Raw genomic sequence first — 72,089 nt, 5'->3', positions numbered from 1 at the left:
ATGCATCTTGTTAATGTCGGTTACCAGGTGTTCAATCCATATGAATGATTTTTGTCTCTATGCTTGGGACATATATTTATGAGAAATGGAAATGAAAATCTTGTGGTCTATTAAAATGATGAAAATGATCGATTATGATAAACTAATGAACTCACCAACCTTTTGGTTGACACTTGAAAGCATGTTTATTCTCAGGTATGAAAGAAATCTTCCGCTGTGCATTTGCTCATATTAGAGATATTACTTGGAGTCATTCATGACATATTTCAAAAGACGTTGCATTCGAGTCATTGAGTTCATCAAGATTATTATTAAGTCAATTATAGTTGGGATATATTATGAAATGGTATGCATGCTGTCAACTTTTGATGTAATGAAAGTTTGTCTTTTAAAAACGAATGCAGTTTTTGTGAAATGTATCATATAGAGGTCAAGTACCTCGCGATGTAACTAAATGTAATGTATTCGTCCAGATGGATTAGGACGGGTCATGAAAATAATACCAAGCTTTGCACAATGGTCTTTAAACTTAAGACTACCATATTCTCCTCCATTTTCCGACCTTAAGCACTTGACCTTTACATTTGTCTCATTCTCGGCCATAGCTTTGCACTTCACAAAAGTACCAAACACTTCGGATTTAGCTTTGAGAAAGTAAACCCATACCTTTAGAGTGGAGTCGTCAATGAAGGTGACATAATAACGAGAACCTCCATGTGATTCTACATTCGTTGGCCCAAAAACATTTATATGAAGTAGCTCCAATTTCTTTAACTTTGGTGAATTCCCTAATTTAACAAAAGTCACATTCTTTTGCTTCCCATAATTGCATGGTTCCCAAAACCCTAGCTCTATCTTTTTCAAATCCGGAATCCTCCCACTCAAACTAAGAACCTTCATATCCTTCTCACCCATATGCCCGAGTTTTCGGTGCCATAGAGTAGAACTAGCCCCAACGTTAACCGTAGCAATCACCGTGTCTTCTTCAAACACCTCAACCATATAAAGAGTTCCTCTTTTATGTCCACAAGCCACGACACTACTACCCTTAATCACCTCCCATTGGCGATTCTTGAAAGTAACCTCATTACCTTCTTCATCTAATTGACCAACTGAGATTAGCTTCCTTTTTAACTTAGGAATAAACCTCACGTTCTTCAAAGTCCAATTAGAATCAAGAGTAGTCTTCAATACAACATCTCCTATTCCTTTAATCTCGAGACTTTTGTTGTTTGCCAATCTAACTTTACCTTGATATGACCGAAAATTCTTCATCACGCTCTTAGTGGGTGTGGCGTGAAATGAAGCTCCCGAATCCAAGAACCAAGACTCCACCGAACTTTCAATACTACATAATAATGCATCATCCGTATCTTTCTCGGTCAAGTTAACATCTTTAACCGGAGCATTCTTACAATTTCTTTAATAATGCCCCTTTTGATTGCAACCCCAACAAATAGCTTCACTCCGGTCTTTCGATGGATACCTCTTCTTGAACTTCCCTATACTCTTCTTCACACCGCGATCAATTTTCCTTCCACGGTTGTCGGTACTTAACAGAGAACTGGATAACAACTCCCCCGAGCTTCTCCTATGAGTGTCTTCACCGAAAAATTAAATCCCTAATTCCTTCATACACAAGCTTAGTAGTACCGGTAGAGCTACTAACCGCGGTAACCATACCCGACCAACTTTCCGGTAATGATGAAAGCAAGATTAGTGCTTTTAGTTCATCATCAAATTTGATTTCAACCAACTCTAATCTTGAAACAAGATTGTTGAATTAGTTGATATGATCTGTTGCGCTCATACCATCCTTCATATTTGTGTTGAACAATTGTCGCATGATAAAAACCTTATTCGCCGCCGTAGGTTTCTCATACATGTTGGAGAGTGCCTTCAAACAATTAAACGTTGTTTTTTCGTTCATAATATTACCAACAACGTTCTAGGCGAGTGCAAGACGAACCGCACCCAAAGCTTGACGATCTAAGAGCATCCAATCGGCATCGTTCATGCCTTCGGGTTTGGTCTCCAACAAAGGTTGGTGAATTTTCTTTTGATACAAGTAGTCTTCTATCTTCATCTTCCAAAAGGCGAAGTCTTTGGCATCAAACCTCTCAATCTTCAATTTACCATCTTCCGCCATCGATCCCAACACGAACCTTGTGCTCTAGAGACCAATTGTAGAGATTATAGGACCCAAACAATAGAGTAATTCCAGAGAATTTCCTTTCCACAATCGACAAACGTAAGAACAATAATGAAAGAATTAAAAACGCGAGATTTAACGTGGTTATATGTAATCGAATGTTGATTACTTTAATCCACGGACAACCTAATGAGATTTTATTGATATAATTCGTACACATACACATGGGTTACAATAGGATGATTATATAGGCCAAAAACAACAAGGAAACACCTTGGAGAACAAGAAAAACGTAAATAAGGAAACTGCCCGTCAGACAACCCGTGCCACGCCTATATAGGGTCGCGCCGCACCTTCTAGTGTAAATGCCGGATAGACGTTTTCTTCAATCTGATGCTCTTTTCAAGTGTTAGGCCGCGGCACGCCAATCAAGGCCGTAGCGCGCTTCTTCCTCTGAAACGTTTCCATCATTTTGTTTTGATATCCTTCACATCCAACAAGAATATCGTAAATCACCAGCTTTAGAAGCTTTTCAAGCTACATGATAATCAAGCATTTTTTTTCTATGTTTCAACCAGTGACAAATCAAGATTTACTAGTTGATTTGAACTGTCATGTTTGTCTCATTTTAGTCACTGTGATCCTTTTTAATGGATTTTGGTGGTAATGACGTACATCACACCATGCTGCGTCACGTGCTACGTCACGTGCAACACATGATGTCTAGCACACTAAAAGCCTTAATCAGGAGCTTGTTTAATACTGCATCACGTGACACCCGTGATGTCCAGCCAGCTGAACCTTCACTATATTCAAGTCAACCCTACGCGTCGGGTAGCGTGACGTCCCCATAGAGTTGACCTGGTGTTTCCAGGCTGACTAAAACCCTACATATAAGGAACATGGAGGACGAGGAGTAGGTTGTAGGCACGATTGGAAAATTCTAATGGCAGTTATGGAGAGTGGGCACTAATAGAGCGGTTATCATACATAATCGCCCATTATCCATCTATAAATAGTGCTCCTAAGCCTCATTTTAAGGCTAATCAACTCACATACACTCTAATCTTCTTTTCACCCCTACCTTGAAGGCTCGGCAAAAAGACAAACATCACCACAACTCTCATATCCCATTTAACTGGAGGAACCCCTTCAAAAGGTTAGATTTACCTTCTTATTCACCTGCACTCGAACCAGACAATTTTGGTTCGATCATTTTGATGACATTCGTGAGACACTTTGATCGCTCTTTTAAACAAGATGATAGGAAGTTCCAATCCACCACCAACTGAGAATGTTGACAAAGAACCATATGACCCTTTGCCTAATGATGGTAGCGCCTATGAAACTCTAAATGACTCCATCAAACGCACCAGATTGCAGTTTGACGGTGACGAAGATGAATCCGATCGACCCAATGCGGAGGAGACGGAAACTCCATAATGATTCATAAGTCAGCTCAAATCCATCAATGGTGAAGAGGCCATACACTTTCTGGCAAAGGGAGGATTTGTCTTGCCCTCGCTCATGACTAAAACTGGTAAGAAACCAACCGGCATGTCAAAAGCCCTGCCCTGCACTCTACACGCTTGGCGTCTGAGACCGGTAAGAGTTCTGGCAAAACCAGGGAGGAGGCCCGTAAGGATTTGATTGAGAACTTAATTCTAGCCGCACCGGAGTCTATGAGTGCTCAAGTTGAACAGCCCGGCCTGGCGGACAACATGCTGAACAACGGGTACGCCATGATGGGAGGAGACAAATTGAAACGACCTTTCGAAGTTTCCACGACGTCGGAGAAGTTTACCCGAGAAATAGCCACTCATCCACTGCCCACAGTCCTCACCACCCCCTCACGCTAGGGATGTATGACGGCAGCACGGATCTGGAGGTTTTTTTGCAGCAATTTGAACATGCTGTCAAGACACAACATTAGGAAAATCCTACGGTGTGCCACATGTTCCCGGGATAGCTCCAGTCCGTCACGAGGGAGTGGTTCACCAAGTTACCTGCTTTAAGCATCACCAGCTTTGCAAACCTTAGAACGAAGTTCGTGCAACATTTTCAGAACTTTAAAAGTACTGAACTGACTCATTTGGATGCGCACAATATCAAGATGAGGCAGCGTGAGTCTCTGATGAATTTCACTACCCGCTTCACGGCGGAACGTCAGAAAATTCCTGATTTGTCGGAGTTGCAGCAGCTTTCTGAGTACATTTTGGGGATTTTTTAGATCCGACACTTATCTTTAGTAAAAACGATGATGCAGAAGTTACCAAAAATGTATGTTGAGGTAGTAAAGATGGTGAGAGATTATGTACGGTCAGAGGAGTTCGCTGACGCCGCCATTGGGGATCACGGATCAACGGACCGAGGCGATAAAGATGACAAAGGTAATAGTAAGGGCCACGCGGTTAACAAGTACAATGGAAGCGGCAGCGGAAGTCACGGACACTCCAGCCACAAGTCTGAAAACCGCCACAACTACCGCTCATATGAACGGTACGGTTTTAAAAGGTTGTCGCCTAAAGAGGAAAGTCTGATAAAGTCATTGTCCAAAACGCCAAAAGAAATTTTGGCAACGGAGGAGGTAAGCAAGTGATGTGTGCGAGGTGGTGTACGAAATACTATTATTTTTACTATGAAATATGAAGAAATATTACACAAGTTTTATATAATTTATTTACAGATGGATATACCTAAACCTTGCTACAACACTATAGGCAGTGTACCTAATCGTAGAGTAGTATAGTTTTTAGTAATTCCGGTTCGTTCCACAGGGAGCTAGTGATTACGTACTATATTTTAACAACTATATTTGTATATATATATATATATATATATATATATATATATATACATATATGTATATATATGTATACATATATGTATATATATATATACATATATGTATATGTATATGTGTATATGTATATATGTATATGTGTATATATATATGTGTATATATATATATATGTATCTATATATGTATATATATATATATGTATATGTATATGTATATATGTATATGTATATGTATATATGTATATGTGTATATATATATGTATATATATGTATATATATATATCTATATATATGTATGTATATATATATATATATATATATATATATATATATATATATATATATATATATATATATATATAAGTAGTAATATTATTATAAAATGGGGGTTTACCGTTTAATGACCGGTTTGTCAATTTTATATTTTAAGCGTAAAGATAAATGACGATAATATAAATGACAGAATTTAAATTGCGATAAAGTAAATTGCAGTAATTAAAATGACAGTAAATAAAGGTACGATGAAATATGAAATAAAAGTATTATGCTTATTTAAACTTCCGTAATCATGATGTTTGACGTGTTGATTTTAATTTATTTATCTGGGTTAATTGTCTTTTATCCTGGATTTATTTGATACATATCTGGTATTTTTCCATAATAGTCCATCGGTCATAATTATAAAATGCTCGTCAAATTAACCTTATTCCCGAAGTCAAATATTCCAACTAATTAGGGATTCGAACTGTAACAAGGTTTTAATACTTTGTTTAATGATTACACCAGGTTATCGACTGCGTATAATCCAAGGTTTTAATACTTTGTTAACAATTACACAAATTACCCTTGTATGTAATCCACCCCTGTTTTAATAAGATATGAACATTAATTTACCCACTTGATCAGTTTGAATAATCAATTACCCAACCCGAATAATTAATTAAATGATCGTAAAAGATGTCGTATAAACGTCACTAATTAGGACATGCATAATCATTTAATAATTATTAGATTAACTAATTTGAAGATAGGTTTGACAGATTCCAATGAGTTGTCATTCGATTAGACAATACCCCCCATCTATTAATATTTCATAGTCCAATATCCACAAGTGTCGGTCTTTTGTCCAAACCCGAATTATGGTACAAAATCCAATAATCCCATCTTAATATTTAGTCTAACATCACGATTACTTCAGCTTAAATAAGCATAATAATAACTTAGTTACGAAACATTAATTTAAAAAGGAAGAACATAGCTTACAATGGTGATTAATCGCGTAGCGTTACACGGACAGAGTTCCGACTTACAAAACCTTAAAACATTTCTTACATTAACCCAAAATTATTAAACTTAATTTAAACTTTAAATTATAAATATAAATATATAAAATTCTTTACAGAGGAAGAAAGAAATTTGAGGTGTGTGAAACTCGTCCGAAAATTGCTCAAATTATAGACTTAACCAGGATTTCCTCTCCATGCGATCGCATAGATTTTTAGCTTCCAGGCCATGCGATCGTATGGCCAGTTCGGTGCAGATAGTTTTGATTCAAAACGTGGGTGGCTCGATTATTTAATATATATAATATAATATATATAATTTATATAATTATATATATATATATTATATTATATTCTTGTGCAATGTTGACTTGTAATTTTAGGTCCGTTGACTCGTGCGTTGATGCTCGGTTCATGTCTCGGTTCCGGATTTTTGAACGTCCTTTCGTACGCATAGATATCTTGTACTTTGCGTTTTGCAATTTGTAATTTACACAAAAAATTATTTTCCTTAACTCCCAAAATCCGCGCAAGTCTTTAACTCACTTTTAGTGACACTTTTGAGTGCACTATGGCTTTAGTGGCACTTTTCAGGTTTTAGTGGCACTTTTTCTTTAATTCTTTAATCTTCGTGCCTCGTCTTCACATTTATTTATTTAAACGATTACAACTTAAAAATATAATAATTACAACTAAAAACTTTACATATTGGAATGATATTGCGACTAAATATATGTTCATTTGGAGCACTATCAACAAGCATTTCCCGCCTCCAAAACCAATGCAGCCGCGGTTTACTGTCGACGAAAACAAATGGCGCATTTTTCATGAAGATAAAGGTCATGACGTTAACGACTGTAGGGAACTTAAGAAAGTGATAATCGAACGATTAAAACTTGGAGAATTTGACCACCTAAAACTATCACGTGTCAATGCTCCCGGAACAAAAAAATTCGCTTAGCAACAGGGAAAAGAAAAGGCCCCTAAGAAACATATTCACATGATACAGATGTGGCACTCTTGCCACATTCGAAAAGCAAAAGTGTTGGAAGAATGGGCATGTGCCCCTATTACGTTCCCCGCTATCTGACGGGTCTGTCCTACTGACCTTCCCGTTACGATAACTGCAACGGTGGGACACTGCAAGGTTTCCAGAATTTATGTTGACACGAGCAGCGCAGTTGATGTGTTGTACGAGAACTGTTTCTTGCAACTACCTCAAGACGTACAGGTTAGGTTGAAGCCGCAACTTCATACCATCGCTGGATTTACAGGTGAAACTACCTGACCCCTTGGTCGGGTAGATATTGACGTTACGTTAGAAGAAAATGAAAAGCTTCGAACGGTGGCTCTGAATTTCGTGATTGTCAGAAGTCATTCGAAATATAAAATCATCATAGGACGGGAAGTGCTTCGCGAGTTTGGTGCAATTGTATCCACCGTGCATGGAATGATGAAATTCCCAACCCCGCTGGGCGTTGCAACCGTTTTCTCGGACCGGACACCGATTATAGGTCAAGTTGAACAACCGCAGTAGCAGGTGGTGCCGATTAAATAGGGGGAAACGTTATTATCAACCACTCTTTTCCTGAAAAAGTTATACAGATTGGGAACACATTGTCCAACGAAACAAAAGGTGTGTTATGTGAACTTTTAGAAAACAACGCAGACGTGTTTGTATGGAAGGAATCATACATGACCGGGGTGCCGCGTAGTGTCGCGGAACACCGTTTAAACGCCAATCCCATCTTGACTCTGGTACGACAGAAGAAATGAGATATTGCGCCGGAACGCAGCGTTTTCCTCAAAAATGAAGTGGAGAAATTTGTGCAAGCTGATATATTGAGGGAAGTCAAGTATCAGACGTGGGTTGCTAATTCGGTACTGGTCAAAAAGGCAAACGGATCATGGAGGATGTGTGTAGACTTCAAAGATATCAATAAATCTTGTCCCAAGGACTATTATCCGTTGCCAGAAATTGACTGGAAGGTGGAGTCATTGGCCGAATTTCATTTCAAGTGTTTCCTCGATGCTTATAAAGGTTATCACCAGATCCAAATGGTAGAACGCGACGAAGACAAAACTGCGTTCCATACTGATCAGGGTATCTTTTGTTACAAAAAGATGTCTTTTGGGTTGAAAAATGCAGGCGCGACGTATCAAAGGGTAATAGACGCCGCATTCAAAGAACAGATTGGTCAAAATGTTGAAGCATACGTGGATGAAATCGTGATCAAAAGCCATACCTAAGTGGATCATTAGAAGGACATTCAGGAAACGTTCGGCTCGTTACGAAGAATTAACATGAAGCTAAATCCAGAGAAGCGTAGTTTCGAATTCGAAGAATGGAAATTCTTGGGACACGTTGTTACGACACGCGGCATCAGGGCAAACCCCAAGAAAATCCAAGCCGTTGACGAAATGGCAGCGCCAAGAACGAAAAAAGAGGTACAAAGCTTAAACGGCAAGCTGGCGGCGCTGTCTAGATTCTTGTCAAAGGCAGCAGAAAGATCATTACCCTCCTTCAAAGTGCTGAAAGAAAGCGTCGGCTGGAACTTTAATTGGACACCTGAAGCATAACAGGCCTTTCAGGAGATGAAGGCTCTAATCAGGACGTTGTTGACACTAATCACCCCGGTACCGGGTAAAGTAGTAGTTTCAAGTTATTTTTTACAAGTTCTTTTGTGAAAATGAATCTCTTGACGCTAACGTATCAAGCTTTCAGGAGAAACTTTGAAAATTTATCTGACGGAGGGGGCCGAAGCGATCATATCGGTACTCATCGCGAAGCGAGGTGGCACACATATGCCAGTTTATTTTGTTAGCAAAGTGCTGCAACACGGTGAAGTCAATTACAAACCGATTGAGAAACTTATATTTGCATTAGTCCACACCGCGAGGCGGTTGAGACGGTACTTCCAAGCGCACCCGATGCTGGTGCTAACTAATTCGCCTATCAAACAGGTACGGTACGACGATTGAGGCCAGAGCATTGTGGAGGAATTTCTTCTAACAAATTTTTTATGAAGGTGATAAGCAAACCGGAGGTTTCTGGCAGGTTAGCCAAGTGGGCAATTGAACTCGGCGAACATGAAATCAATTACGCCCCCCGTATCACTGTTAAAGGCCAGATCATGGCAAATTTTATGGTCAAATTTATATGCTCCGCGCCATCAAAGTCGACCGTTGAAGACGTGCCCAATACCGTTACGTGGGAACTATTTACTAACAGAGCGTCAAGTTCTGACGGCGCAGGCGCAGGACTAATTTTGATAAGTCTCGAGGGGGAGGAACACACTTAAGCATTGTGTTTCGAGTTCCCCGCCTCCAATAATGAAGCTGAATACGAGGCGCTTTTGTATGGTTTAAGGATGGCTGAAAAGATGGGTATAAAGGCCTTGAAAGTCTCAGTTGATTCTCAGCTCGTATAGAATTAAATGAACGGGACGTTTGAGGCTAGGGATCCCGCTATGCAAAAGTATCTAAAATTGGCAGAAGAAATGGCCAACAAATTTGAACTTTTCTCAATCACGCAAGTACCTCGGTCTATGAACAAAAAGGCCGACGCACTCAGTAAACTTGCAACAAGCGTGTTCAGTCACTTCACCAAAGAAGTTAGGGTGGAGGTCCTAAGTCAAAAATCCACTGACGTGGTACAGGTATTAACGTGCTTCGATAACAAATACGCTATACGCATAATTAATTTAAAACACAACGAACACTGGCATATACTAACTTTCTTGTAACGTAACGTATTACAGGAAGTTGCCACCGTGGAGGAGGTCGTTACATGGATGAGTCCAATCATTATGTATCTTAAGCACGATACGCTACCAATTGATGGGGTGGCGGCGAGAAAAATTCGTATGAAAGCACCTTCGTACACACTAGGGGATGATATCCTGTTCAAGAAATCCTTTACCGTACCGCTATTAAGATGTGTTGGTCTGAATGAGGCGGAAATAATCGTAAGGGAGGTACACGAGGGGACCTGTGGTATGCATGCAGGGTTTAGGACCGTTGTAGGAAAGATAATGCGGTTGGGGTATTTTTGGACCGCGACACAAAAGAAATCATTAAAGCTTGTGCTTCGTGCCAACGTCACACTCCGCAAATTCACATGCCGTCGCATAAGTTAATACCCTCACGTCTGCTTGGCCCTTCTATAAATGGGCAATTGATTTGGTAGGACCTTTCCCAGACGGAAAACGCTTGGTCGTTGCAATTGATTTATTTAGCAAGTGGGTTGAAGCCAAACCATTGAAAAGCATAACGGGAAAACAAATTGTGAACTTTGTCTGGGAAGAGATAGTATGTCGTTTTGCTCCTGGTGCGACGGGTTGAATATCAAACAAACTTTTAGTTCTGTTGCCCATCCACAAGCAAACAGGCAAGTCGAAGTTACCAACAGAGACATCGTTGCGGGGATTAGGGCAAGGTTGGACATGGATAAGAAAGGATGGGCTGATGAGCTCCTGCAAGTCTTGTGGGCATTTCGGACCACACCTAAAGGCAGTAACAGAGAAAAGCCTTTCAGCCTTGTTTATGGCTCTGAAGCGGTAATACCAGCGAAAATCGCCATTCCTACCCAACGCGTTTTAGAATTCAATGATGAGTCCAATGTTATTAACTTGAAAGAAAATTTGGATCTCTTGGAAGAGAGGCATGAAATTGCCGCCATCAGGGAAGCGTCTAACAAACAGAAAATTGCCAAGTACTATAACAAACGTGTAAAGGAACGTACTTTCCGTCCCGACGATTATGTGTGGCATAATAACATTACTAGTCGGGTTAAAGATACTGGAAAATTGGGACCTAACTGGGAAGGTCTGTATGTGGTTGTCGAAGTTCTGGGCAACGGAGCGTACAACTTGAAGACGCATGATTGCAAGTTCGTGCCACGCACATGGCACGCAACCAATCTTAAGAAATTCTATGCTTAGAATACTTGGAACTTTGCAACTTGATGTTTTTCATTTTCAATGTTTTTTACTTTTTAGTTTGTGACTGATCACCACAAATTTGTAAGTGCGATGTGCCATGGATTGGTTTAATTTCGTTTGAAATTAATGCATTTTCCTGTTTATTTAATGTGTTACATAACTGTTTATGGCAACACTTCGGTGTATTAATTGTAAGTCCATTCCTATGTTACACATGCCTTCCACTACAATAAAAGTGCACTTATAGGACCTTTTTTCCTGGGACCTAGTAAAATAAGGTCGTAAAAGCTACTTAGATAGGACAAGACGATATTTAGGGTCACATTATGATATACTCTTTTAGAGTGGGGTCCTAAAGAGCTCTTTTCTAGGACACATTATTTTTTTGTGTCCTATTATCAAATATTTTCATAGGACACTTAGAAAGTGGATCCTAATAGAGGAGCTTATAAGGCCTTTATTCATTAATGTCTCATTATGTGTTTATGTAATAGGACATTTGTTATGAAAGTCATATAAAATATACGTTTAGAGGCCATTTATTTCCGAGAGTCTTATTATATTGTAGCATAATAGGACATTTTTTACATATGTCCTATAAATGTATGTTATTAGAACGAATTAGTTATTGGGGTCTGAATTATCATAATAGTTAATATGATATAATAGGATATTTAAATTGTGTACCATATAAAAGGACTTTATAAGACATTTAAATGTGTGTGTCATATTATTTGGTAGAGTAATAGGACACATGATATGACGGGCATATGAAAGATACTCTTTATAAGACATTTATTTGTGTGAGTCGTACTATAGTAGATATAATAGGACACTTAAATTCTTTAATAGGACATTTTTAGTTTTTGAGGTCATAATTATCATATGATTTGATAGGAGACTTTAATTGTGAATCATCAAATGTTTCGCTATAAGATATTTAATGGTTTAGTGTCGCATTATGTGTTAATTCAATAGGACACTTTATATAGAAGTCATAAAAAATAAACTATCATAGGACATTTATTTGTCCTAGTCGTATTATATATTTAGCTAATATGACATGTAATACTTATGTCGTATCATTGTCAATTTTTAGGACACTTTTAGTTTTGGGTCATAATTATCATATGATTTCATATGACACTTTAATCCTGAATCATAAAATTGTACTTTATAAGAAATTTAACGGTTTAGTGTCGTATTATGTGTTAATTTAATAAGACACCTTATATTAAAGTCATATGAAATAAACTATAATAGGACATTTATTTGTCCTAGTCATATTATATATTTAGCAAATACGACATGTAATACTTATGTCGTATCATTGACAATTTTTAGGACACTTTTAGTTTTTAGGGTCGTAATTATCATATGATTTCATAGGACACTTTAATTATGAATCATAAAATGGTACTTTATAAGACATTTAACAGTGTAGTGTCGCATTATGTGTTATTTTAACAGGATACCTTATATAAAAGTCATATTAAATATAGTATCATAGGACATTTATTTGTTTTAGTCGTATCATTTCTTAAGCTAATAGGACATGTCATACTTATGTTCTATCATTGTAAATATTAATACACTATTAGTTTTTTGGGTCTTAATTATCATATGATTTCACAGGACACTTTAATAGTGACTCATTAATGAGACTTTATAAGACATTTAACGGTTTGATGTCACATTACATGTTAATTTAATAGGACACCTTATTTAAAAGTCACATTAAATATACTATCATAGGACATTTGTTTGTGAATGTCGTATTAGATCGAAACATAGTAAGACATTTGATATGTAAGTCATATCATTGTAAGCAATTAGGAACGTTGATTGTTTAATAACAAAGATGAATTTTTTGTGTCTTAATATTATAAAAAGGAGTTATAAGAGTCGAATTCGATGATCTATCCGTTTACACATTTTTAAAATCATAAAATTATGGATATAAATACCTTACATTGACAATTCATGTTAAAATTTGGACAATTCCCGTTAAGATTTTAATCAACTTTGTTATAGAGGTTTCCAAAAAATCCGTATATCTAGCATTGATATTATCCATTAGCAACTTGTTAAGAGATATTTATCTCCCGAGTCTATCAAACCCGATCATTCACCCCGTACATTCCATCATGGCTTTAATCTTGAACCCTTCGGTGATTCTTTCCCTTCCTTCTCCATGTTCATCGTCATTTCGTCCGTTCCACCAGATATTTATATATAAATATATGAGTATATACAGCAAAGTGGATGACAGGTAGCATTACAGCCTTCAAACCACAGTTCTCATGGTACAGATTATGTACAAATGATCACGAAATGTTTATTACAATTAAAATTACATCATAATACATCATATACAACTACAACTGAAATTATTTCAAGATCATACAACATATAATACTGATAGTAAACAAAATATCTAAAACACAGTAGTTCCAAAGTATTCTACTAATTATAAAACAGTACTGAATTTAACATTACAAACAAAGTACATAACCCAAATTTAACATTAGTTTGATCTGTAACAAAAGAACAGAAACCAAAATGAACACCAGTTGATTACAAGACACTGGAATTACCTGAAGACGACCCAATAGCAGGTCTATTGTAACCCATCTGGATCACAGCTGATGTTTTTCATATCTGCAATAACTATAAAAGTAAAGTAATAAAAATTCAAACAGATCTTATTGAAGAAGCCGTATTAGTAGTAAGCAATAGCAATAGGTAGTAGTAGAACAGCAACGCAACACCAATAGTATCTAAGAAAAATAGACAAAACCAAGAGTAGCATTATAGAGCAACGAATTACATTAACTGAATTCTTATACAAACAAACCACTATTATGAAGCAAATGCAAACTACAAATCTTATTCATTATGCACATGAACATAAACAATTGCAACAAAAAGTGAAATGCATATATATGTTATTCATTTGATGCAACAAACGGTTAAGTGTGTTTATAACCTTAAATGCTAATGTATTCATTTGATGTACTATAAATGTTATTATTCGATAAACTGAACAAATATAATCATAAAAATATCAACAAACGGTTAGCAACATAAACAAATAAAATAACAGCCCACATTATATTGATCAATATGCACTTAACCTCATTCGACTAAATGACAATATAGATAACGTTTATTACCTAATGACTCACACTGTTATAAGCAATGTTATCTTCTTCCATATTATTAGAGTAGTATGTTGGAAACGATTGCCCAATCAAAGTAGAAGCCTGCATATGTGAAAGTAGGCTGTCACAATTTACAAAAAAAAAAAGTTAAATGAGCAAATTGTCACAATAATGTGTTTAAATGTATCTCCTAGTTTTTCTTGGAGCTCTTGAGGATGCCATGTGTAGAAAAGCTATATAATGACTATGGGTAACCCATTTGCTACTCATCACCAATATTAGTATTTTGATCCTTTCTAGTATATCCTAGTTAACTTCCTTTGTCTTTTCAAATAACCAATTTGTGCATTAACTTATATATTTTCTAGAACTGTTGAACTAAGTTCTTTTTTATGTTCAAATGTTGCTTTCCATGGATCGTTGTTGTTACCACCTTGATCGGATTTAAATCTATTCAATAAACATAACCATCGAAAATAGCTTTTTAAGAGAAAAAATGAAAAGAAATAGTTGTTATACCTGAAGCGAAAAGAAGTGGAATACATGTATATGGTACTAAAAAGCTCAAGCAACCTGGTTCCAGTTTTCTACCCCATACATTTTATTCTGAGAAAACATATATCCCCCAATTTGACACCACATGATCCCGGGTCCTCCAACCATCTTTTTTCTTAACGAAATCACTCTAATTCCCTCTTTAATCAAATCGACGCATCAAATAAAAGAAAAGAAAAAAGGAACTATTAAATATGAAGGGAATGCGTTATCATGACAATGCTAATTTACATAAATGACATCTGCACATGTTAAAATTAATAAGACTAAAAAGTTAATATGCAAAACATTGTTGTATATATAAAAAATGTTACACTAACCTTAATTTATATTCAATATATATTTCGGACCGGATTACGCATGCACACACTGTTGCACATGTTAAATTCCAATCATAGTTCCAATACAGTGGGTTGATCAAAGTATTTGATCGTTTTCCAGTCCTTCCATATGCACATGTTATCTACTTAATTATGCATATCACATATGTGTCCATGGTGTCAAGTATATCAAACCAACCAATCGATAATTGAAGCACCTATAGAGAGCGAGTGATAAAGGATTTTTAACAAACATGTGGTGAACATATATACGCTATACATAGCAAAACAAACAGATACTAAAAGACCAACCTTTATCGAATTCCAATTAGTTAGTGTAAGCATTTCATCTAGATAAACATTTAGGGTGTCTTTAAAAGATAAAATAAAAATTATGATGAAGTAAAAAACCGCTTATAAAAAAAATACTTTATTAAGATTGTAGAAACCTGATACATAACCAAAATTGAATAATCCCCTTCCCGAATAAATACTAAGCAAAATTAAGCAAGAGTACTTACAAATCGATAAATATCAACCTAATAAAAAGAAGTTCAATTGAGAATCCAAACACAGATAAGAAACAGATGAATGAGATAGAAGATGTAGGTGTGTAATTTCAGGGTAAACGAATTTGAGAAAGGGAAAAAAAAAACACAGAAAAGGAAAGATGAAATAAGCAATTTGTGAAAAAAATAGATGAAAAAAAAAGAGGTTAAGATACAGCCATATTGTGGAACTTGTGTTTTTGACTCGAGTGGCATATTTTACTTTACTAAAGATACCGCCATTTATTTTTTTCTTTTTCATTTTTTTTCCAGCTCTAATGGCATCTTAGATTTTAACGAGTTCAATTTATTTTATTTATTTATGCTTTTTTACAATCGATTTTAATTATGATTTTTCTTTTACCTTAGGTTTTTACCGAGTTCAAATTATTTCCATTGTTTAAATTTATTAATTTCTTTTTAATAATCGAATTTAGTATACGTGTTTCGCCGTAACACGAGCGACACCCCACTGGTTGTTCATATATACTAAAACACCAGTGGCGAATTAATATGAGATGGGGGTTTCAAACCGAATAAACCGAATATCGAATCGAATCCAAACCATAAAAAACCAAACCGAAATTTTAAAACGATTTTCGGATCGATCGAACCGAAACCGAATTTATAATTCGATTTTTGGTTTTGAAAATTTTTAATTTGGTTAACCGAAAACCGAATTAAAAATCAAATTCAAATTAATAACATATTAAAACATATTTATAATTATAATATTTATATATTTATATTATATTTGATGTACTATTACATTTTTTTAAACAATAAACATGTTATATACCCTGTATACTTAAATTAATTCCACAATCGTTATTCCTAATTTTATATGTAAGCTTATGCTGGTTATGATTTTTATTTTTAGTGATTTTCGGTTTTAACCGAAACCAAACCGAAATCATATTTGTTTTTCAGTTCAGTTTTGGTCATGGTTTTGATATTTACATTTGAGTTTGGTTCGGTTTGGTTTTCGATTTTGATTTTATAAGTCTCAAAACTGAAAAAACCGAACCGAATAAACGAAAAAACAAAAAACCGAACCGATGAACACTCCTAGATGGAGAGAATATAATATTATCAATTTGTGAAAAATATACCAAACATATACACTAAATAATATTATTAATGACTCTAATACATATATTTATTTATTTACACATTATTATTTATTATTTATTATACTTATAAAAATGAAAATGATTTGCATAATTTTTTAATATTTGTTGTGGTGTTATTATTGATTAATTAAAGCATCTAGTGTCCAACACCTTTGTCACACTTGCCTCAAACTGATTCGGGGTACACTGCCTCGCATCGGTTTTGCGACCTCGTCCGTATACCACCGTCGGGGTATCGACAGTGTGTTTATGATTTTTTTAATTTTTTTTGTTATTGGTCCACGTCATATTTTCTCTCACTAATACTTTATACAAAAGACACCAAACAACGCCTCACTTTAATCAATTTAAAGGTTCAATTTCGACTTTGAAATGGACACCGAAAAAAGAACACGAACACCTCGTGCTCTTAGATTATATACTTTTAAAAATATCCCAAGTCTTTGTGTTAGCCCATTGCGTTTATTATTATTATTATTATTATCCATATCCATATAATAATAATAATAATAATAATAATAATAATAATAATAATAATAATAATAATAATAATAATAATAATAATAATATTTATCTATCTATCTATAGTTTCTATTAAAATTCTAAAATGATGATGTCATTATTAAGCTATTTCATTTGTTAAGAAAAAATCAAAAATAAAAAGGAAAAAATCTAAGCCATCTTGATGATGTCATTAACATTAATTAAATATTTTATTATTTATTTAGGGTTTTTATCATATATACCCTTCTAGCTTTAATAATAACATATTTACCCACTTAAATATGATTATATCAGATGAGCCCATTTTAAACATATAAACTCATCACATTTACTCATTTATTCAATCTTAATGTGATACGTCTTTATGCCCTAATTTTTTTAGCGGCAATTATTCATGCTTGCTTTTTTCTTCTTCTCCGAGCTATGTACTATGATATTAACTACCATAATTGATACATGCTAATCATCTAATTCTCCTCAATGGTATAAAGCTATTATAAGGTGAGAATACGTAATGTGATCACTATTAGTTATCTTTATATCTCTTTAGCTGACTGAATTTTTTTTATTGTTGTTAATTTCTCTTAATTGATTGGCTACGGATACTATAAATCACGTTTCGTCAAAAAATTGATTGTATATCTAACTAATTACAATTGTTTACTTCTTTTGCTCACATCACTAGTAGCACTTCAGTTATTGTTTTGACCACCAATATGATGAGATAACAATACTGATTTACATACATATACAACGATATTACTACAATAATGAAAATGATAATGATAATGATAATGATCCACCTTTCTATTTTAGGCTGTCCCATTTCAAGTATCTTCTTGATATTTCAATCAATCAGAAAAAGTTATTCTGGAGAAAGAAGATTTCTGATTGGTGGAGAATGAAGTTAGTGGAATTTCTTAAAACTTTGTGCAAAAAGTAAATGGATACTTGTAGTCGGACGGATGGAGTATTGATGTTGCGAATCGTAACCTTTATTTATGAACAGATTTGAGTTGTTTTGTTGCACGAATTGATTTATTGTATATGTGGTATTTTATTGAATTCAGGTTGATTTCACACATATATAGGCAACTAGTCCTATCCGTGTAGTTTAGTTTGTCGGTAAATCCGATTCGTTCCACAGGGAGATGGAGTGTTTAATGGTTTTTAATAGTCTTTGATGTCAAACTTAATTAAAGGGGGGTTTTGGATTAGGAATTTATAATATAACAGTAAAAGAAAATAAATTAAACTAATTTACTAAATAAAATTACAAGATTACAATAATTAACTTAAAAATGAACTAAATGAAAATATACTAATTATGGTGCGACAATTATATTACTAAATGGCAATTAGTAAAATAATAACTTTTAATAAAACTATATATTTAGAATTTTGTTTTGAGCAATTATAATATAAACTTATTTAAATTAACTAAATGACATGTTTAATAAGATTAATACAGATTAAAAGGAATTAAAATGATTAACTAATTGTAAACTCATTTCTAATTATAAAGTATTATAATTAACACTAATTATTAGGATTTAACATGTATTAAAGTATTTTATAAGAACTAATATAAATTATATAGTAATAACCTAAATATAATAGTAAAATAACTAAAACCCTAATTTTAAACTAATTAAATAATTAAAACCCTAATTTTAACCCTACTGGTACTGTAGCCGTGTCTTGTACATACGCGTTTCGTGTATTTATACGCGTATCGCGTATAATTTAAAACCTACGCGAATTGTGTGAATCTGGTCGTACAGTTTGAATTACAGGCATACGCGTTTCGCGTATACCATACACGATTCGCGTATGAAATATAAACTGTGACAAACAGTCTGTTACGAAATTTAAATGTTTTTATGTATATTTTTTTTATTTTAAAATAATAATTCGTAAATAATGATAATAATACGTTTACAAGAAATAATAATGGGATAAATGGGAGTGTTTACTTAAATGTGTCACCTCTAGGTCCATGGATTGTTTTGAGTTTAAGCCCTATTAAAATGTTTTAGTAATAAACTTTACATTTTTCTTTCGAATAAATATAAGGTTACGACTAACTAAATTAAATCTAATTTTCATCGGATTTTATTTAGAAAGCTACTATTCCCCAAGTATTTAAATTGAGACCTAGCCTAGTTTTGACTTTCGCCAATACCCAAATTATAACGGTTTCCCTTTTTATAATTTCACTGTCATGTACTTATTGATATTACCCAAACCACCGAAGTTTATTTCTAAATTGGTGTTAATAATTTATCCATAAATTCGTCTAGATCATTTTAATGTTGAAGCTTAATTTATGTAAATAAAAACAACTTTCGTTATTTAAATTTAATAAATTAAGTGGCAAGAGTTAAATACCTAATTACACAATAATGGTTCTTTTAACTAGGCTCAATATTAAAAATACTAAAGTTACATTTTAACTTTTACAATTGATAACAATCCATTTCACTAGGGGCTCTACATCTAAGCAAACACTATGAAAATTTAGCTATTCATTACGCTAGGGTAAACATAAAAATATGGATATGCAAACATAATAACAACGATAATTTTAACAGAGTAAACTTACTAAAATATCTTCACTTTCATTAACTTCAAACGATTACGCGTTTCGTGTAGAGGTCACATTACGCGTTTTTATCTCCAAAAAGCAGCCGCCCTTATCTGATGAATGATTAAATTCGGCCTAACATTACGCGTTTCGTGTAGAGGTCACACGATTCGCGTAAGGCTAAATTACTACGCGTTTCGTGTAGATTTACACGATTCGCGTAAGAGATAATGGCAGTTTTCTTTATTTTTCTTTTTCGTTTGTTCTATGTTGATCCCGTGTTGACGTTAAATTGACTTGGCACTTTCCATTTGAACTCTTTTCTTCAATTATCTTGTACTTTCATTCGGATAAACGTTTCTTGATATAAATTTGGTTAAAACTATCGTTTTATCATCGTTTCTTCAAACTTCAAGCTCTTGTCCACTTTTGTCATTTTTCTCGTGAAATGCTCATTGAATGTCTTTGTAGATGGTGAAAACCTATGAAATATAAGTGTTATTGCGTCAAATAATATGTATGTTTAGAGCAATATCAAAATACCCCACACTTGAACGTTGCTTGTCCTCAAGCAATTACATCTTTGAACAGAATCGGAACATTATATATATCTTTATTATTGAACATTAGATCACACAACACACACTACACGAAATGAAACACACGCTATATGAAATATATTACACAACACAGTATTTATTGGATCACACGCACACGAAACGAAATTCTGACAACAGAAACAAACATGAAACTCGTGATTAGGGTTTAAAAATTTGGATCCTTAGGGAAAATTGGACCTTGTGAAAACGTTTTATGATTTTATAAAATGTCATGCTAGTTTTTACACTAGACACGTTTTCCGGTTTTAACCTCAAATTCCGGTTGAGGGTAACTGAAAACCGAAGTCTCAGTCGGCGATTAGCAAGCTATTCGCCCCCATGATTGTAGTATCATGGAACTTGAAGCCGAATGTCCAAAAAATGGTTTTACACAAATATAATTCATAAAATAGCATAAGTTTTAGAACAAAATTATATCGTGTCCAAATATCATCGGTGAACCATGAGTTTGCTCACCTCAATTTGTTATGGCATATGTATGTTGACCGCGGTCAAACATAGATGCGGTTAATCTTTACGGAGATCATCCATCTGGGGATTAGATTCATTAGTCTTAAAAGCTAATTTGCATTGTGCCCCCCCATTGTACGAGACAGATCCATCTCATGGTTAGGATAAGTCTGACCACCAAAAACCCTGTTTGATGCTGAGGTTAGGTGGATTTCCAGCCGATTTTAGGGATGACTTTTCAAGATTTTTCGTCAACCTACAGCTGTTCTGGACTACATCTTCTAACATAAGTTAGCAAGTGTGTCAATTTGGAAGACTTTACTTCCTTACGGGATGGACTTGATTCATCCTCTATTACTCGTAATAGTGGAATATTCAGGTTTATACGTTCCAAAGCAATGATATCTGCAATAACTTCATAGAAACATGTGATATATGGTTCTCAACATAAGGTTTTATAAATTCTTGTTATACTTGGTTTTCTTTTATAGGTTTTAAACAAATAAACTTATGCGTTTTTAATGTATTGAGACGATAATTTCGGTTTTTGACACCTATGCTTTAATCGCTCGTAGTTACCTTAAAAATTCATTTGATATATTTGTTTAAAATTTTTATAAATCTTGATAAAAATCACCAAATTATAAGTTCTCGAGAATTTATATATTCCCACCCCACACTTAAGATTATGTAATGCCCTCATTACATAAAATCAGATAATAATGTATAAATTTGAGATGACAAATAGTGTGAAGTATTTGGAACTTCCTTTGTTAACCGATTTGGATTTTCAAATTGTTTTACCTATGATTTTATCCAACGTTTGTATCACAATGTAATCCGATGTTTCGTTTCGTCTAATTTCATTTTCTTCTGTACCTGTCAAAATCATGTTAAAAACATACAAAACATGGGGTTGTACTTCAATCGTACAAAACAATATTGCCCCACACTAATTTCTTACTAATATATAATAAAACATAAGAAGTATAAAAAGTATCAATACACACCATACAATTATGTTATTACAAACCATAAAAATAAAAATGTTTTAAAGAATAGAACTAGTTAAATGGATTCCAAAACGGGCCTCCCTGTTCGCCTTCTTCCTGTTGCTGTTGCTGCCGTTGCTCGTTTAGGCGTTGTTCCTCGTAGAAACGCCTATATGCATCCTGACTCGCGGCTATGGCGGCGTTATGGTCATAGGGTGGAGGTAGAGGGTCATTGGGTGTCTGCCATGGGGGATATGAAGGATAGGCTGAGGGTGCGTAATTCTGCGGGTTAGACGCGTATAAATATGCCTGATGATGCGCCCACTCTAATTGTGCTCCCTGACCCCTCTGATCGTATCGGATGTTAGACAGAAAATTATACTTATCTAGTTGGGTATGCCTAATATCCCCCAATTGCCGAGACAAAGCAGTATACTGGTCTTCTGATCTCACTCCCCAGTTTTGATATGAGTTACGTACATCTAAACTCAATGCGTTAAAAGAATTTTGGAGCATATCGAAATCAGAAGTACCTGTATGAGACGAGCTAGCCCGATCTGTCTCTCTGCGTCTCCTCCTAGCTTCCCTCGCGGGTTCATCATCCTCTTCCATAGGTGCGTGAGCAGCAACTTCCTGTTGCCTTAAACTACGTACCCCACCCCTTACACGTATAGCCTTAGCTGTCCTATACACCTCCAATCCTAAATTACGAACCGGTTGATCTATTGGTTGGATTGGAGAGTCAAATTCGTTCGGGTCGAGACCGAACCAGGCTGCCAAACACGTGACATAGTAACCCCCCGACATGTCACTGGATCCTCGAGCACCCTTACCAAAGTGGGCTAAAAAGTAGGCCACTCCGTAGGGTATACTAATAAATGTATCCCTATCTCTGATTGCATCTAAATACCAAAGGTCAACATAATTAATCTTATCTGTATTAAGGAATGCCCTTTGGTTAATTGTGTTCGCTATAAATTTATGAATTATTCGATAGCGAACATCAGTGATCTTAAGGTATGATTCTTGGCTTGCTACATAAGTATTCTTTTGGGAAAAAGAGCGCCAGACACTCAAAGAATCATAATCTCCTGTATACCTAGCTCCTGTAAAAATATATTCCCAAAAACCTGGAGCATTCATCTCATTACCGTCATAAATCCCTAAGGCCATAGTCATGTCGCCTAGGGACATTACTCTATCTACACCACCCAATCTAAATTGTAGGAAACTAGTATCTTCGATATTTTCCGGGTGTATATTCATCCTAACGGTAGAATAAAATTCTAAACACCATTCTCTGTATACAGGAGAATTTAACCTAAACAATCTCTCAAAGTCATTATAATACCTAATTTCCCCAAATTCATTCGTGAAACTTTGGGTTAAAATTTCCCTTATCGGTGTATCTAAGTTGACTGGGTCTCCTAGGGGATCCTAATCAACAACGTAAACTGGAGAGATGGTTCGATTTACCAGAATGAGTAAATCCTTAACTTTTTCCACCCTTTGATGTAATTCATTAGGAAATTGCAGGATCGGGTGTAGGTTCAAGAGTTGTTGTTCCATTTCGGGGGTAACTTGATCTTGTGCTTGTTGTTGGTTAAATGCCCTCATTCTAAATGGTCCCTGCATAACATTTTAAAAACAAGGAAATCATCCCAATAGGATGTGTCAATGTTAGCAAAGAGTTTAAATTCAATAAACAAGCTTGTTTCATCACCACATGAATCAATCTATTTCAACAACATTAGAAGATTTAGTTCTATAATTCAAAATAAAGCAGAAACAAACCAAAAATCATAAATCAAAAATCAAGTTTCATATACAAAGTCTAATTCATAAGTGAACACATGTAATTTTTCTAAGTATATCGAATTCAATTCAATCACATTGCGTGTATTTCAGCTTCTAAATAATCCTTAACAACATTACAATTCATACTTGATTCATGATATTTACAAAAATTATCAAATTTAGGCTAAAATTAAAAATCACAATATCAAACAATCAAAATCATGTTCAAGAGTTCTAACTACCAACAAAACACTTAAAAATATCTAATTACGACCAAAATAACACACCTCAGTATCAATTTCACAATTATCCCCAATTTGTATAAACCCTAATTTTTTAATAACCAATTAAACATCAATTTTTTCATGCTAATCGGGTTTAATATCATACTAACAACAATAATATAGCAATAATCAAGTAGAATTCGTCAATAACATGCATATAATTCGGATTAAAGCCATAAAAATAAATAATGAAAAACTTGAAGAACATGAGGTAAAATGGGTTTAGGACCCTTACCAATCTAGGCATGTTGAAAGATTGAAGGATTGGGGAAGATTGGAATTGTTAATTTAAGTTTTTGGGTGTGATTTTCGGGTTTTTGTGCTTTCTTCTCGTCCACAGCAGAAAAAAAATTGAAAGAGAGTGTGTGAAGAACAGCCTGCTGCCCGTCTGTTATGTTCAGCTATTTTTGACCTTACGCGTTTCGCGTAGGTCTACGCGATTCGCATAAGCTTTGTATTCCACGCGTTTCGTGTAGGTCTACACGATTCGCGTATGCTTTGTCTGTATTTTTTTTTTTTTTTTTAACTTATAATCAATTAAATTTTAAAATATCTTTTATAAATTTATATTTGTAACGGAAATTCGGTTGTTACACCTGATCTTAATCCGTTTATAAAATTTTAATTTCAATTTATAAAATTCAATCCATCAAAAGTTAAAGTTTTTAATGTTTTTCGAAAACAAATTTAAAATAAAATAAAAACACTCTATTTTTGTGTTAAAATTATTAACATTTTTAATTTTAAGTACATGAAAGATAAAAATTACACAAATTAAAATACACTCTATTTTTTTTTGTATACCCCTAGATCAACTAATTTTCAAACTTAAAACTTTGTTTCCTATCGATTAGGTAGAGATAAATTCGGTCGTCAAACCTATCATTATCCACGACAAAGATTTACAAGTTATATATTTTTACGGTTATTGATAAAAAGGTATATTTTGCAATCTACTGTAGACTTTTAGAATTTAACAAAAAAAAAATTTGTGCAATTTGAAGAATGAAAATTCAGTTGTGACACCTAAACATTTTCATTTTCAAAGAAACAAGTTAAACTCAAGGCGTTTCACCTTCAATTTAGTAGAAAGGATTTTTTATTTTTTTTTTATTTTGTTTTCGTGGTTTACTATTTAACAGATATCTTATGAATCCAACAAGAAATTTCGTGCAATTTGAAAAACGATAATTCAGTTGTAACACTTAACATTTATCGTTTTCAATGAAAACATATTGAACTCAAGGTTCATCACTTTTAAATGGTAGACCGTTTTAATAGAACATACAACAAACAAAAACAAACTAAACACACCAAAACATTACACACGAAAATGCACAAACACACAATTGGCGAGAAAAAGATTTAAAGAGTGAAGCCTCGTTGGCTCGCCTCGTAGTGGAGTCGCATTATTTCGCTCCCCATTGCTTCGTAGGCGTAACCTCGCTGGTTTAAGAGGTTTTCTTCTGCACATTTTAAAGGCCCTTCTCGGCATAAGGTTACGTACTCGTAATTAGAGTCCGTTTGGTTCTTTGGGCAATCTCCGGAGTGAGTCGGTTTTCCACATTTCACACATTTACCCAAATGACGTGCTCGACGCCTTTTAGCTGATTTAGATTTTCCTCTTGCATAGTTTGTCTCATTTAGTTTCTGTCTTTCTTCTTTCCTCGCCTTATCGCATCTTTTCTTAATATCTAACACCACATCCCTCGGTAAAATCTTATCGCACTTTAAAATGAAATGGTTGTAGATATACTGACTGCGCATCTTGAAATTACACAATAAAAACAAAAAGAAATTAAAAAGGTAGAATGGAGGGAGAAGACTAGTTCTTTAGGGTCTGCTAGGGAAAGACCAATCTAACCCCACTCTTAAAGATAAGAATAAAAATCGAGAATGGAGTTTAAAACCTTAGAGTTACCCTGAATTTATTTGTCCTTAGGGTAGAAGGTGGTTTCGTCTCTTTCCGTAGTATTGATTTCTTCAAAGTATAACTTGAGTATGTGTCCGTTCACTTTGAAAGTTCCACCGTCTTTACCATACAACTCTTCGAGATAAGCATACTCCAAGTGTTTGGGTAGCTCTTTAAGCTCTAGTACGGGTGGTTCTTCTAAGGAATTTTTTATACGAAATCTATCTTCATTTTTGATTTCCTCAAACGATTCCTCTTCCATGGGAATTTCTTCTATTATGGTCTCGTCTTCCGTGACCACCTTCATCAACTCATCAAAATCTTTATCAATATTGAAGTATTCATTCTCACTTACCGGGGCTAACCCCGGGATATCAATTTCAAGTAGCTTCTTCAATTCATTCTCGACACAAAGATCTATAACATCAATTTGAAAACAAGAGTCATCGGTAGAAGTGGATCTTTTCATGGCTTTGTCAATGTGACAAATTATTCTCTCATTTCCCACACCTAGACTCAATTGTTCTTTTTGGACATTAATGATAGCATCTGCAGTGTTTAGGAAAGGACGTCCTAAAATGATAGGAACTTTTGTGTCCTCTTGCATTTCTAGAATAACAAAGTCGACGGGAAAGATAAGTGAGCCAACTTTTACAAGTATATCCTCGGCTATACCTATTGGAGTATCAAATGATTGGTTTGCTAATCGAATACCCATTCGGGTTGGTTTTAAGTCTCCTAAGTCAAGTTTTAAATATAACGAGTAAGGCATTAATTTAACACTTGCACCTAGGTCGGCTAGTGCATCGTACACTACCGAATCACCCATCATACATGGTATGATAAAACTACCAGGGTCTCCTAATTTTGGAGGTACATTTTGTTTCTTTAAAATGGCCGAACATTCCTCATGGAGGAATGTGGCAGAAACATCGTGGTATTTACCCTTCGAGGATATGAGATCCTTTAAAAACTTCCCGTAATTGGGCATATCCCTAAGAACCTCCGCGAGTGGCATGTTAATGCTAATTTACTTAATCATGTCCGCAAATTTCTCATACCGCCTTGCGAGTCTGTCTTTCTTTAATGCTTTTGTGTAAGGAATAGGTTCCTTATGCACCTTTACTGGTGGTTCTTCACTTTTCTTTGGTATGACCTCGGGTGGATCATCTTTCTCTTGTTCTTTATCAACTTGCTCATTTTCATCAACCGGTATTTGTGAAACAGAAGGACATAAAGGAACTTCTGGGGACTTAAGAGTCTCCGGTTTAGTAGTTAAACCACTTCTAGTAGTTATAGCATTTACATGCTCGTTCCTTGTTTGGGGGTTGTTGGGATTCACTTGAGTATTTGAGGGGAGAGTACCTGGTGGTCTCTCTGATAGTAACTGTGATATCCTTCCAACATCCCTTTCTAAGTTTTGTATTGTGGCTTGTTGATTTCGGATTTGCTGAGTTTGGAGCTCTACATTTTGCTCGTGCTTAACCATAAAATCTCTTAAGAGATCTTCTAAACCAGATTTCCTCTCAGGTTGAGGTTGCATAATTGCTAATGGTTGTGGTTGCATAAGTGCTAGTGGTTGTGGTTGATTGTGTTGGAAATTATTTTGATAATTTCGTTGAGGTTGATTTCGGTTATTATAACCTGGTGGCGGATTTCTTTGATTTTGATTTGGGAAATTCCGGTTATTTTGGTAACCTGGATATCCTCCTTGATAGTTATTATTATTTTGATAGTTATTATTATTTGATCATGAAGGTCCTCCTACTTGATAGCTGTTTATAGGAGGATATTTTCGGTTGTTTGCTTCTATAGCTGGAAAATCACTGAAGTTCATTTCACCTTTTCGTAAGTAACCTAAGAAATTTGCTTGCTCTTCCATTGTACTTTGATCACAATCTCTAGTAAGATGGGGACCTTGGCATAGTTCACATCCTACTCTGATAGATGCATTTCCTTGGTTACTTTCTCGATTTGCCTTGCTTGATTTGCTATTTGAACTTTTAAAGAAGCAATTTCATCATTGCTTTCAATACTAGCAACATTTGATGATCTAGAGAATTCTATTTCTTAATGCCAATTATGGGAATGGGAAGCTAAATCAACAATGATTGTGTGAGCGTCTTCAGGTGTTTTCTTCATGATCGAACCTCCGGCTGCAACATCTATATCTTTTCTAGTTGCCACATTGACTCCTTTATAGAATATTTGGACCTTTTGGAATGTATTCAACCCGTGTTGAGGACATATTCGAAGCATTTTATTGAATCGGGTCCAAGCTTCATAAAGAGTTTCATTAGGCTTTTGCATAAAGTGATTTATATCACTTTGCAATTTTGCTGCTTTTGAAGCAGGAAAGAATTCTGACAAAAACTTATCCATCATATCATTCCAGTTTTCAATATAACCTTCTGGTAATGAGTCTAGCCAATCTCTTGCATCATCTTTTAAGGACCATGGAAAGATTTTTAAACATGCAACTTCATCGGTGACATCTTTGATTTTGAAAAGCTTGCAAATGCTTACAAACTTACGAAGATGCCCGTTAGCATCCTCATTTGGGGCTCCACCGAATTGACATGTATTAGTCACCATGTGTAAAAATTGACCTTTTATTTCAAAGCCATCACTCATCGTGGGTTGGATGATTGCGTGGCCTTGACCTTTTCTTGTGGCCTTCATTAACGCTTCCATCGTTTGATTTGTATCAGCCATTTCTTCTTCTTCTTTAATAATCGGCTCTATGATTGGTTGAATTATTGGTTCAGAGTCGGATTCTAAGAAAAGTGACTCTAAATTTTTAGCAAGAGATTCTACTTCTTGAGCTCTTAAGCGTTCGTGGAATTTTCTTTCGGGTTCAGGATGTGAAAGAGTTAATTCAGCGTTGGAGGAACGTAAGTTCATACATTAATTTCTATTATGAGATCACTTCACTAAAGGTTTATCTAGGGTTACCTATTTGTTTCTCTTTTTTAGTGTTTTTCGGTGTTTTAAAATTACTAGTACTTCCTATTTCTTTTTGTTGTTTTTGTCCTTTATTAATTCTTTGAGGTTCCGGATTAAGTTTAACGAGTTTAGGATTGAACGGATCATACAATTTGGGAAATTGTACAAAGAATTAAAGGATTTATTCAAAAACTTTGAACTTTCTTGGAAATGAATTTCCTCGAGAGTATCGAATAACATAAAAACAATGATAAAAACCCTTAAACAAACAGATTTTCCTTCTGATTTTGCCCACGTTTCGAATAGCCAAAAGATGCAGCAGAGGGGCAGGATCCTTCTATTGACCAATAAAATTGGTGATCCAACAACCCGGTCCACGTACAAATCCAACTACTACTACGAATCAGAAAAATTATCTATTTATTTAACTGCCAACTCCCCGGCAGCGGCGCCAAAAAGTTGATGTTGCGAATCGTAACCTTTATTTATGAACGGATTTGAGTTGTTTTGTTACACGAATTGATTTATTGTATATGTGGTATTTTATTGAATTCAGGTTGATTTCACACATATATAGGCAACTAGTCCTATCCGTGTAGTTTAGTTTGTTGGCAAATCCGATTCGTTCCACAGGGAGATGGAGTGTTTAATGATTTTTAATAGTCTTTGATGTCAAACTTAATTAAAGAGGGGTTTTGGATTAGGAATTTATAATATAACAGTAAAAGAAAATAAATTAAACTAATTTACTAAATAAAATTACAAGATTACAATAATTAACTTAAAAAGGAACTAAATGAAAATATACTAATTATGGTGCGACAATTATATTACTAAATGGCAATTAGTAAAATAATAACTTTTAATAAAACTATATATTTAGAATTTTGTTTTGAGCAATTATAATATAAACTTATTTAAATTAACTAAATGACATGTTTAATAAGATTAATACAGATTAAAAGGAATTAAAATGATTAACTAATTGTAAACTCATTTCTAATTATAAAGTATTATAATTAACACTAATTATTAGGATTTAACATGTATTAAAGTATTTTATAAGAACTAATATAAATTATATAGTAATAACCTAAATATAATAGTAAAATAACTAAAACCCTAATTTTAAACTAATTAAATAATTAAAACCCTAATTTTAACCCTACTGGTACTGTAGCCGTGTCTTGTACATACGCGTTTCGCGTATTTATACGCGTATCGCGTATAATTTAAAACCTACGCGAATTGTGTGAATCTGGTCGTACAGTTTGAATTACAGGCATACGCGTTTCGCGTATACCATACACGATTCGCGTATGAAATATAAACTGTGACAAACAGTCTGTTACGAAATTTAAATGTTTTTATGTATATTTTTTTTATTTTAAAATAATAATTCGTAAATAATGATAATAATACGTTTACAAGAAATAATAATGGGATAAATGGGAGTGTTTACTTAAATGTGTCACCTCTAGGTCCATGGATTGTTTTGAGTTTAAGCCCTATTAAAATGTTTTAGTAATAAACTTTACATTTTTCTTTCGAATAAATATAAGGTTACGACTAACTAAATCAAATCTAATTTTCATCGGATTTTATTTAGAAAGCTACTATTCCCCAAGTATTTAAATTGAGACCTAGCCTAGTTTTGACTTTCGCCAATACCCAAATTATAACGGTTTCCCTTTTTATAATTTCACTGTCATGTACTTATTGATATTACCCAAACCACCGAAGTTTATTTCTAAATTGGTGTTAATAATTTATCCATAAATTCGTCTAGATCATTTTAATGTTGAAGCTTAATTTATGTAAATAAAAACAACTTTCGTTATTTAAATTTAATAAATTAAGTGGCAAGAGTTAAATACCTAATTACACAATAATGGTTCTTTTAACTAGGCTCAATATTAAAAATACTAAAGTTACATTTTAACTTTTACAATTGATAACAATCCATTTCACTAGGGGCTCTACATCTAAGCAAACACTATGAAAATTTAGCTATTCATTACGCTAGGGTAAACATAAAAATATGGATATGCAAACATAATAACAACGATAATTTTAACAGAGTAAACTTACTAAAATATCTTCACTTTCATTAACTTCAAACGGTAGAAAATTACAATAATAACACCCCTTTCACGCGTACAATAACACCCTTAATCACGAACAATACCCCCTAAATAATTGAAACTAATTTTACAGAGTAATAAAATGACAATATATTTAACTATAGTAATTGTTGTATGTGTTGTTGTCTAATATTTTCTGTACACCTTCAACTCTGAACGTACTCCGTATTTAACATGGAAATAGTAGGTGATCTGTGGTTGATTCCTTGCTGTACACCATTTATCAAAAGAATTAGTTTTTATCTCCAAAAAGCAGCCGCCCTTATCTGATGAATGATTAAATTCGGCCTAACATTACGCGTTTCGTGTAGAGGTCACACGATTCGCGTAAGGCTAAATTACTACGCGTTTCGTGTAGATCTACACGATTCGCGTAAGAGATAATGGCAGTTTTCTTTATTTTTCTTTTTCGTTTGTTCTATGTTGATCCCGTGTTGACGTTAAATTGACTTGGCACTTTCCATTTGAACTCTTTTCTTCAATTATCTTGTACTTTCATTCGGATAAACGTTTCTTGATATAAATTTGGTTAAAACTATCGTTTTATCATCGTTTCTTCAAACTTCAAGCTCTTGTCCACTTTTGTCGTTTTTCTCGTGAAATGCTCATTGAATGTCTTTGTAGATGGTGAAAACCTATGAAATATAAGTGATATTGCGTCGAATAATATGTATGTTTAGAGCAATATCAAGTATTATTATATTATTATTATTCAAATATAGGTTTTCTTTACGGGATTAATTACGTTACATATGTATGCGAAATACATGTCTCAATAAAATGTTGTAATGTAAATTTTATGATAAAAAAACAATAATTGTGATCAAAATTGAAAGTAAGTGGTGGAAGAATAAATGTAGTTCGTTTATTATAACTAAGTTAAGTATATCAATATGTTTGTAAAAACAATGACAAGGTTCTTAGTCGGAATATATGGTTTCACAGGTCATTAAACTATATGACTTTAACATTTACGTTCACTTAATACATAAAACACATCGTTAAATTGTTTTATTTAAACAAACCCGTGATTTCACGGGTCATTTCACTAGTTTATTTAATATATTTATATCCATTTGACTTTGTGGGATATTGCCATGGAAGTTTATTTTATTTATTATTTATTGATTTATTGATTATTATCCATATGTTACTCCGTATGATATATTCTCGCATAAATATCTCAAAAACGTTTAGATCTCCCCCGCCCAAATAGTGTTTGGTCTCCGCTAACCCACTTTGAAAATTTTTAAATTCTCCTTGTTAAAAATTCCTTCAAAATTCACCTTTTCAGATCTAGCTTTTCATGAAGTTTCATATATTCTCCTTTTCGATTGCAATTAAAAGCAAACAACCTTTTCGAAAATTCGCCTTCTCTATTGCATTTAAAAATGAGTAATGGTTTAAGGCTTAATCAGTTAAAATAATTTCCAGTTAGGCGATTTCATATATTTGATTAAGAATTTGGGATAAAAATTAGGGTTTGAGTCGATTTTCTTTAAAACGTCGCAATCGCACCGTCGCCAAATTGGGGTCTGAGTGGATTCACCTCAATCCGTCGCACCAATGTTGTAACCGGTAACCCCGTCGTTACTTCTATATCCATCGTCCCATTCCGTTGACAGTATTTTTCTGTAATATATTTCATCCATTGCATGCTTGATTATTTGATTTTTATTGTTTTTTTTTTCAATTTATTTGGGTATTTAATTGCTAGTGTTTTTATCTTATTTGGTGGAATTTAACTGCAATTGTTGTTGGTGACGGAGGTGGTAGTCTACGTTGAACAATTAGCTTCATTTAACTATATGCTAATTGTTGTTGGTTAGTTTTCGGTTTGGTTGGAATTGGTAATTCAGTAATCCCGTCATATTTGCTTGATGATGTTGTACCATTGTTTAGTTTAGTATACATATGCTTACAACATACAATCCATTTGTTTTCATAAGTTGATTTTAAAATTTGTTCATAGAGTTTTATAAAATAGATTGCATTAGTTTTATAAAAGTTTGATATCAAAAGTCAAAGTGTAACTCTGTTTTTAGAAAGGATGGATGAATTGTATAACTCTTGTTTTGTTGTTCTTTCTTAAGCACATTAGTTCCATAGTCAGCATGAATTTTCCTTCTCTATTGCAATATATAGTCTACTAAAATCAAAGTTTTTCATCTGTGAATATAATTTCTATTGTGCAAGTTTTACAACAGAAGTTTAGATCTTTATGAATAAGTCTATCATGAAAGTTAACTTGTAACTTTTGTATCTACTATTTAACATGTCATATGTTCATTTCATTATCCTATCAAGTTCATATGATCTATAATTGTTTTTTTTCCATAACTTTTATAAAATTTATCATTTCAGCGGTGCTGAATATTCTTATGGAAATGCATTTAGAGCTTTCAATGACTTTTGACCAAGCTAAGAGCACTGTATTACATACTGCATCAGAGCAAGAACATATTTAGGTGGTTAATTATCTTTTAGATAAGAATAGTTGCATGGCTAATATTGCACAACGCAACCTTAGAACGGATATGCATTCTTTTGCAAGAAAAGGCCATTTGGAGTTGGTAAAAGCACTTTCACAGAAGGTACCAGGAGTTATTGGTGGATTTGATTAAAGCCGGAACATCAACCGTTAAATTTTATGTTCGATTGCATCCGGAACATCGAAGTTGAAGAACTAAGATTTTGAAATACATAAAAAACAAGGGATTCGGTTCATCGCATATAATTTCAAATATATACTCTTCATTAACTCATCTTTTTGAAGTCGATACTGGTTATTTATCATATACTCTTTATTATTTTGTTTTATCATATTATACTCTTTATTAGCCATGTACTAGTAACTTCCATTAATTCTTTTATCCTTCAGTGGTTATTTTTCAGGGTAAAGTAGGATAAAATGGGCTGGTTCGCTTAATTGTAGGTTGTTGTATTTCACAGGTGAGGGTGTCAAAACAGCAGGATGAATAAAATGGTTTGGTTCAGTTAGTATTGAGATAGGTATTCATTGATCTTCATACCATTCAATTATAATTTGATTATAGTATAATGGCCGTCTTTAACCTTTGTTGAAGTTTTTAGTTATTATTACTTGCAATCTAGACTCAATATTGTCTTTGCCCAACCTTTTGACGATCAAAGAGCTAATCTGTTGAAGTTGTGGCAAATTCATGTGGCTGAACAACTTTTTATCGATGATATGGAGATTAACCCCGACAAATATGATTGTAAAAAGTTGTTAGAATTAGCCGATGAAGAGGAGTTTGACGAAGAAAACAGTGTTACAAGGAAAAGTAAAGTCTTCTGTCCAACAGAATTGTGGTGAGTACCTTAACTTGATCACCATTTTGCTTTGTAAAGTATCATTAGCTTACATATCTATTGATATGCGTTATAACATGAGTGTAAAAGATCTTGACTTGGCTGCTGCATTTGCAGAGCGTGAGGTGCGTAAAAAATGTTCTATATGAATTGTTTCACTGTCACGATCGTTTTAAATTATTGTTTTAATTTTTTTTTTTTTCGAATTGATTAGGAGTTGAAATTACAATAACTAGTTTCAAATGGTCAATAAAAAAGTTAATTGTGTTTCTGATGTTTTTAGTGTTGTGGTATTAAGTGTTCAATTATAGTTGATTATATGTATCACATTATCTTTTCAGTACATCTCAAACCCTTCATATTATCAATCTGAATTTAACGTATATTTTTTGCACAACATCAAGCATTGAAACGGCAAGTAATGGGAAGAGTTGAAATGAAATGTCCCATTCTTATTGATTAAAAACGTTCCATATTAATTGATTTCGTTGCGAGGTTTTGACCTCTATATGAGACGTTTTTCAAAGACTGCATTCATTTTAAAACAAACCATAACCTTTATTTTATCAATAAAGGTTTAAAAAGCTTTACGTAGATTATCAAATAATGATAATCTAAAATATCCTGTTTACACATGACCATTACATAATGGTTTACAATACAAATATGTTACAACAAAATAAGTTTCTTGAATGCAGTTTTTACACAATATCATACAAGCATGGACTCCAAATCTCGTCCTTATTTAAGTATGCGACAGCGGAAGCTCTTAATAATCACCTGAGAATAAACATGCTTAAAACGTCAACAAAAATGTTGGTGAGTTATAGGTTTAACCTATATATATATCAAATCATAATAATAGACCACAAGATTTCATATTTCAATACACATCCCATACATAGAGATAAAAGTCATTCATATGGTGAACACCTGGTAACCGACATTAACAAGATGCATATATAAGAATATCCCCATCATTCCGGGACATCCTTCGGATATGATATAAATTTCGAAGTACTAAAGCATCCGGTACTTTGGATGGGGTTTGTTAGGCCCAATATTTCTATCTTTAGGATTCACGTCAATTAGGGTGTCTGTTCCCTAATTCTTAGATTACCAGACTTAATAAAAAGGGGCATATTCGATTTCGATAATTCAACCATAGAATGTAGTTTCACGTACTTGTGTCTATTTTGTAAATCATTTATAAAACCTGCATGTATTCTCATCCCAAAAATATTAGATTTTAAAAGTGGGACTATAACTCACTTTCACAGATTTTTACTTCGTCGGGAAGTAAGACTTGACCACTGGTTGATTCACGAACCTATAACAATATATACATATATATCAAAGTATGTTCAAAATATATTTACAACACTTTTAATATATTTTGATGTTTTAAGTTTATTAAGTCAGCTGTCCTCGTTAGTAACCTACAACTAGTTGTCCACAGTTAGATGTACAGAAATAAATCGATAAATATTATCTTGAATCAATCCACGACCCAGTGTATACGTATCTCAGTATTGATCACAACTCAAACTATATATATTTTGGAATCAACCTCAACCCTGTATAGCTAACTCCAACATTTACATATAGAGTGTCTATGGTTGTTCCGAAATATATATAGATATGTCGACATGATAGGTCGAAACATTGTATACGTGTCTATGGTATCTCAAGATTACATAATATACAATACAAGTTGATTAAGTTATGGTTGGAATAGATTTGTTACCAATTTTCACGTAGCTAAAATGAGAAAAATTATCCAATCTTGTTTTACCCATAACTTCTTCATTTTAAATCCGTTTTGAGTGAATCAAATTGCTACTGTTTCATATTGAACTCTATTTTATGAATCTAAACAGAAAAAGTATAGGTTTATAGTCGGAAAAATAAGTTACAAGTCGTTTTTGTAAAGGTAGTCATTTCAGTCGAAAGAACGACGTCTAGATGACCATTTTAGAAAACATACTTCCACTTTGAGTTTAACCATAATTTTTGGATATAGTTTCATGTTCATAATAAAAATCATTTTCTCAGAATAACAACTTTTAAATCAAAGTTTATCATAGTTTTTAATTAACTAACCCAAAACAGCCCGCGGTGTTACTACGACGGCGTAAATCCGGTTTTACGGTGTTTTTCGTGTTTCCAGGTTTTAAATCATTAAGTTAGCATATCATATAGATATAGAACATGTGTTTAGTTGATTTTAAAAGTCAAGTTAGAAGGATTAACTTTTGTTTGCGAACAAGTTTAGAATTAACTAAACTATGTTCTAGTGATTACAAGTTTAAAGCTTCGAATAAGATAGCTTTATATGTATGAATCGAATGATGTTATGAACATCATTACTACCTTAAGTTCCTTGGATAAACCTACTGGAAAAGAGAAAAATGGATCTAGCTTCAACGGATCCTTGGATGGCTCGAAGTTCTTGAAGCAGAATCATGACACGAAAACAAGTTCAAGTAAGATCATCACTTGAAATAAGATTGTTATAGTTATAGAAATTGAACCAAAGTTTGAATATGATTATTACCTTGTATTAGAATGATAACCTACTGTAAGAAACAAAGATTTCTTGAGGTTGGATGATCACCTTACAAGATTGGAAGTGAGCTAGCAAACTTGAAAGTATTCTTGATTTTATGTAACTAGAACTTGTAGAATTTATGAAGAACACTTAGAACTTGAAGATAGAACTTGAGAGAGATCAATTAGATGAAGAAAATTGAAGAATGAAAGTGTTTGTAGGTATTTTTGGTCGTTGGTGTATGGATTAGATATAAAGGATATGTAATTTTGTTTTCATGTAAATAAGTCATGAATGATTACTCATATTTTTGTAATTTTATGAGATATTTCATGCTAGTTGCCAAATGATGGTTCCCACATGTGTTAGGTGACTCACATGGGCTTCTAAAAGCTGATCATTGGAGTGTATATACCAATAGTACATACATCTAAAAGCTGTGTATTGTACGAGTACGAATACGGGTGCATACGAGTAGAATTGTTGATGAAACTGAACGAGGATGTAATTGTAAGCATTTTTGTTAAGTAGAAGTATTTTGATAAGTGTATTGAAGTCTTTCAAAAGTGTATAAATACATATTAAAACACTACATGTATATACATTTTAACTGAGTAGTTAAGTCATCGTTAGTCGTTACATGTAAGTGTTGTTTTGAAACCTTTAGGTTAACGATCTTGTTAAATGTTGTTAACCCAATGTTTATAATATCAAATGAGATTTTAAATTATTATATTATCATGATATTATCATGTATGAATATCTTTTAATATGATATATATACATTAAATGTTTTTACAACGATAATCGTTACATATATGTCTCGTTTAAAAATCATTAAGTTAGTAGTCTTGTTTTTACATATGTAGTTCATTGTTAATATACTTAATGATATGTTTACTTAACATAGTATCATGTTAACTATATATATATATATTCATATATATGTCATCATATAGTTTTTACAAGTTTTAACGTTCGTGAATCACCGGTCAACTTGGGTGGTCAATTGTCTATATGAAACATATTTCAATTAATCAAGTCTTAACAAGTTTGATTGTTTAACATGTTGGAAACATTTAATCATCTAAATATCAATCTCAATTAATATATATAAACATGGAAAAGTTCGGGTCACTACAGTACCTACCCGTTAAATAAATTTCGTCCCGAAATTTTAAGCTGTTGAAGGTGTTGACGAATCTTCTGGAAATAGATGCGGGTATTTCTTCTTCATCTGATCTTCACGCTCCCAGGTGAACTCGGGTCCTCTACGAGCATTCCATCGAACCTTAACAATTGGTATCTTGTTTTGCTTAAGTCTTTTAACCTCACGATCCATTATTTCGACGGGTTCTTCGATGAATTGAAGTTTTTCGTTGATTTGGATTTCATCTAACGGAATAGTGAGATCTTCTTTAGCAAAACATTTCTTCAAATTCGAGACGTGGAATGTGTTATGTACAGCCGCGAGTTGTTGAGGTAACTCAAGTCGGTAAGCTACTGGTCCGACACGATTAATAATCTTGAATGGTCCAATATACCTTGGATTTAATTTCCCTCGTTTACCAAATCGAACAACACCTTTCCAAGGTGCAACTTTAAGCATGACCATCTCTCCAATTTCAAATTCTATATCTTTTCTTTTAATGTCAGCGTAGCTCTTTTGTCGACTTTGGGCGGTTTTCAACCGTTGTTGAATTTGGATGATCTTCTCGGTAGTTTCTTGTATAATCTCCGGACCCGTAATCTGTCTATCCCCCACTTCACTCCAACAAATCAGAGACCTGCACTTTCTACCATAAAGTGCTTCAAACGGCGCTATCTCAATGCTTGAATGGTAGCTGTTGTTGTAGGAAAATTCTGCTAACGGTAGATGTCGATCCCAACTGTTTCCGAAATCAATAACACATGCTCGTAGCATGTCTTCAAGCGTTTGTATCGTCCTTTCGCTCTGCCCATCAGTTTGTGGATGATAGGCAGTACTCATGTCTAGACGAGTTCCTAATGCTTGCTGTAATGTCTGCCAGAATCTTGAAATAAATCTGCCATCCCTATCAGAGATAATAGAGATTGGTATTCCATGTCTGGAGACGACTTCCTTCAAATACAGTCGTGCTAACTTCTCCATCTTGTCATCTTCTCTTATTGGCAGGAAGTGTGCTGATTTGGTGAGACGATCAACTATTACCCAAATAGTATCAAAACCACTTGCAGTCCTTGGCAATTTAGTGATGAAATCCACGGTAATGTTTTCCCATTTCCATTCCGGGATTTCGGGTTGTTGAAGTAGACCTGATGGTTTCTGATGCTCAGCTTTGACCTTAGAACACGTCAAACATTCTCCTACGTATTTAGCAACATCGGCTTTCATACCCGGCCACCAAAAATGTTTCTTGAGATCCTTGTACATCTTCCCTGTTCCAGGATGTATTGAGTATCTGGTTTTATGAGCTTCTCTAAGTACCATTTCTCTCATATCTCCAAATTTTGGTACCCAAATCCTTTCAGCCCTATACCGGGTTCCGTCTTCCCGAATATTAAGATGCTTCTCCGATCCTTTGGGTATTTCATCCTTTAAATTTCCCTCTTTTAAAACTCCTTGTTGCGCCTCCTTTATTTGAGTAGTAAGGTTATTATGAATCATTATATTCATAGATTTTACTCGAATGGGTTCTCTGTCCTTCCTGCTCAAGGCATCGGCTACCACATTTGCCTTCCCTGGGTGGTAACGAATCTCAAAGTCATAATCATTCAATAATTCAATCCACCTACGCTACCTCATATTCAGTTGTTTCTGATTAAATATGTGTTGAAGACTTTTGTGGTCGGTATATATAATACTTTTGACCCCATATAAGTAGTGCCTCCAAGTCTTTAATGCAAAAACAACCGCTCCTAATTCCAAATCATGCGTCGTATAATTTTGTTCGTGAATCTTCAATTGTCTAGACGCATAAGCAATCACCTTCGTTCGTTGCATTAATACACAACCGAGACCTTGCTTTGATGCGTCACAATAAATCACAAAATCATCATTCCCTTCAGGCAATGACAATATAGGTGCCGTAGTTAGCTTTTTCTTCAATAACTGAAACGCTTTCTCTTGTTCATCATTCCATTCAAATTTCTTCCCTTTATGCGTTAATGCAGTCAAGGGTTTTGCTATTCTGGAAAAGTCTTGGATGAACCTTCTGTAGTAACCAGCTAGTCCTAAAAACTGGCGTATGTGTTTCGGAGTTTTCGGGGTTTCCCACTTTTCAACAGTTTCTATCTTTGCCGGATCCACCTTAATACCTTCTTTGTTCACTATGTGACCGAGGAATTGAACTTCTTCCAACCAAAATGCACACTTTGAAAACTTAGCGTACAATTCTTCCTTCCTCAATACTTCTAACACCTTTCTCAAATGTTCACCGTGTTCTTGGTCATTCTTTGAGTAAATAAGTATGTCATCAATTGTAAGACCCGAATATTCGTAGTGTACATATGTGTATATGAGTTACTCAAGTTTGGGGTTTTTGTTGCACAAAATTAAAAAGACAAAAGATGCTGAACTGAGAGGGTCGCGCGCCGCGCGGATAGGTGGCGCGCCGCGCCATCTGTCTGTGACAGATTCTCTCTTTCTTTTAAATTAGATATTTTGAGGGTATTTTGGTAAAATCACTTGGAGGCCGAATTTATTACCCTAGATCAGTTTTGGGGAGCTCATTTACTACTCCCACAACAACCCCATCTTCTCCAATTAAACTCTAGAGAGAGAGTGCAATCCTTGAGAGAGAAAGCTCCATCAAAGGGTGAAAGGGGTTGAATCGGGTCTTAGTGCGAGTTCTAAAGTCGTTCATCTAGTCGCTAGCTACGTAGTGATTGTGTTGGTAAGTCCTAAAACCTAGATTCTTACTTTAATTGCATTAAGGGTTAGGGTTTGGGTTAGTGATGCACACAAAACCCACTTGCTAGTAATTTGGGGGTTTTGGGTGAATTTGGGTCATGTAGACTCAAAGGTAACTAATTAGGGTTTTCAAAGTGTTAATTTATGTTTATGAACCTAATTAGTTAGTTAAAGTACTAGAACACTTCAATGATATGTAAATAGGTGTTAATTGGGCATGGATGACCCAAATGGGTGTGTTGACCTTGAAATGGGTCAAATGGGTCTTTAATGACCTAAGTGGCCTAGTAATTATGAAAACGAGTTAGCCTTGTGACCTAAATGTGTTTTAAACCCATCTTGACGAATGATTAGGGTTTTGGTGTGTGTTGACCCAATGTAGGGTTAAGGGTGCAAATGGGTTGAAATTGCACTTTGGGTCAAAATGACTTAGGAAGGGTGAAAGAATTGGTTGACCGACTTGAGTTGCGTTTGATAATATGTATAATGTGATAGGTACGTTACTTTGAGGTTTCGCAAGCTCGGGTATCTTTTCACAAGACTTTGAGGTGAGTGGAATGATTATATGCGTATGTATATAATGTATCTATTTGTTGTAGCGTGAAAGGTGTAGTGTCGAGGTGTTAAGACACCACGTTTCACGTGAAGAGTGTAACATCGAGGTGTTAAGATGCCACTCGGGTGTAGCATCGAGGTGTTAAGATGCCACCTAGGAGTGTAGTGTCGAGGTGTTAAGACACCACTCCGTAAAATAATGAGTGAAGCATCGAGGTGTTAAGATGCCACTCGGGGTGAAGTGCCGAGGTGTTAAGGTGCCACCCTAGGGGTTAGTGGTGCGAGGTGTTAAGTGCCCTAACGGATGTTATGAACACCGATGGCGTTTTCGCGAGCGCCGTTCCCTTGTACTATTGGTTAACCATGGTTATTTGTGTTGTAAGCATATTATATTATTCGAGTTATATTTATATGCGGTTGTTATGCTAGCTTGTGGTATTGGAGATTTATAGCTTGATATTGCGACGATAAGCTAATGTTGTTTGCTAGCATGTTTGCGGTTGTGTAGTGTATGCAAGTAGGTATAATTATATATGTATTCGTATAATTATTGCATTCACTAAGCTTTGCTTACCCTCTCGTTGTTTACCATTTTATAGGTTCGGTTTTGGACAAGGGTAAGGGCATCGTTTTGGACTAGAGATCCCGCTTGATGCTAGGGGACGCTTTTGGCTTTAGTAGCTCTTGGAGTTTGACCGATAGTTGGGTAGTTTAATCCCAAACGCCATGCTCATTGTGTAGTTTGGAACTTAAACTTTTTGGTGGTCGAAACTCGTAAATTGTACTAAACTCGTAAAACGGCCGATGTGGGCCCCGCTTGTAAAACTTTAATTTTATGTTTGAAACATGTTAGTTTTACATATTTGGTAGTATGGTAAAAAGCGTTTTGTCTAAAATGGCCGGGAACTAGTCAATCTTTTCGCGGTTAAAAGTCCCGGGAACAGCCAGATATGGCGCGGCGCGCGGGCCATATGGCGCGGCGCGCCGATGGTCTGCAACAGAAATTTTTATTTTATTTTGTATTTTCACAAGGTTTTGTCGGGTGTTGGTTTGGGTTGTTACAAGTGGTATCAGAGCATGGTCTAAGGGATTTAGGTGACTTGAGATAGGCGCCTAGACTTAGACTTTTTGTGTGCGCATTTATGCGGGACTTGTAGGACTTTGGGTCGGATCGGGATTGGTTTGTGCATAGGTTTATGTAAACTAATCATGTGCTATTTGTTATGTATGTTTAGCGAGCATCGAGCGAGATGGACGTTGTACTAGCAAGTTAATGCGACGTGCTCGCGTAACAATGATTAGCTACCATTGTTACGGGCGCAAATCGTGTCGAACGAGCAATGTACGATGATTGTTGAGCAAGATGGGTAGTGTGGTGTATATGTATATACTTATGTGTTAAATCCTTTTCGTCTCGTTGTTTAATCTATTCCGTCTTATAGAATGAAGATGAGAAACGGGCATGATATCAACGGCGGAGGTACTAGTGAAGAAGTCGAGTTTACGGCCAAGGTTGAGGCCATTTTGAAAAGGCATCATGAAGCTTTTCTCGAGGACGTTAAGAAGATGTTCCTAGATACGATTGATGAGCAATTAGTCAATGTGGTAAGGGAGCAAGTTAAGGCCGTTCTTCGCGAAGATAATGTGGGAAGACGGGACTTTTTCTATAAGAATTTCAAGGACTCTCAACCTCCCTCTTTTGAAGGTGAAAGAGATCCTCTTAAGAGCGCCCTTTGGATCTCCGATATGGAGGGGGCCTTCCGTACTTGTGAATGTCCTCTCGATAAGAGGACAAGGTACGGGTGTAGTATGTTGAGGGGCGATGCCAAGTTGTGGTGGGACGCAAAGCTCCAAGTTTATGGTGAAGAACAATGCATGAAATTCACTTGGGATGAATTCAAGTCCGAATTTTTCAAGGAATACCGAACTTCGGCCGATCTTACTAGGCTTAAGGACGAGTTACGTTCCTTGAGGCAAGGGTCGATGGATTTGAACACTCTCAAATCTGTGTTTTTGTCCAAGACCCAATTTTGCCCGGAGTACGTCGGGAATGATAAAATGTTGAAGGAAGATTTCTATCGAACCTTGAACGACAACTATCAAGATAAGATTAGTGTGAACGTAGTGAAAAGTTTTGATGAGTTGTTTGACATGGCCAAAGGTTTCGAGTCGCTCATCTTAAGAAAGAGTGGTTTTACTTTTGGCAAGAGAAAAAGTGAAGGTTCGAGCTATTCAAACTTTTCGAACAAAAAGAACAAGAAAAGTTCCGAAAGTGTCAATAGCGTGAGGAAGGGCGCTTCCGGTGGTTTTACTTTTACGTGCTATAATTGTGGGCAAGCGGGTCATATGGCTCGTGATTGTCCAAAACCATCTTCCGGAAACAAGCTCACTTGTTTTAATTGCGGTAAAGAAGGGCATAAGAAGCCGGAGTGTCCCGATTTGCGCAACGATAATGTTAAGCGTTTAGAGAAGGCGGCGGGTACGGCTAGGGGTCGCAACTATTTGATGACCAATGATGAAGCCAAACAATCGCACGAAGTTGTCTCAGGTACTTACATGGTTAATTCTAATCCGGCAAGGATTCTTTTCGATAGCGGTGCAAATTTGTCGTTTGTGTCTCCTAAATTTGTACCTAAACTTAATAGACCGTTAGCTAAGTTAAGTCGTCCGATAGAAGTCGAAATAGCGGATGGCAAGACGGTGCTAGTGGTTGATGTGTGTGAAAATTGTGATGTTGTTTTTGGTTTCGAAACCTTTAAAATTGATCTTATTCCAATGACCTTGGGCGACTTTGATATTGTCGTTGGTATGGATTGGCTCGATCGTTATAGAGCCGATATTGCATGCCATGATAAGTTTATTCGTGTGAAGGCCCCAAGTGGGGGAGAGTTAATTATTCATGGTGATAAGCGAAGGAGACCGGTGCCGATATGCACTTTTGCACGGGCACGTCGTTTTGTTGTTACCGGTGGCATGGCTTTCCTTGCTCATGTTGTTGATACTCGCAATGAGCCACCACCTATTCGTGAAATTTCGGTTGTTAGTGAATTCGAAGACGTTTTTTCGGACGAATTACCGGGTGTTCCGGCGGAAAGACAAGTTGAGTTTCGTATTGAGTTGGTTCCGGGAGCTACTCCCATTGCTAAAACTCCTTATCGTTTAGCACCAACGGAAATGCAAGAGTTGTTAAATCAAACCCAAGAGTTGCTCGAGAAGGGTTTTATTCGACCGAGTGCTTCGCCATAGGGCGCTCCGGTGTTATTTGTGAAGAAGAAAGATGGTAGTATGCGTATGTGCATTGATTACCGTGAGTTGAATAAAGTGACGATCAAGAATCGTTATCCATTACCTAGGATTGACGATTTATTTGATCAACTTCAAGGTGCAACGTATTTCTCTAAGATCGACCTACGATCCGGCTATCACCAAATGCGGGTCCGTGAGGAAGACATAGAGAAGACGGCTTTTCGAACGCGTTACGGGCATTATGAGTTTGTAGTTATGCCCTTTGGTCTTACGAATGCACCGGCGGCATTCATGGATCTTATGAACCGAGTGTGCCAACTTATGTTGGACAAGTCGGTAATAGTGTTCATTGACGACATACTAGTCTACTCGAAAAGTATGAACGAACATGAACATCATTTGCGTGAAGTATTGAAGACGCTACGAAAGGAGAAGTTGTATGCAAAGTTCTCCAAATGTGAATTTTGGCTAAGGGAAGTTCAATTCCTTGGTCATATCGTGAACGAAAACGGTATTCAAGTAGATCCGGGGAAGATCGAGACGGTGAAGAGTTGGGGACGACCGACTACGCCTACGGAAATCCGAAGTTTTCTCGGATTGGCCGGTTATTATCGTCGGTTTATCCAAGACTTTTCTAAGATTGCTTCTCCATTGACGAAATTGACAAGGAAGAATGCGAGGTTTGGTTGGGAGAACGAGCAAGAAATTGCTTTTCAATTGTTAAAAGAGAAGTTGTGTCAAGCTCCGGTGTTAGTGTTACCGGAAGGTGTTGAAGACATGGTGGTTTATTGTGATGCTTCCTTAAATGGTCTCGGGTGTGTTCTAATGCAAAGAGGTAAGGTCATCGCTTATGCCTCTCGACAATTAAAGGAACATGAAACGAGGTATCCGACTCATGATCTTGAGTTGGCAGCGGTAGTGCATGCGTTGAAAATTTGGCGCCATTACTTGTATGGTGTCAAGTGTACGATTTATTCGGATCATAAGAGTTTGAAACATATCTTTAATCAACGAGATTTGAATTATCGCCAACGTAGGTGGATGGATGTGGTGAAAGACTACGATTGTGAAATACTTTATCATCCGGGTAAGGCGAATGTGGTCGCGGATGCGTTGAGTCGAAAGAGTCAACATCCGGCGATAAAAGTGGGGTCGTTACGTTTGATTATTACTAACGATTTTCTTGAAAAGCTTGGTGAGATTCAAATAGAGGCTTATGTTCACAACAAGCATACGGAGCGAATCGTGGGCCAATCGGAGTTTATTACTATGGGTCCACGTGGGTTTTTGTCCTTTCACGGAAGGGTGTGGGTGCCTAAGGTGGGTGATTACCGACGGGTTCTACTTGATGAAGCACATAAGTCAAAATATTCCATTCATCCTGGCGCGACGAAAATGTACCTTGACTTGAAGAAAGATTATTGGTGGCCGGGCATGAAGCGTGATGTTGTGAAGTATGTTGAGCAATGCGTCACGTGTTTGCAAGTAAAAGCCGAACACCAAAAACCGTATGGTAAATTGCAACCATTAGAAATCCCGAAATGGAAATGGGAGCACATTACCATGGATTTCATTACAAAGTTACCTAAAACGGCGAGAACCCAATTCGATTCGATTTGGGTTATAATTGACCGATTGACAAAAAGCGCTTTGTTTCTTCCCATTAAAGAAGCGATATCGTCGGAGACCTTGGCTAAGTTGTTTATCAAGGAAGTGGTCTCGCGACATGGGGTTCCTATATCTATTATTTCGGATCGAGATACCCGTTTTACATCTCGGTTTTGGGAAAAGTTTCATGAAGATATGGGTACGCAATTGAAGTTGAGCACAGCGTATCATCCTCAAACGGACGGTCAAACCGAACGTACGAATCAAACTTTGGAAGATATGCTACGAGCGTGCATCATTGACTTCGGTGGTAGTTGGGATGAGCATTTGCCTTTGGTGGAATTCTCGTACAATAATAGTTATCATACTAGTATCGGGATGCCACCTTACGAAATGCTTTATGGGCGTAGGTGTCGAACTCCCGTTTGTTGGGGAGAAGTGGGTCAAAGAGAGATCGGGAGTACCGATTTGGTTTTAGAGACTAATAGCAAGATAGATTTGATTCGGGAACATTTGAAGAAGGCTCAAGATAGGCAAAAGTCGTATGCCGATAGACGTAGGCGATTGATTGAGTTCCAAGAAGGCGATATGGTGATGCTTAAGGTTTCGCCATGGAAGGGTATTATTCGATTTCAAAAACGGGGAAAGTTAGCTCCTCGGTTTATTGGGCCATTCAAGGTTTTAGCTCGTGTTGGTGAAGTTGCATATCGATTAGAATTACCCGAAGAGCTTGCGGGGATCCATAATACATTTCATGTTTCCCACCTCCGTAAGTGTCTTGCGGATGATTCCTCATGGATGCCTTTAGACAAGATCGAGCTAAACAACAAGTTAGAATATGTCGAGGAACCGATTGCTATCCTTGACGAGAAGGTGAAAATGTTGAGAAATAAAGAGGTGAGAACTTTCAAGGTTCAATGGCGACGAAGTAAAGGTTCCAAGTTCACTTGGGAACCCGAAGAGTTCGTGTTGGTTTATCTTCCCTCGTGTCATGCGGCTTGGATTGCGAGGACGCAATCCGAATAAGTGGGGGAGAGTTGTAAGACCCGAATATTCGTAGTGTACATATGTGTATATGAGTTACTCAAGTTTGGGGTTTTTGTTGCACAAAATTAAAAAGACAAAAGATGCTGAACTGAGAGGGTCGCACGCCGCGCGGATAGGTGGCGCGCCGCGCTATCTATCTGTGACAGATTCTCTCTTTCTTTTAAATTAGATATTTTGAGGGTATTTTGGTAAAATCACTTGGAGGCCGAATTTATTACCCTAGATCAGTTTTGGGGAGCTCATTTACTACTCCCACAACAACCCCATCTTCTCCAATTAAACTCTAGAGAGAGAGTGCAATCCTTGAGAGAGAAAGCTCCATCAAAGGGTGAAAGGGGTTGAATCGGGTCTTAGTGCGAGTTCTAAAGTCGTTCATCTAGTCGCTAGCTACGTAGTGATTGTGTTGGTAAGTCCTAAAACCTAGATTCTTACTTTAATTGCATTAAGGGTTAGGGTTTGGGTTAGTGATGCACACAAAACCCACTTGCTAGTAATTTGGGGGTTTTGGGTGAATTTGGGTCATGTAGACTCAAAGGTAACTAATTAGGGTTTTCAAAGTGTTAATTTATGTTTATGAACCTAATTAGTTAGTTAAAGTACTAGAACACTTCAATGATATGTAAATAGGTGTTAATTGGGCATGGATGACCCAAATGGGTGTGTTGACCTTGAAATGGGTCAAATGGGTCTTTAATGACCTAAGTGGCCTAGTAATTATGAAAACGAGTTAGCCTTGTGACCTAAATGTGTTTTAAACCCATCTTGACGAATGATTAGGGTTTTGGTGTGTGTTGACCCAATGTAGGGTTAAGGGTGCAAATGGGTTGAAATTGCACTTTGGGTCAAAATGACTTAGGAAGGGTGAAAAAATTGGTTGACCGACTTGAGTTGCGTTTGATAATATGTATAATGTGATAGGTACGTTACTTTGAGGTTTCGCAAGCTCGGGTATCTTTTCACAAGACTTTGAGGTGAGTGGAATGATTATATGCGTATGTATATAATGTATCTATTTGTTGTAGCGTGAAAGGTGTAGTGTCGAGGTGTTAAGACACCACGTTTCACGTGAAGAGTGTAGCATCGAGGTGTTAAGATGCCACTCGGGTGTAGCATCGAGGTGTTAAGATGCCACCTAGGAGTGTAGTGTCGAGGTGTTAAGACACCACTCTGTAAAATAATGAGTGAAGCATCGAGGTGTTAAGATGCCACTCGGGGTGAAGTGCCGAGGTGTTAAGGTGCCACCCTAGGGGTTAGTGGTGCGAGGTGTTAAGTGCCCTAACGGATGTTATGAACACCGATGGCGTTTTCGCGAGCGCCGTTCCCTTGTACTATTGGTTAACCATGGTTATTTGTGTTGTAAGCATATTATATTATTCGAGTTATATTTATATGCGGTTGTTATGCTAGCTTGTGGTATTGGAGATTTATAGCTTGATATTGCGACGATAAGCTAATGTTGTTTGCTAGCATGTTTGCGGTTGTGTAGTGTATGCAAGTAGGTATAATTATATATGTATTCGTATAATTATTGCATTCACTAAGCTTTGCTTACCCTCTCATTGTTTACCATTTTATAGGTTCGGTTTTGGACAAGGGTAAGGGTATCGTTTTGGACTAGAGATCCCGCTTGATGCTAGGGGACGCTTTTGGCTTTAGTAGCTCTTGGAGTTTGACCGATAGTTGGGTAGTTTAATCCCAAACGCCATGCTCATTGTGTAGTTTGGAACTTAAACTTTTTGGTGATCGAAACTCGTAAATTGTACTAAACTCGTAAAACGGCCGATGTGGGCCCCGCTTGTAAAACTTTAATTTTATGTTTGAAACATGTTAGTTTTACATATTTGGTAGTATGGTAAAAAGCGTTTTGTCTAAAAGGGCCGGGAACTAGTCAATCTTTTCGCGGTTAAAAGTCCCGGGGACAGCCAGATATGGCGCGGCGCGCGGGCCATATGGCGCGGCGCGCCGATGGTCTGCAACAGAATTTTTATTTTTATTTTGTATTTTCACAAGGTTTTGTCGGGTGTTGGTTTGGGTTGTTACATCAATGAAAACAATGACAAACTTGTCAAGGTATGGTCCACACACTCGGTTCATAAGGTCCATGAACACAGCTGGTGCATTAGTTAAACCAAACGGCATGACCATAAACTCGTAATGACCGTAACGTGTTCTGAAAGCAGTCTTTGGAATATCATCTTCTTTCACCCGCATTTGATGATACCCGGAACGTAAGTCAATCTTTGAATAAACAGACGAGCCTTGTAATTGATCAAATAAGTCGTCGATTCTCGGTAGTGGGTAGCTGTTCTTGATGGTAAGTTTGTTCAACTCTCGGTAGTCGATACACAACCTGAATGTACCATCTTTCTTCTTGACAAACAAAACAGGAGCTCCCCACGGTGATGTGCTTGGTCGAATGAAACCACGCTCTAAAAGTTCTTGTAATTGGCTTTGCAGTTCTTTCATCTCGCTGGGTACGAGTCTGTAAGGAGCACGAGCTATTGGTGCAGCTCCTGGTACAAGATCTATTTGAAATTCAACGGATCGATGTGGGGGTAATCCCGGTAATTCTTTCAAAAATACATCGGGAAATTCTTTTGCAATGGGAACATCATTGATGCTCTATTCTTCAGTTTGTACTTTCTCGACGTGTGCTAGAACAGCATAGCAACCTTTTCTTATTAGTTTTTGTGCCTTCAAATTACTAATAAGATGTAGCTTCGTGTTGCCCTTTTCTCCGTACACCATTAAGGGTTTTCCTTTTTCTCGTATAATGCGAATTGCATTTTTGTAACAAACGATCTCTGCTTTCACTTCTTTCAACCAGTCCATACCGATTATCACATCAAAACTCCCTAACTCTACTGGTATCAAATCAATCTTAAATGTTTCGCTAACCAGTTTAATTTCTCGATTCCGACATATATTATCTGCTGAAATTAATTTACCATTTGCTAATTCGAATAAAAATTTACTATCCAAAGGCGTCAATGGACAACTTAATTTAGCACAAAAATCTCTACTCATATAGCTTCTATCCGCACCCGAATCAAATAAAACATAAGCAGATTTATTGTCAATAAGAAACGTACCCGTAACAAGCTCCGGGTCTTCCTGTGCCTCTGCCGCATTAATATTGAAAACTCTTCCGCGGCCTTGTCCATTCGTGTTCTCCTGGTTCGGGCAATTTCTAATAATGTGGCCCGGTTTTCCACATTTATAACAAACTACATTGGCATAACTTGCTCCGACACTACTTGCTCCACCATTACTCGTTCCGACACCATTTGTTCCTTTCGTTCTATTAACCCCTGGTCCGTAGACCTCACACTTCGCCGCGCTATGACCATTTCTTTTACACTTGTTGCAAAATTTGGTGCAGAACCCCGAGTGATACTTTTCACACCTTTGGCATAGCCGCTTCTGATTGTTGTTGTTGTTGCGGTTATTATTGTTGTTGGGATGATTGTTGTAGTTGCTGTTGTTGTTGTTGTTGTTGTTGTTGTTGTTGTTGTAGTTGCGATTGATGTTACGATTGTTGGGATAATTGTTGCGATTATTGTTGTAATTGCTGTTGTTGTTGTATTGGTGATTCTTATCACCGTTTTCCTCCCACTTTCTTTTGACTTGCTTCACATTGGCCTCTTCAGCAGTCTGTTCTTTAATTCTTTCTTCAATCTGGTTCACTAGTTTGTGAGCCATTCTACATGCCTGTTGTATGGAGGCGGGCTCGTGTGAACTTATATCTTCTTGGATTCTTTCCGGTAATCCTTTCACAAACGCGTCGATCTTCTCTTCCTCATCTTCGAATGCTCCCGGACACAATAGGCACAATTCTGTGAATCGTCTTTCGTACGTGGTAATATCAAATCCTTGGGTTCGTAACCCTCTAAGTTCTGTCTTGAGCTTATTGACCTCGGTTCTGGGACGGTACTTCTCGTTCATCAAGTGCTTGAATGCTGGCCACGGTAGTGCGTACGCATCGTCTTGTCCCACTTGCTCTAGATAGGTATTCCACCATGTTAACGCAGAACCTGTGAAGGTATGCGTAGCGTACTTCACTTTGTCCTCTTCAGTACACTTACTTATGGCAAACACTGATTCGACCTTCTCGGTCCACCGTTTCAATCCGATCAGTCCTTCGGTTCCATCAAATTCCAAAGGTTTGCAGGCAGTGAATTCTTTGTAGGTGCATCCTACACGATTTCCTGTACTGCTAGATCCAAGGTTATTGTTGGTATGTAGCGCAGCCTGTACTACGGCTATGTTTGAATCTAGAAAAGTACGGAATTCTTCTTCATTCATATTCACGGTGTGTCGAGTAGTCGGTGCCATTTCCTTCAAAATAATCAAATGGAACAAGTTAATCATACAGAATATTAAGAGTAGTTAATAGTATTTCGTAGCATAATATGAACTCATTTATAAAAGCTTTTTCTTCATATTAGCGTTTTATAAGTTTAAATTAGGGTAGTACCTACCCGTTAAGTTCATACTTAGTAGCTAATATACAATTCAACTACTACAATTCTATATGATAAACTGATTATAATAATATTTCGCGTTCAAACTTTTACACAATTTTTTACAAACTTACAATACCGCTTATTTTACATATAGCATGAAATATAGCACACAATAAATTTGATACAAGATGGTTGTGAAGATAATTCTAGCTAGTACACAAGTCGTTCAGCAAAGGCAATAAAGACACGTAATTCATACGTCCAGAAACAAGTCATGCATTCTGGTTTTACTAGGATTACTTCCCATCCTTGGTCTTGTGGAACATAACCGTTATGGCCGTTGATAAGACAGCGTGTTGTAACGTCGTCAAAGGGACGAGGGTTACGTAATGTCCAACAGTCCCGTAACAATCTAAAAACCTCATTTCTTACCCCAATTACCGACTCCGTCACTTGTGGGAACGTTTTGTTTAATAGTTGTAGCCCGATGTTCTTGTTCTCACTTTGGTGAGAAGCGGACATTACTAATCCGTAAGCATAACATGCTTCTTTATGTTGCATGTTAGCCGCTTTTTTCTAAATCACGAAGTCCAATATTCGGATATATTGAGTCAAAATAATTTCTTAACCCATTGCGTAAAATAGCATTTGGGTTCCCCGCAATATATGCGTCAAAGTAAACACATCGTAACTTATGGATTTCCCAATGTGATATCCCCCATCTTTCGAACGAAAGCCTTTTATAAACCAAGGCATTCTTAGAACATTCTTCGAATATCTTACAAACTGATCTCGCCTTAAATAGTTGTGCCGAAGAATTCTGACCGACTCTAGACAAGATTTCATCAATCATGTCTCCGGGTAGGTCTCTTAAAATATTGGGTTGTCTATCCATTTTGTGTTTTTATACTGTAAAATAGACAAGAGTTAGATTCATAAAAAAAAAATACTTATTAATACAAGCAATTTTTACATATATCATAAAGCATAAGCACACTATATTACATATATTACACCACACGAATACAACTATCTTATTCCGACTCGCTTGTTTCTTCTTCTTCGGTTTTGGTTCGTTTTGCCAAGTTTCTAGGGATATATGATATTCCCCTAATACGAGCCGTCTTTTTCCACATTGGTTTAGAAAAACCTGGTGGTTTAGAGGTTCCCGGGTCATTGTTACAACTTAAGGACTTCGGGGGTTGACGATACATATAAAGTTCATCGGGGTTGGAATTAGATTTCTCTATTTTTATGCCCTTTCCCTTATTTTTTTCTTTTGCCTTTTTAAATTCAGTTGGGGTAATTTCTATAACATCATCGGAATTCTCGTCGGAATCCGATTCATCGGAGAATTGGTAATCCTCCCAATATTTTGCTTCCTTGGCGGAAACACCATTGAACATAATTAACCTTGGTCGGTTGGTTGAGGATTTTCTTTTACTTAACCGTTTTATTATTTCCCCCACCATTTCTATTTCTTCATCCGGTTCCGATTCTTCTTCCGGTTCCGACTCTTCTTCCGGTTCCTCTTCGGGAACTTGTAAATCAGTCCACGAATCATTCCAATTTACATTTGACTCTTCATTATTATTAGGTGAGTCAATGGGACTTGTTCTAGAGGTAGACATCTATCACATAATATCAAACGCGTTAAGAGATTAATATATCACATAATATTCACATGTTAAAAATATATAGTTTCCAACAAAATTTGTTAAGCAATCATTTTTCAAGTAAACACGGTCGAAGTCCAGACTCACTAATGCATCCTAACAAACTCGATAAGACACACTAATGCAAAATTCTGGTTCTCTAAGACCAACGCTCGGATACCAACTGAAATGTCCCGTTCTTATTGATTAAAAACGTTCCATATTAATTGATTTCGTTGCGAGGTTTTGACCTCTATATGAGACGTTTTTCAAAGACTGCATTCATTTTAAAACAAACCATAACCTTTATTTCATCAATAAAGGTTTAAAAAGCTTTACGTAGATTATCAAATAATGATAATCTAAAATATCCTGTTTAAACACGACCATTACATAATGGTTTACAATACAAATATGTTACAACAAAATAAGTTTCTTAAATGCAGTTTTTACACAATATCATACAAGCATGGACTCCAAATCTCGTCCTTATTTAAGTATGCGACAGCGGAAGCTCTTAATAATCACCTGAGAATAAACATGCTTAAAACGTCAACAAAAATGTTGGTGAGTTATAGGTTTAACCTATATATATATATATCAAATCATAATAATAGACCACAAGATTTCATATTTCAATACACATCCCATACATAGAGATAAAAGTCATTCATATGGTGAACACCTGGTAACCGACATTAACAAGATGCATATATAAGAATATACCCATCATTCCGGGACACCCTTCGGATATGATATAAATTTCGAAGTACTAAAGCATCCGGTACTTTGGATGGGGTTTGTTAGGCCCAATAGATCTATCTTTAGGATTCGCGTCAATTAGGGTGTATGTTCCCTAATTCTTAGATTACCAGACTTAATAAAAAGGGGCATATTCGATTTCGATAATTCAACCATAGAATGTAGTTTCACGTACTTGTGTCTATTTTATAAATCATTTATAAAACCTGCATGTATTCTCATCCCAAAAATATTAGATTTTAAAAGTTGGACTATAACTCACTTTCACAGATTTTTACTTCGTCGGGAAGTAAGACTTGGCCACTGGTTGATTCACGAACCTATAACAATATATACATATATATCAAAGTATGTTCAAAATATATTTACAACACTTTTAATATATTTTGATGTTTTAAGTTTATTAAGTCAGCTGTCCTCGTTAGTAACCTACAACTAGTTGTCCACAGTTAGATGTACAGAAATAAATCGATAAATATTATCTTGAATCAATCCACGACCCAGTGTATACGTATCTCAGTATTGATCACAACTCAAACTATATATATTTTGGAATCAACCTCAACCATGTATAGCTAACTCCAACATTCACATATAGAGTGTCTATGGTTGTTCCGAAATATATATAGATGTGTCGACATGATAGGTCGAAACATTGTATACGTGTCTATGGTATCTCAAGATTACATAATATACAATACAAGTTGATTAAGTTATGGTTGGAATAGATTTGTTACCAATTTTCACGTAGCTAAAATGAGAAAAATTATCCAATCTTGTTTTACCCATAACTTCTTCATTTTAAATCCGTTTTGAGTGAATCAAATTGCTATGGTTTCATATTGAACTCTATTTTATGAATCTAAACAGAAAAAGTGTAGGTTTATAGTCGGAAAAATAAGTTACAAGTCGTTTTTGTAAAGGTAGTCATTTCAGTCGAAAGAACGACGTCTAGATGACCATTTTAGAAAACATACTTCCACTTTGAGTTTAACCATAATTTTTGGATATAGTTTCATGTTCATAATAAAAATCATTTTCTCAGAATAACAACTTTTAAATCAAAGTTTATCATAGTTTTTAATTAACTAACCCAAAACAGCCCGCGGTGTTACTACGACGGCGTAAATCCGGTTTTACGGTGTTTTTCGTGTTTCCAGGTTTTAAATCATTAAGTTAGCATATCATATAGATATAGAACATGTGTTTAGTTGATTTTAAAAGTCAAGTTAGAAGGATTAACTTTTGTTTGCGAACAAGTTTAGAATTAACTAAACTATGTTCTAGTGATTACAAGTTTAAACCTTCGAATAAGATAGCTTTATATGTATGAATCGAATGATGTTATGAACATCATTACTACCTTAAGTTCCTTGGATAAACCTACTGGAAAAGAGAAAAATGGATCTAGCTTCAACGGATCCTTGGATGGCTCGAAGTTCTTGAAGCAGAATCATGACACGAAAACAAGTTCAAGTAAGATCATCACTTGAAATAAGATTGTTATAGTTATAGAAATTGAACCAAAGTTTGAATATGATTATTACCTTGTATTAGAATGATAACCTCCTGTAAGAAACAAAGATTTCTTGAGGTTGGATGATCACCTTACAAGATTGGAAGTGAGCTAGCAAACTTGAAAGTATTCTTGATTTTATGTAACTAGAACTTGTAGAATTTATGAAGAACACTTAGAACTTGAAGATAGAACTTGAGAGAGATCAATTAGATGAAGAAAATTGAAGAATGAAAGTGTTTGTAGGTATTTTTGGTCGTTGGTGTATGGATTAGATATAAAGGATATGTAATTTTGTTTTCATGTAAATAAGTCATGAATGATTACTCATATTTTTGTAATTTTATGAGATATTTCATGCTAGTTGCCAAATGATGGTTCCCACATGTGTTAGGTGACTCACATGGGCTTCTAAGAGCTGATCATTGGAGTGTATATACCAATAGTACATACATCTAAAAGCTGTGTATTGTACGAGTACGAATACGGGTGCATACGAGTAGAATTGTTGATGAAACTGAACGAGGATGTAATTGTAAGCATTTTTGTTAAGTAGAAGTATTTTGATAAGTGTATTGAAGTCTTTAAAAAGTGTATAAATACATATTAAAACACTACATGTATATACATTTTAACTGAGTCGTTAAGTCATCGTTAGTCGTTACATGTAAGTGTTGTTTTGAAACCTTTAGGTTAACGATCTTGTTAAATGTTGTTAACCCAATGTTTATAATATCAAATGAGATTTTAAATTATTATATTATCATGATATTATCATGTATGAATATCTCTTAATATGATATATATACATTAAATGTTTTTACAACGATAATCGTTACATATATGTCTCGTTTAAAAATCATTAAGTTAGTAGTCTTGTTTTTACATATGTAGTTCATTGTTAATATACTTAATGATATGTTTACTTATCATAGTATCATGTTAACTATATATATATCCATATATATGTTATCATATAGTTTTTACAAGTTTTAACATTCGTGAATCACCGGTCAACTTGGGTGGTCAATTGTCTATATGAAACATATTTCAATTAATCAAGTCTTAACAAGTTTGATTGTTTAACATGTTGGAAACATTTAATCATGTAAATATCAATCTCAATTAATATATATAAACATGGAAAAGTTCGGGTCACTACATGAAATACTTGCAAAACAGATAAGTTGAGGCAAAACAGATGAATACGACTTGGTTCACTAGCACTGGTCCGTCGAGGAAAGATAAGCTTTACTCCGAGACATAAGATACGATATTTGTACTTTAAAACCTTTTAAAAAGAGTGAATAAGTGATATATATATATATATATATATATATATATATATATATATATATATATATATATATATCCCACTGGTTGTGTGCAAGTGTAATTATCACGTCATGGTCATGATGAGACGTGTTTTATTGTTTTTATTTTCTTTGTCGAATGTTAATGAGATGTTAATTCATTGTTTTTATTTTCTTTGTCGAATGTTATTTTAGTATTGATATGGATTATCTATGCATTTTTAATGTTTGGTGTTTTTCAATTTATGATTACAATATATTAAAATATGATTATGCTTTATTTTATAATTATTTTTAATAGAAATTATTGATTGGATGTCGTAAATTTGAATTAAACTGAATTCAGGCCCGAATATATGGATCCAATAATCCGATCCGGGCCCAAATAATTAAACCGATCCGAATACCTAAATCGTAAAAGAATTCGAACCGGACCCAAATATCCGAACCGGATCCGAATATAGAAACCTATTCGGAATTACTAGGAAGACTTTTTTTTTAATGGTATCAACTTTGAAAACATTATATTAGGACTCTGTATTGGGTACTAAACTAATATCTTATTATATATTAGAACCCATTTTATGGTTTTAAGGTTTAAGAACTATATATTAGGACTTTTTTAGTGGTACTAACCTTAAAAATCATTATATTAGGACCTTATTATGTGGTGCTAAAGTAACATTTGTGTATATTGGGACCTTTTTTCTTGGTAGTAAACAAGAATATCGATACATTAGGACCTTTTTTATTGGTACTAATGTGTGACGACCCGAAAATTTCCGACCAAATTTAAACTTAACCTTTATATGTTTCCGACACGATAAGCAGAATTTGTAATGTTGAATCTCAAAAAGTTTGGAACTACATTCATGTAATCAATTACCCTTTGACCATGTTCGACGATTCACGAACAATTATGTGTATATAGATATGTATATATAATATATAATATTAACTGAAAACATTAACAAAGTATTAGATATATGATACTTTACATGAACATATTTGTTTCGATATATTTATCGACAGAATTAAGAGATAATATCAAATAATTGAATTATCAGATATATTATGATATGATTACGGGCCTATGTTATGAGGTCCACTGTGATTTAAGAAATCTATTCTTTTTGACAACTCAATACTTAACCAGTATGATAAAGATAACGATATTTATATTTTATTTTATTAAATATATAAAACGATTTAAATTAATATTATATATATATTTTTATACGCGTATTATACGTACATAGTTTTATACTTTTACTATACTTTAACTTTACCTTTACTTTACTTTTACTTTACTTTAACTTTAATAATTCACTTTAATAATTCACTTTAATAATTCATACTTTAATAATTCACTTTAATAATTCATACTTTAATAATTCACTTTAATAATTCATAATTTAATAATTCACTTTAATAATTTATACTTTAATAATTCACTTTAATAATTTATACTTTAATAATTCACTTTAATTATTCATACTTTAATAATTCACTTTAATAATTCATAATTTAATAATTCACTTTAATAATTCATACTTTAATAATTCACTTTAATAATTCAAAAATCTATTATAAATAGAATTCAATAGGTTTCATTATTTCAGAGAAACTTGAAAATATATTTCTCTAAACTCTCTCAATCGAATTACTATATATATATATATATATATATATATATATATATATATATATATTTACTTAGTATTATTTCAAGATATTATTAGTATACATAAAATACTACGACGGAGTTATATTCAGACGATTTCAAAATAAGTTTTCAAATGGGATAGAGCTAAGGAAATTATGGGTTATAGCTATGAAGGTTATGGGTATTGATCGAGGGTATTGTTCGTGAGGTCAACCTAACGTTTATCATTTTCGTTGCGTCTACGTACTTTTCTGCAATATTGAATCACAATATTGATACGTTCGTGAATCCGAGACAAACCCTGCACTTGTTCAGTGCCGTCATATACATAATTGCTACGAAATACATTATTGTGAGTTTCATTACTCCCTTTTTATATATATTTTTGGGCTGAGAATACATGCGCTGTTTTATAAATGTTTTACGAAATAGGCACAAGTACTAAAACTAATTCTATGTGGGTTTAAACCAGAAATATACCCTTAGCTTGGTAACATTAAACTACTTGTCTATGTACGGTAGGCACGAATCCTAAAGATAGATCTATTGGGTCTGACAAACCCCATCCTGACTATGGGATGCTTTAGTACTTCGAGGTTATTTTAAACACACCTGATCTGGTGTACTTCAGAGGGTAAAACATGAACGTTAAGGCTTGTTACCGGGTGCCTACAACTTATAGAATACTTTTATACACTTGCGAGTGTACGGATATTTATAGAAACTGAAATCTTGTGGTCTATTACTATTACGAAAATGATGGATTATGATAAACTAATGAACTCACCAACCTTTTGGTTGACACTTTAAAGCATGTTTATTCTCAGGTATTAAAGAAATCTTCCGCTGTGCATTAGCTCATTTTAAGGATATTACTTGGAGTCATTCAAGACATAATTTGAAAGACGTTGCATTCGAGTCGTTGAGTTCATCAAGATTAATATTAAGTCAATTATAGTTGGATGTAATATGAAATGGTATGCATGCCGTCAATTTTTGATGTAAAGAAAGTTTGTCTTTTAAAAACGAATGCAATGTTTGTAAAATGTATCATATAGAGATCAAATACCTCGCGATGTAATCAACTATTGTGAATCGTTTATAATGTATATGAACGGGTCCTTTCAGTTGGTATCAGAGCGGTGGTCTTAGCGAACCAGGTCTTGCATTAGTGTGTCTAACTGATAGTTGTTAAGATGCATTAGTGAGTCTGGACTTCGACCGTGTCTGCATGTCAAAAGTTTTGCTTATCATTTTTAGTCGGAAATCATCTACTTACCATCCTTAGGAAATTACCTACTTATCATTCTTAAGTCTAGATGTGTTTTCCTACATTTATTGCATAATAGTGTATAGACGAATTCTTATCTTAGCATATCTGTTACTGTGAACTTTGACTGACATCTTTCAAAGATTCCTCCGTAATTTATGGGATTTTGGTATTATATATACATATGTAAATTATGTATTGAAGAATACCAAATCTAAATTCTACAATCTATTTCATACCAAAAAAAAATTCTTTCCCTGATCATACAAGATGGATCCCTCAACCAGTTCGAGTTCCTCGGATTCCGACAGCTATGCCGATATGGATTTCCACATGAGCTCCGAAAGCAGTGTGACCGGAATGGATCAACCAATTAGCCATCATCTATTCTGGATGAATTGGGGATGGGTTCGTAATCTACTTAACCATTGGAGACAAGAAGAAGGCGATCCCTTTCATCCACCACATTGCCCTCTTGGCAATGAACCTGAAGCACTTACCGGCGAACCTGTCCGAAACACCATTTTCTCTCTCATTTTCAGAGTATCTCGTCATAATTGTATACTACACCAAATTATAGATCTTATTTATCCGCTCGTCTGAACCGACAATCACCCCGGTGTAATAGAAGAAGTCAACGAGCTTCACGCTCGGGTAGTGGCTTTGGAGAATATGGTGCAAAGGTTACAAACACCAGCAACAGCACCAGCAGCATAACCAGTACCACCATCAACAACATCAACAGTACCATTACCACCACCAACAACAACCGCATCGCAAACCTCAACTTCACAATCTGTCCCACGAGCATCGACGTCATACGCCATGTAGATACCAAGGAATACCACAACGATGAAGTATTGATTCATAACTTCATTGGGGAAACATTCTACGGCGATTATGTAATTTCTAAAGTTTAGAAATTATCTATCCTAGCCTTAACCATAAATCAAATGAGTTTAATTTAATATTAACTCATTAAATCAATATTACATCTGAAGAAATATACACATATATATTTCCATAAAGACTGTAATAAAATTCTTTTGTACAAAATATTAATTGTGAAATTTTTTTTAACGGGTAGGTAATACCCGAGAGATATATAAATTCACAATTAATATGTTACATTCTTCGAATCTGATTCAGCAAATCATCCATTATACTCCCTACTTTCACAACAATATACATTCTTTTATAGAAATCAAAACAACCATACTCATTCAAAATCTAATTACATATTTTGATTTTGAAATCTCAGAATTCGATTCAAGATATAACCGAAATCATCACTCTTAGATTCCTACATCTTTCAAAACTATACTTTGACTTCAAAACTGTCTTAGAACCTCATTTCTATTCATGGAACTCACAAAAAATATTTGTATCATTCAAAATCTTAGAACATCATATGTATATTAACAATTACAATATGTGTTCAAACACTTCAAAATTCCTAAAGACATGCGAGATGATGATCCAACCACATATTACCCACTGTCATGCATCTGAAAAGCTCTCGAAACCAAAGTTATAGTTTAACACGTATCCGTGTCAGATCCTTTGATATTTATTACCAAATATAATTTTTCAATCTCTTTCCAAAATAGACAGTTTTGTCACAGCTCCAGCAAATCACCTTCATTTGTTTATACGAATAAACCTTATTATAACAATTACCCCTTCATCATTGTTACCGGGGAACCTTTCATATCTCGCCACATTAGCAGTAAACTTATCAACAACTTCATTAACCTTCGACTTAAGCCTCTCCGAAAAGCCGCTATACTTATTCATTAAAACCCCATCATGTACTCACCTACATCCTGTAACAATAATTGTCACACCAACTACTGGGAATTAGCAATCAGTATTTTGAATTTCGCGACAATTTTACTTCAAAAGTTATACATATAACGTCTATCTCCTAGACTTACATACTTCGAATGTGAATTTTCTGAAAAACATCCCAAACTATGAACTAGTTCTCCGAAATTGGAAAAATGGTGATGAAGCAGCAAAAACTGTAAACGACTTTAACAGTCAAAAGTTTGATAATAAAGAATAGTATGGTGGTAAAGCTGAGAAAAAGAGAAGGTTTGAAACTGGAAAACGGATTGAGCAGACCATGAAGGAGGCTGTGGACAAATCACAAAGACTAAACCTGCCTTCAAAGGATCCAAATGATTCAGTGTCTACTGAAATTGTTAGCAAACAACTTACTTCTTATTCTAAACCTTCACAGACAAATCTTCTTCATCGTCCATATTATCGTATCTTTTATTATAATATCTTCGATATTCCTGAAGATATTTTCACAACTATTCTTATCTGAAATCTTTTATCTCTTCGCAATATCTGCGTTACAACATAAAAAGAAACTTTGTTAGTTTCTAAATTCTAAAAAAAAAAATTTGAATTTAAAATAGGAATGTTTTTGAAGTAGTGTTGGGAATTGAAGCATGAGTTAGTATAATATAATGACACTTGATCAACGTGATTATATTACAGTAAGTCATGCTGAGTTTCTAATGGAACGTGATGATTCACAGAACATACCGTCATCATGTACTGTTTACACGACTCTTACATTCTACCCAATTTCCAAACATATTAAGAACATATCATCTTGATAACTCTATATTTTCGGATATTCTGGTAATTTGGCAAATCAAGATCGTGCCATTACGATTTTCTTCTTGGAACATTAACTATGTTCATCCAAAAATTCATATCTATGAATTCTGGACCATTATCCGCTTGACTTAAGGTCAGGAAGAGAAAACGAAAGCATGAAGCTTCGAAATATAATGGAGAATATAAAGCCCGATAACAATCCCGAAATTACAAACCGTGTATATCAATGCGTATAGCAATATAAAGACACGGGAGAATAAAAAACACAATAACCCTAAGGTAATGGTAGAAGAAAATAACTTCCTCCGGTGGTAGATGAAAAAGAAGAATGACAGATATGAAAGTTAAGAGTATGTCAAGAATCAATACTGGATGAAGCATATTAACGAATGCTTTAAAGTATGAATTGGGGAGAAAGACTAGAAGGTGTGAGCTGTGGAAATAAAGAAACGAAGGGGGTGAAATTATAGTAAAATATCAGACAGAGAAATCGAGACAGATTATCGCATTTAATCAAAGAAGATCCCGATTTCCTTAATCGCCGAAGAACCAAATCTTATTGCAAAGATTTTCTTTAAATCCCATAAATTCCGGAAATCAATCATAACTACGTCATCGGTTAAAACGAATATACGTTTACTCATTTCACTCTCTTGCGATAGCTTCACTTATACTCTTCCCGTAATTAAATTGTTTTATCTATATTACTCAATGATGATAAAACTCTATTTATCAACTCATATTCGTCATGAAAACATTTTTATAGTTAGCCATGACGACCTCGATCAAATTTCGGGACGAAATTTCTTTAACGGGTAGGTACTGTGACGACCCGGAAATTTCTGACCAAATTTAAACTTAACCTTTATATGTTTCCGACACGATAAGCAGAATTTGTAATGTTGAATCTCAAAAAGTTTGGAACTACATTCATGTAATCAATTACCCTTTGACCGTGTTCGACGATTCACGAACAATTATGTGTATATAGATATGTATATATAATATATAATATTAACTGAAAACATTAACAAAGTATTAGATATATGATACTTTACATGAACATATTTGTTTCGATATATTTATCGACAGAATTAAGAGATAATATCAAATAATTGAATTATCAGATACATTATGATATGATTACGGGCCTATGTTATGAGGTCCACTGTGATTTAAGAAATCTATTCTTTTTAACAACTCAATACTTAACCAGTATGATAAAGATAACGATATTTATATTTTATTTTATTAAATATATAAAATGATTTAAATTAATATTATATATATATATTTTTATACGCGTATTATACGTACATAGTTTTATACTTTTACTATACTTTAACTTTACCTTTACTTTACTTTTACTTTACTTTAACTTTAATAATTCACTTTAATAATTCATACTTTAATAATTCACTTTAATAATTCATACTTTAATAATTCACTTTAATAATTCATAATTTAATAATTTACTTTAATAATTTATACTTTAATAATTCACTTTAATAATTTATACTTTAATAATTCACTTTAATTATTCATACTTTAATAATTCACTTTAATAATTCATAATTTAATAATTCACTTTAATAATTCATACTTTAATAATTCACTTTAATAATTCAAAAATCTATTATAAATAGAATTCAATAGGTTTCATTATTTCAGAGAAACTTGAAAATATATTTCTCTAAACTCTCTCAATCGAATTACTATATATATATATATATATATATATATATATATATATATATATATATATATATATATATATATATATATATATTACTTAGTATTATTTCAAGATATTATTAGTATACATAAAATACTACGACGGAGTTATATTCAGACGATTTTAAAATAAGTTTTCAAATGGGATAGAGCTAAGGAAATTATGGGTTATAGCTATGAAGGTTATGGGTATTGATCGAGGGTATTGTTCGTGAGGTCAACCTAACGTTTATCATTTTCGTTGAGTCTACGTACTTTCCTGCAATATTGAATCACAATATTGATACGTTCGTGAATCCGAGACAAACCCTACACTTGTTCAGTGCCGTCATATACATAATTGCTACGAAATACATTATTGTGAGTTTCATTACTCCCTTTTTATATATATTTTTGGGCTGAGAATACATGCGCTATTTTATAAATGTTTTACGAAATACGCACAAGTACTAAAACTAATTCTATGTGGGTTTAAACCAGAAATATACCCTTAGCTTGGTAACATTAAACTACTTGTCTATGTACGATAGGCGCGAATCCTAAAGATAGATCTATTGGGTCTGACAAACCCCATCCTGACTATGGGATGCTTTAGTACTTCGAGGTTATTTTAAACACACCTGATCTGGTGTACTTCAGAGGGTAAAACATGAACGTTAAGGCTTGTTACCGGGTGCCTACAACTTATAGAATACTTTTATACACTTACGAGTGTACGGATATTTATAGAAACTGAAATCTTGTGGTCTATTACTATTACGAAAATGATGGATTATGATAAACTAATAAACTCACCAACCTTTTGGTTGACACTTTAAAGCATGTTTATTCTCAAGTATTAAAGAAATCTTCCGCTGTGCATTAGCTCATTTTAAGGATATTACTTGGAGTCATTCAAGACATACTTTGAAAGACGTTGCATTCGAGTCGTTGAGTTCATCAAGATTAATATTAAGTCAATTATAGTTGGATGTAATATGAAATGGTATGCATGCCGTCAATTTTTGATGTAAAGAAAGTTTGTCTTTTAAAAACGAATGCAATGTTTGTAAAATGTATCATATAGAGGTCAAATACCTCGCGATGTAATCAACTATTGTGAATCGTTTATAATGTATATGAACGGGTCCTTTCATAATGTAGTATTTTTTTTGTAATAGGACTCTTATTTGGGGTACTAACATAATAATGAGACCATTTTTGTTAGTCGTTAAGGAATATAAAACTTAAATAGAACCCCTTTGTTGGTAGTAATTATATATATTTTTTTACTTTTGGGACCCTTTTGCATGTCCCAATCTAAATAGAAGTCACTTGATATATACTTGTAAGGACTTTTATATGTGGTCGTTATATATATTATAGGACCCGATAATTGGTTTCATAATCATATTACTTTTTAGGACACTTTTTTGCGTCTATATTTTATACGACCGCCTTAGTTGGTACACATGTCATGTTGGTCCTATCAGGCCAAAAGGTCCTATAAAGTGACATTATAGGACCAATTTGTGTGTCCTATATGTACACTTTTGTTGTAGTGTTCAACAAAGAATATTCTAGCTTTCGAACGGCATGAATGGTACTTCGCGTTGAAACATACGCTGAAGTGACACCGTAGCGGGATGCCTCCGGGTTTCATACCCGTCGCATCAATCCCGGCATGGTCTAGATGATGACATGTATGTCATGACAAATTTATCAAGTGCAACCTTGAAACGCCACGCTACCGTGATGATGACATCGTGCTAAATGTATGAGCAAATAATACATATTGCAAAAATAATTAATATACATGGCATATAATTCATAAATATTGCTCGATTTAAAATAAAATTGTTCGATTACAACCATCAACAATTCATAAAAGTTACAAAGACCCTAATCTATTTGGGAATCATCCCTGCAATCCTCGCCACGTCCAGCCCTGGCTGACTCCCCATAGCCTGAATAAAAGGAATCTTAACCTCCTTTACCTCCGTGGCTGCCGTATCGTACTTATCGTACGCATCCAGGTCCAAGTTATTTTCAATTGCGTCGGGTAAAGGGTCCGGAAGCGTGATATTCTCGTTCATCACAGTGTATGTCTCCAGGGGCCCCACGCCTTTCGCAGCATCAAGGAGCCTGCCAAACGGTCCCATGATATGGGGCGACATGATGGTTTTGTTGAAGATGAGGGGAATCATGGATCGAAGCTATTGGAAATCATCCGATGCCTTCTTGTTGGCAGCGGTTAGCTCCTGAACCTGAGCCGCGAGCAGCTCCTTGCTTATTTTCTCTTCTGACAAGTCCTTCTGTGCAACAGACAAGTCAGCAAGAGCCTGTTTCTCCTCCTCCACCTGAACGACCAACTCTTTGATGGAGCGTTGTGCCTCCTTCATAGCTTGGCTCTTTTGGCGCTCCACCTCCGCCACCGCCTTACGGTTATCAGCCATATCCTGCCTTAACGTTTTAATCTCAATGTTCACCTCCTTGACAAGCGTCCCGGCCTTGAGACAATGCTACTCTATTAAGTTCGACCAGACGACTTCATCATGCGTCAATGCTAGGCCCTGGTGAATGTGTTGGATCCTGGCACGACGAGCAACACTATCCGGCATCTTAAGCAATTCCTATGATAAAGCAGGTGGATAGATCCTTTGAAGATATTCAAATTGGGAATATTCATCACCATGCGACACATCCCATATGGTGTTGAGATGGCTGAAGGTTAGCTGCTTGCCAAACCCAGGAGTATGTGGAATCTCCTATGAGTCGCTGTGGTGGCCAGATTGTTATTGATCGAAATCGGTGCCAGAACTGGACAACGTTACGGATTTTTATTTCTGTTGCACCTGGGAGATGTCCTCAACATTGATGATTGGTGGGTTGGTATGTCGCCTTGAAACAATAACTTTTATTAGTTTCCGCCATTGTGATCTTGGTGACGTATTAGCATTATTATTGGGATTGTAATATTACCCACCCTAGCTGGGGTCATGTTGAAAACTTTCCAAGTTGCTCTCAGCAATTTCCTTGGCGCTTTTGGGCTTTTTGTTTCCGCCGGGAGTAACCAAAAATGTGGCGGGGCTGTAACGCTTCTGCCCAGCTAAGGGTTTCGGGATAGCGACGGATATTGGATCTTGATTGGTGATCGGTGTGGATGTCTGTGTTTGTGAAGCGCCACCAGTTTTGGTGGCGGCATTCATTGACCACTCGACGGCTGGCTCTCCCTATTTCTGGGGATCACCTTCTGGCAGCTTGGAAACGGGTACCCTCTTGGATTTAAGCCCCTCAGTGTTAGGGCGGCGGATTGCTTGGCCAAAGTCCATCTCTGCAAGAAAAGAATTATTAAATATAAATAACAGTCGGTACGAGAAAACTTACAAAGAGCGCTACGGCACGAGGAGCATACCCATTCCATTGCAGATCACCATTGGCACCTTATTTGTCCAAGGCCAGTAACATTGAATGTTACCTAGCTTTAGCATCACATCACCGTAAGGACGCATGTCAAGCTCTGCATCCTTACAAATATTGAAAAGATCTTTTTCTTCCGGAGTCAATTCCGGTGTCTTTGATAGTTCCGTAGAACGGGTGAAATGCCACAGAATCAAATGGGCATGCCCTTCGCCTAGCGCATCCTGGTGAACAAATATAAACATATCCCTCCAGTCGTGAAGGGATGGGGATTTCTTCAAAGTGAAGTTACACTTCTTTACAGATGTATACCAGCCCTTCCCAGACGCTGACAGCTTGAACGTTGCTCGGAAAATGTTCAAGAGCGCCGGCCGGCCCTGTCCCCTGTGTTGCCACGCGTGAGGGTGAATTTGGGAAACATTAATTTGATAGTGCTCCAATACAGATGCAACGAAAGGCGTTAGCGGCAAGCGAAGGTTGCCAACCAATATCGCCTTCATGTATAGCGTGAAATAATCAGTGGGTGGGGAATGGGCACGTTGTTCATCCATCGCCACCATCGTATGCCACCCGGCAAGCGGCGGATAATCACCGATAAAGTCCTTAAGTAAATCCGTTGTGATGTTACTGCGTTCCGTCGCAACATCCGCTTTAGACATGATGTACTAACCTTTGAAAATAAAATAACGGTACGCGAAGAGAAGGTGGAAAGCACGTGAAGAAATTAACAGCAGCAGACTTGAATGATAAGTTGCAATCACAAGGAGTAAGTAAAAATGAGAGGGTAAATCCTCTATTTATAGAAAATGTTTTGGATGGGCCTCAGTAGTGGGCTTTCATCCTGGATGTCCACATGTTTTTTCACCATGGATTCATGACTGTTAGATTCGCGTCGTTCCACTTCTTACAGCAGTAACTATGATGGCGTTTACATAGGGAACAGCAAGTTTGGCGGCTGATGGGATGTTTCCTGTGTCAGAAACACTCATGATGTTCCTTTTATATTATAAAATGATATTAGCCAATGTCATTTTAATAACCGATACCATCATTTCGTGGAGCGAAGCACCTATCACATTGGCTTTATATTTTCTAAGCGGGCAGATAACGTTAGTTTGGTCACGTACAAGTACATTTTGTACCCAACCAAACTGGGGGACTTAATGACGTACGTCACGCCACGCTGCGTCACGTGCAAGGCATGACGTCTAGCACACTAAAAGCCTTGGTCAGGAGCTTGTTTAATGTTGCGTCACGTGACACCCGTGACGTCCAGCCAGCTGAACCTTCACTATATTCAAGTCAACCCCACGCGTCGGGTAGCTTGACGTCCCCGTAGAATTGACCTGGTGTTGCCAGGCTGGACTAAAACCCTACATATCAGGAACGTGGAGGACGTGGAGTAGGTTGTAGGCACGATTGGAAGATTCTAATGGCAGTTATGGAGAGTGGGAACTAATAGAGCGGTTATCATACATAACCGCCGATTATCCATCTATAAATAGTGCTCTTAAGCCTCATTTTAAGGCTAATCAACTCGCATACACTCTAATCTTCTTTTCACCCCTACCTTGGAGGCTCGGCAAAAGACAAACATCACCACAACTCTCATATCCCATTTAACCGGAGGAACCCCTTTCATAGGTTAGATTTCCCTTCTTATTCACCTGCACTCGAACCAGACAATTTTGGTTCGATCAGGTGAGTTAATGTTTTTGATGGCGATATTTATGCATTGTGTCCATAAGTGAAAGATGGGTGCAAAGTTATGTATATTGTGAATTGTACTTCAGCCTAAACAATGGTGGGTGTACCAACAAACATTTCATGTTGTATAATCTTGTTATACACATCAAAAAATTTCCTTATTTCACTGGCTCGTTTTGCTGGGTGACATCAAATTTTTTGTCAAATATAATGTCAGGTTTGGGTGAGTTTCGTAAAAAAGGGTTAGTGATCAAAGCGATGTTGGTCAGATGATAATTTTTCTGAAAAATAAATTGAATGAGACTACAATGTTATTCCTGTGCATTTGTATCTTTTCTAGCATGTCACAATATGACCATTCCCTACCCATCGCCATTCATTTCTGATCGATGAAGCCGTTGGCACTGCGGTGTTATTCATCATTCATATGTGATGGTATTTCGCCCTTTTCACGGGCGTTTTTAAGCATATTCCATCATAGAGCTTAACGAGCTTCACGAGCTTCACATATTCTTGTTCCATTTGCTTTCCACATATACTCTGTATATTTAATTAATATAGTGGGTTCTAGTTTTATTAAGGAAAGTGTATGGTGGCTGGTAGTGAATCTGCTATTCATTTGTGATGGATAAATACTAATGTGACGCTAATGCGACAGTTTGTGATGGTTAAAATAAAACAGTTAGTCTTCTTCCAAATCACATATTGCAGCTCCACGTGAGCACCTTACATCATCTGCAATTATCTGCAAGTTCGATTTCACATTATTATACTTTATACCAGTGTTGTAAAAATCCGATTACTTACCGATCAATCTCCGATTAATCATTTTAAGAACAATCGGTTCCGATTTTTCAAAATTCATTTAATTATCGATCAACATCAATTGATGGGTTAAAATCGAAGTTGATAATCAAAGTCGGTCAAAGTCAAAATTGGTCAGCATTTTAACATTAATTTGAACTAGAAATTTATAGTTTTAAATAAAATGAATAGATTTAGACAATTATGTTAAAGTTTATGTTTAAGCCTATGAGTTTCTTCTATTTTTACACATACAATTTTAGAAAGTTAATATTTAAATGCATAAAGTATAATTCGATTAATCCTCGATTAATCCTCGAATTGACGATTAATTCTTCCAAAGTCCTGACCGATTAATCCCCAAATAACGAATTTTGCAACCTTGCTTTATACCATATAAATTAATATGATATGATGAGTAGTAACATATTACAACATAGTATTATTACATTTTATACCATCAAATAGTACTGATTCAAGTTACTATAAATAATAACGGCATATATATAAGTTTATAATATACATGCATAAAGAATAACTAGAATATCGTCAAAGTGTTGTTGTATTGGAGGTGACCTAACTTCTCATAAGAAATAAGGTTAGGGGTTCTACCTGCAAATATTTCCCTTGAGGTTACCCGCCTTGGCCCTCAGAGGTTTCGACGTATTGTAACGGTTGAATTAACCAGTTATTCATGATGTACATGTTGCACATATTCATCATGAGGGGTAGCAATATCATATGGTTGCCAAAAAGCTACATCAAATGACTCTTGAGCAATTCCGTTTGAGACTCGATATATCTGAAAAAAAGCTACATCAAATGACTCTTGAGAAATTCCGTTCGAGACTCGATATATCTGCTACATCAAAGTATCTTGAGTAAAAGCTTCTGTTGCCATATCAAATAAGTTGAAGATTACAAAATGGTTGTCTGATTCAAGGGGAGTAAAAGAGAATTCACGAAGACTCTACAGGGGGGAGGGGAAGGGGAGCTGTCAAGCCTTTCAAATCCCGATCAGTCTCTCAAAATCAAGCAATTCAAGAAAGATTTATCTTCAACAAATTTTGCAATGAATGCCAAAGTTTAAAGATTCTCTGAGTGAAGATCAAGTTACATAATGTGCTTCAAAGATCTTCTCGACGTTTCTTACAGTCAGTATTCAAACATCAAAGATAACATCAAAAGTTGGAGATTTATCAACTTATTCGTCAATGATCAAAGAAGTACAGGTCAAAAGGACCATTCGATATCAACTCCAGAAGATAGAAGTATTTCTCAAGATCGTTCAGAAGATGGAGTTATGATTCTTGAATCATTCAATTTAAGAATCGTGTTTCAAAGAAACACTCAACAACTCAAAGCTTACACAACACAATGTAAATTGTCATAACAGTTCAAGAAAGTTGAAGATATTAAAAAGTTAAGATCATCGTCAACGGAGCATGCACAACCAACACAAAGAGAGAGATTGTTAGGAATTAAGTAATATTGTAGATTATTTATGTAATTGTAAAGGTTACCGATGTCAGCCACAACTGTAATACCCCGTCAAAATATGACCTTAACGTGCTGTATTACCAGAGGTCAAAGTCCAGTCTTCGTACTCTATATGCTTTAATCCTAAGTTTCCTTGCTTGACCTCTAACATTTCTTTTATTGCGGAAACGTAGCTAAAGTAGATTACCTGAGAGTAACATGTTTAAAAAAATGTCAACACAAAGGTTGAGTGAATCATAGGTTTAAGTAGTATAAAAAGTAGAGTATATACCACAAGATTTGTTTGTTTGCA

The 72,089-nt window shown here is 35.3% G+C and overlaps 2 protein-coding genes and 1 long non-coding RNA gene across 4 annotated transcripts; all 3 read left to right on the top strand.

Moving 5' to 3' along the window:
* Window positions 1–9,674: 9,674 nt before the first annotated feature.
* On the top strand, window positions 9,675–10,376 carry LOC139860413 (uncharacterized). The gene is made up of 2 exons (XM_071849173.1): window positions 9,675–9,896; window positions 9,999–10,376. The coding sequence occupies exons 1-2, from the start codon at window positions 9,675–9,677 to the stop codon at window positions 10,374–10,376; spliced, it is 600 nt and encodes a 199-aa protein (XP_071705274.1).
* A 174-nt stretch (window positions 10,377–10,550) lies between these two features.
* Window positions 10,551–11,180, top strand: LOC139860412 (uncharacterized). The gene has a single exon (XM_071849172.1). The coding sequence runs from the start codon at window positions 10,551–10,553 to the stop codon at window positions 11,178–11,180; it is 630 nt and encodes a 209-aa protein (XP_071705273.1).
* A 21,139-nt stretch (window positions 11,181–32,319) lies between these two features.
* LOC139857703 (uncharacterized) lies at window positions 32,320–34,906 on the top strand. 2 transcript variants are annotated; one of them, XR_011762637.1, is made up of 3 exons: window positions 32,320–32,714; window positions 33,501–34,469; window positions 34,874–34,906. It is a non-coding gene; the product is annotated as an uncharacterized lncRNA (long non-coding RNA). The 2 variants fall into 2 exon arrangements; XR_011762638.1 differs by lacking the exon at window positions 34,874–34,906 and having other exon boundaries at window positions 33,501–34,148; window positions 34,251–34,865.
* The last annotated feature ends 37,183 nt before the right edge of the window (window positions 34,907–72,089 follow it).

The sequence above is a fragment of the Rutidosis leptorrhynchoides genome, chromosome 7 (assembly GCF_046630445.1).
Source record: "Rutidosis leptorrhynchoides isolate AG116_Rl617_1_P2 chromosome 7, CSIRO_AGI_Rlap_v1, whole genome shotgun sequence".
Taxonomy (NCBI): domain Eukaryota; kingdom Viridiplantae; phylum Streptophyta; class Magnoliopsida; order Asterales; family Asteraceae; genus Rutidosis; species Rutidosis leptorrhynchoides.
The sequence above is the reverse complement of the archived record's forward strand: the minus strand, read 5'-3'. Positions and strand labels throughout refer to the sequence as shown.

What these genes read in the sequence shown, in the direction of transcription:
- LOC139860413 (XM_071849173.1), top strand. Translation starts at nt 9,675, where the DNA reads ATGAACGGGACGTTTGAGGCTAGGGATCCCGCTATGCAAAAGTATCTA. An exon ending in AATCCACTGACGTGGTACAG is followed by an intron (nt 9,897 to 9,998) that starts GTATTAACGTGC and finishes AACGTATTACAG; the next exon opens with GAAGTTGCCACCGTGGAGGA.
- LOC139860412 (XM_071849172.1), top strand. Translation starts at nt 10,551, where the DNA reads ATGTCGTTTTGCTCCTGGTGCGACGGGTTGAATATCAAACAAACTTTT.